Below are 71,679 nucleotides of genomic sequence, written 5' to 3'. Positions count from 1 at the left end.
TCAAGGAATTTCATTTTTTAAATAAAGGAAAAACATTTTTTTCTTTCTTATATTCGAAACTACCTCCAAGATATAAGTCACAATTAAGTTTTTAAAATTTCCAAACATCATCAAAGATATAAGTGAGAACTTAAATTTATACTCCCTCCGTCTCTAAATTATAGTAGTCGTTTAAGGTTTGTGCACGGTTATTAAGAAAATGATTAGTTGGGTTGATTTTGATAGTAAAATTAGTGTTATTTACTAAAACACCCTTATTAATTGTAGTTAGTGGAGTAGTTAAGTTGAATGAAATTCAATAAATAAGGGTATATTAATGGAAAAAAATAAATAAATACTGCATTGCACGGTTATTAAGGAAATGATTAGTTGGGTTGATTTTGATAGTAAAATTAGTGTTATTTACTAAAACACCCTTATTAATTGTAGTTAGTGGAGTAGTTAAGTTGAATGAAATTCAATAAATAAGGGTATATTAATGGAAAAAAAATAATAAATACTGCATTGGTATTCTAAAGTGACAATTATTTTGAGAAAAAGAAAAAATGGTAAAGTGACAATTATTGTGAGACGGAGGGAGTATGAGACCTTAATATGCCTAAAAAAAAAAAAAAATTAACTTCATGTGCAACGTCATAATTTCAATTTCAACATCACCATCAATTTATGGTCCTTAGCTTGATTGATGACATTGTGAGAAGAAAACCAAATTCAAGTTTGACAAGAAACCAAGATTTATAATTACAAACGACAGAAATTGGAGATGTGATTTATGACATTTGCCCAATTTCAACTCCAATTTGCAAGAGGATAAATAAAGTATAGATCAGTTAATAGTTTCCATGTTAAGAAACCTATTGAATTAATATCTTCCACATCTTCATAAATTGCGGCAATAGCATACCTTAATTAAACATTTTCCGTACATAAACTAAAAAGTCATCACATCATCACTATTAATTAGTGGCTTAAATACTGTAGCTGAAGTGAAGCTTATAAATCCATTACGTGTGCAAAATCTTTCTCAAAATACTATAGTTGAGATAGACTTTATGGTTCATATTGTTCCCTACTAATTGGTAAATTTATGTTAGTAGATTCTTCATTATGCTAAAGATGGATAACTAGCTAGTGTGTACTATATAGATTAGATTATATATTATAGTACATTCACAAAGTAAACTATATACATTTTTTGTGTTATGACTTATGAGCCCTTTGCCTTACGGCACACGGTTTGTGCCTAAAGAGGGAAAAAGTGAAGGAAGCAAATTTGCTTGTACTTTTGAAATTGTGTAAATAGGGAAACATGGTTCTTCCACAAACGGTGAGAAAATTTGTTATCTTTTTCACAAAATAGGTCACCATACTTGGAATTTGGATTGGCTACTTTGAGTTTAGAAATTAATCTTTTGATTTGAATGTGCATGTGTTTACCTTGATGAAGAAACTTCTTCCATTTGCTTCATACGGTAATTTTTTAGGTCTTGTTCCATAAGGGGAAAACATGAATCAAACTAAATGTGTTGCAAATATTTCCTATTAGGTGATGCCGCCGGTGACAAAATCTATCATTAGTATAAAGTGGAGCAAACATATCATCATTTTTTTTTGGTGCATTGCATATAATCACTTAAGAGGCAAATTATAGTTGTTTACGAAATCTTTTTTACCTTTTTTTTTTTTACAAAATTACCATATGCTTTTGTTAAATACTACATCCGTCTTAAATTATATGTTATTCTAACAAAATTTGTTTGTCCCAAATTTGAAGTATCCGAAGTTCGAACCCTATCCCCTACATATAATATACACTACCAACTGAGTTAAACTCACAGGGATTCCATTTATACCATTTACTATTTATTACTTTATTCTTTTTCAATTATTTTAATTTATGTTTTCGATATTATTAATGAAGGGTATTTTTCTAAAATAACTCATAATTACTCTTTGATATACAACATTAACTACATTTCTTAATATATGTGAAATGGTTAAATGACATATAATTTGGGACGGAAAGAGTATTATAATTATAAATATTATAATATAGTATAATGCTAGTAGAATTAATGTATGAAACAAATTACTTGTCAACATGTGATTGAAATGTTCATTTTAAAGATCACATATAGTTGAAATGACTTGTCCATATGTGGTCGAATTTGTCATTTCAAATACGACATACAATCGAAATGAGCGAACACCAACAACAATTCTTTTATGAGGATGGATTTAATTTAAGATCATAGATCTTTTATTATTCTTGATCATTGGTCATATCTGAAAGAATTAAGTCTGGTTGTTCCTTTTAGAAAAAATATTTGGTTGTTGGAATTAAAAGTTTGGTTTGTTAATGTACTTTTTGCCTTCAAAAATTTCTATGTGTATTGATGATGACATATATTTGGTTTTTAAAATGTGGATTATGAGGAATGTCTCATGATATAACCGATTTAATTGTGCTCTCGCTATTTGAACATTTGAAAGAAACATATTTTATTGTAAAAAAAGTGTGATATTAATGAAAGTCACAACAGTTTTTTTTTTTTTTTTGTTACAAAGTCACAACAGTGTTGGTAATGGAGTTTAACCAAATATTTTGTGGAAATAAAGATTCGAAATTATACATAACTATAATATTAATTTATATGGATCTAATTCATATGTATCGACTATAGGATGATTTTTTACACTGATCATCATTGATAATCGTTCGAATTCGATCACTAAAAAAGTTTGAACTTTATCATATTTAAATTAGAAGTCATTTAAATAAAGGTTTGTGATTGGTTGAAAGAATAAAACTAACAAAATCTAAAAGAAAAATATCTTAGCTTATCAAAAACATATGGTTATATTTTCAATGAGGTTGTGTCTATATAACTTGAAACCTTATTCAAAACTATATGTTACATTACCTTGAGATTGCTTAACATTCTCCTTAATAGTATAGTAATAGAAATTTGGGCACGCAAACAACAGTGTTGTTAGTTGTTGTAATTTTGTGCATTGTAGTGTTATCGATTTGCATGCAAAGTATTTCTTTCTTTCTCAATAAAACAATTATGAATATTGGATCATATAAAAAGCAATTGCCTAAAAAGTGTAACGATAGGTGTAAGAACAACCGATAGGTGCCTAAAAAGCAATTGTGTCATTCGAAGAGCTGCTGCCAGTTGATATTTACGTGTTTTTGTTCGTTCAACTAATATTATGTTGGGCCACTATATCATTAGCAAATTGTGAAATTCCTCCCCCGGCCCCTCAATTTCGTATTATAGAATCTGATACGTGTTTTCATGCCAGTTTGCGGGGGAAATTAACCGCGGTTAATTTAGCCACAACGGCTTTTTCATGATTTTTACACATTTGGATTTTAGAATCAAAATAGCAAAGAGAATATTTTTACATATCTAAATTTTAGAATCGAAACACCTATGCTTTGAACCCCTTTTGTGACAATGCAATTTCATAATTTTTTCTCATCCTTTACGTGATTCAAATTCTAAAAGAGTATTTTCGAGTTAGCGAGAGGCATGGAGGAAAAGAATTTTGCCAACAAATTATTTTTTTGAAAGATAAATTAAGTGGAGCCTAAGACAAGTGCGTTAGTGCACGGTAATGGTTTTTTTTTTTTTTTTTTTGATATTGCATAATACTAATTTTAAAATTATATTATTTTCATGTGTAAGGTTCTTTTATCTGATTCTCTGAAATTTACAACTCATACACAGTGTGTCCTAACCACTTGTTCTAAATTTCAATAACACTTTGTAAATTATTTTATTTAATTTATTTATTTTTTCTAACAATTCCTTCAGAGATTCACAGGAAAAGTACTTCTGCCTCACCTTATTGACATCTCTAATAATTTATTTACTTGTTTATCCCGTTCAGTCTCCCTAGTAAATAATCTCATCAATTTCTCATTAATGTATTTTCTGAGTACAAATTAGAAGTGTTCAAATTAAAATTGATCCAGCATAAGGATATTACGGAATCAAACCCATAATACCGATCATGAACAGTCTTAATTTGTACTCAGAAAATATGTGAACCCACGTTCAAGCATACATCAAATAAGCCTGAACCTGCGTCATCTAACATCTCAGTTGCACTTACGGGACATCATTTATTTCGTAAGTTAGTCTAATACAAATCTGCTGAAAAGTTCTACACCATGTTTATACAAAAAATGTCTTGTTGCATAATACATACATAATGTACATGACATAGAGAAAATTCCTAAATTACGTTCCTTTGTTATAAGCAATTATATGACCAGATATCATGTAGTTGGAAATAATTAATTGAAGAATCTTGAGGAAGCTAAAATCACAATCATGAACTTGGGAATACACACGAGAAGATATTTCAATGGTCCAATTCAACAAGTGAAATGAAGGTCAATTTGTATCTTTTTCTTTACATCAATATTGGAGTTATACAGAATAACACCAATCTTCCTCCTTCATGTACGGCTGGAAGTTGAGCGAGATGAACTGCCCCGACTGCTTAGATTTGAACGATCTCTCTTCAACAAAGCTTCAAGATTTTGAAAGCACCTCAATGGTCTAACCTGCAGGTGTTACAAGGAGCGAAGAGGCAACTGGTATCAATGTTACAATTCCTCCACAAGTTTTGTAATTAGCAAAATCTGTTTCATTATATTAATGCTTCATGCTTGAGAAGAAATTCACAAGTGCCAACTGATATATTTTAACACAACCAGTATCAATTTCAGCATTTAACCAAGTTTCACACGATTTTGAACAAGCATGTGTTGATATGTAAACAAGAATATCTTGATCAACGGGGTGAGGGGGTATGTAAGAGAGATAATAACCTTCCAACGCCTTTTTTGACCAATTGTATTGTAGATAGACTCCAGTCTTGTTATTATTTGCCTGAATGTTGGCCTCTTTGCTGGATTCTCATTCCAGCACTCTTCAATCAACCTGTAAGCAGATATTATTAGAGAGATCGACAAAATGTAAATTATGTACTGTAACAAGTTACTGTCGCATGAGAAAAAAAGTAAAATTTGGCAGAAAAGTTATGTTAAATGATAAGCTTAGTGTTGCAATCACACTCAGACAAGGTGGACAAGACAAATTATGCAACAAACAAAATAGTAATATGGGAGTCAAGAATGCTATGGCCTCTAACCACATTCATTGTGCGTTGAGTTCGTAGTAAGTTTTGCAAAATCACGGTACACTCTGACCACATTCATTGTGCGTTGAGTTCGTAGTAAGTTTTGCAAAATCACGGTACCACTATGATTTTGTTGCAGCTCCAAGGTGTAGGTTATGCCAAAATCGTTTTGGCACACCGTGATTCTGACAATCTCACCATCAACCCAAACATGCACTCAGTTATGGACAAAAGGTTACAGTCATGAACATAATTATTTTTTCAAATCAGCTGGGAAAAAAAATGCTCATACTTATTAAATTAGAAAGGGATTGTAAATTACAAGAGTTTAAGATGAAGAAATAGTTTAACATCCTATTAGCTACTACCTTGGTGTCGGTACCTAATTATAAGCCCACTTTCAAAAGATTGTGCACCTTCCGTTAAGCATCTTACCAAATTACTAGATGCATTTATTAACGTTCTACAAATAATACTAATTTGTTTTGAAAGACGAAAAATAAAAATTGAATGCATCTATATACAAAGAGCAATTTAGTACTATTTACGAACAAAATGTAAACATTGATTACACTGCCAATTTTTCTTAATAGATGTGGAAAATGCCAAAGCTGCTTATAAAAAGGTACGAAGATAGTATTAATATCACTTGAAAAGCAGAAAAGACTTACTCTCGAATTCCATGAGAATAACGCTTGATTGGAGCTCGGAAGGGTGGCCGCTCTTTTGAAGCATATACCTTCGGAACCTCATCATCACGCTTTGCAGAAAAAGGAGGGCAGCCTTCAATCATCTAAAGTGTAGCAAATAGTAAACATCAGTAATGACTACATGAAGTTATGTTTGATATCTGTGAATAGAATATGAAACAAAAAGCATTAAGCCGCTATTTAAGATATGACTTGACTTCTAATCCCAGTTTAGTTGAACAAGGGTATCTAAGATTCTTTTATTCTCGTATATAATATTTAGAAAAGATCATCTACGATTCATTTATTCTAGCATACAAAATTTATTGAGATATTTTAACAGCTCATTGATAGGTACTGGATCATAATATAAAAGGATGTAAACAGAAAGTTGAAACAAAGTAGTCTCTATAGAGTTACCTTCTCTTCCTCCTGGACCAGTAGGACCCAAGAAAGAAGAGTCTGAACTGTACACAAGAGCCTTATTTCTCCAACCCAAAATTCACTAATCAACTAACCCCACCCAACTGCATTCTCTTCCTCTGTTTATAAACCACTTATCATCTCTCACTCTCAAACTAACTCTCTAAATAAGGGAGTTACCTAACACAACCAATTAATCTACCATACTAAGAAATTGTTCACATGACTATTAATTTATTTTTTCTCTCTATAAAATTGATAAAATTTGATTTTAGTTCCTGCAAAAATTTTATTTGTTTTAAATCTGTATATTTAACACAGATATGACTTTACTCTCTTATCAGTAACAAAAAGGAAAGAAAAAAAATTGCCAATTTTATATGGACTAAAAAAATAATTTACCTATCATAATGATAATAAACTAAAATATTCTCATATAGGAAAATATATTATTTGTATAATGTGTAGTTCCATATAAAGATGAAACGCTAAAATTAGTTACCTCTTGTAGAATTAGTGCAAATGAGAACACATCCACTTTAGTGTCATATTCTTCTTGTTTAAAAACCTCAGGAGCCACATAGCGGCCTATTAATCAAAATAACAAATTTCCTAGTTTCAGAAAATTATTTCATGAAGCAGCATGCCTAAGACCACTGCATAAAAAATCTCAATTTCTTATATCAATAAGAAAATATAGTATTCAGATATTTAAAGTATGAATTGATGACAATTCTTAAGAAAAGCAGCACCCACAAGAAGTTTCTTGGCAAGTTAGAGGCTTGTCTTCTTTATTTGCTAGCAACTTGCTGACCCCAAAGTCTGCAACTTTTAGGTGCCCGGAATCATCCCGCAATATATTACTGTTAGCTTACTCATAAGCAACATTATAAAACGCGTAGAATGTATCAGACTAATAATCTAGACATATGAACTATACATAAAAGAATAGTAAAAAAAACAATAATTCAACAAAGACTTACGAAGGCTCAAGATCACGATGAATAATAGGTGATGGTTTATTTTCATGCAAATAACCCACACCCCTGCATAATTTAAAATAAAAAATAGTGTTATGTGACACATTAATAGACAAAAAAGACAAACGTGTAGTATAGAAGTCATTATTTATAACCCAATAGATGTCTCATCTAAACATGATTCACATAAGTGAATTTTGAGAAATTATCTCAATAAAAGATAAACAGATTTTTATCCAGAAAGTATGAAACCCTTGAGAAATGTTAAAAGTAAGAACCATGACGCTTCTTACGACATGGAATCAGCAAAATTTCAGATAAGAAACATGTTCAAGAGCTATATTGGAATAAGGCATCTTTCAAGCTGACAAATTTAACTGCCTAGATCCAACTCTATATTGGTCCATCCATATCCACCTACTTATGTTACTGGGAAAACGGATTGGATCATTACTTAGTCCAACGAAACACCGGGTTTCAATCGCTCAACCTATGCTATGAACAACTATTTATCTCATTAACTATATTTTTTTTTTTCCTTCGGTTTCAATCACTTGTTATTTTCTTCTAAACGCTCTCTATTTGTCCTATATTGGCAACAGTAGGCACAAGGGAAAGGAATGAAGATTTTTCTGCATTCCTGAACACTTTCTCCTTTATCAGTTACCTCTTCCACTCAATCTTTCATCAAACTCATTTGAGTAGGTTCTCAATGCTGAGAGATACAAAGGGATAAATGGAACAAGCATGAAGATTATCTCATAACCAATTCAGAATGACCAAAATAAAATCAAGGTATGAGAGTTCAAATTTCAAATACCTAGCAATATCAAGTGCAAATCTCACAGCAGTACTTGGTTTCAAAGCTCCTTTTCTTTTCATGAAATCACGAAGATCTCCCTGCACAACAGGGGCAAATGAGATCTATCAGGTTACTGTTAAATTTCATCAAACTAACATCCCAAAAAACACCCCGAAAATCATGTCCCTTGAGATTATAGGACAAAACCTTGGGAAGATATTCTGTCACAATCATCATTGGAGTACTCTGTGTCACAGCACCAAGAAACTGCACTACATTTGGATGCCGAATCTTCTGAAACAGAGCCAGCTCGTCTCTGAAAGCCTTCCTGTTAGAAGTTGAATATATTAGTTATCATGAAAGTATATAACAGAATTAAAAACAATATCTGCACAAGGATATATACAACTCACACTTTCTCCTCATCACTGCTCACATCCTCCCCGAGCTTTTTTACTGCAACCTCAGTCCCACGCCACAACGCAAGACAGAAAGTCCCCTGCCAGTTAAGAAAAGATCATAGGATGGAAGAATCGTATACATGCAATGGAATTGAAGATTGATTCCTTCATTAAGTACTGTAGAGGATAAGCTTTTTTAAAATGAATTAGCAAGCTTGACCCAGGTACTTTCAACAGCAGACAAATTCTTAGAAAGTGAAATTAGCCAGTTTCCCAACAATTATGTTCCCATGAGATGGTAAATGGTCATAAACAAATTTATCATAAAAAAATCATTATGTGCAGATGAGCTTACAGCTACAAAGTACAAACATAACAATAAACTAATATGATAATTGAAAGGGAAAAAATTTAAACCACACACATTCAAAAGTTTGTATTATAAATTGAAATGTTGGACAATAAAAGAGATGCGGTTATAGAAAACCTTATCAGTTCTCCGAGGATTTTGAAATAAAATAATCTAAAGACAGATTAAATTGACGGTTAAAAAGAAAAATAATAAATTATAATGATGTGTTTTACCTTTGTTATCTCCACACTGTTGGTGAAATCAAGTTCTTTAGGATTGATTTCATATTCGGGGACTTCACGGGCATGATTAACATGCATAGAAGCAATCTGAAACAGTATATTCATATATTGCCACTCATTAGCAGAATTCAGAAGGATAAAACTGATATGCAAAGAAAAATAAGTGCAACAATCCTCAATTTGCACACACCAGAGGCTTTGCTCCATGATTCTCCAATAGTTTGATCACATCGTTGTTTTTATAAAATATAGCATCTGCAAGGGGCTGTTTGAGAGACAAGAGATTAATAACCAGTCCAGTAATTATATATATACAAATAAAGCAATTTACTTTCAGATTCAGTCCATATAGAAGACTCCATCATCATTGTTGTTAAAAAATATAAAAATATCTTATAGTTTATGTTATCTCAGAATCAGCTTATCTGTAAGGAACTCGAGGGTTTCCCCGTCAAAATAGAGAATACTATACTCACAATTGCAATATTCAAAGATCCCCTCTCTATCATTGTATTCATGATTTATACAAATACTTCTCTAACTAAACAAGTAACTAACTAACTAACTAACTAACTTCTCTAACAACTCATAACTAGTCCAATTCCCTTTATTCTATATCCTAACACTATCTCTTATGATTAGTTTCTATGTTCCAGGTTAGTACTCATGATATATTTCCCTGTATAATAAGGATTTTAAATCTTGCATTAGTATAAATAAGAGTTGGTGTTTAGTCTTTATGTATCAAACCATAATCATCTATCATATTAAACCATACTCATAATTCAGAGTCTTCAAATGAAAACTATTCTAACATTATTTGGAAATAATAACAACACTAACAGCATGTTTGGATTGAATTATTTCAGTTTATCTACTAACATAAGTACTCGTGAGACTGTATGAAAGAGCTTACGAAGACAGCTTCTGCCACCTCTATCAGTTGTTCTAGCTTATTACGGATAGCTTATAAAAACATCTTATAATTTGTATGAAAAACAGTTTGACATCATTTTATCTTTCGTAATAGAAATAACTTATACAAAAGCAATTACGCACTTATATGATAAGTACTTGATTAAGTTGTTAATCTAAACATAGCCTAATAAAAACCCTAACCAATCTATCTTACACTAATGACATTCCACACCTCTACTCCTCCCATTTTTTCTCCACAAATCTTAACCAATTAGTCAAATAAACTAAATCATATCCCAAAAATAGTAATTAAGAGGATAGCAACAAATTACCGTGCTCCCCCATTGATCTTTAGGATCAACATCAGCTCCTTTCTCAAGCAACAACTGAACAACATGAGTCAACCCTTGACAAGCAGCAATATGAAGAGCAGTCCTTCCATCAACATCTCTAAAATTAACACTAACACCTGATTCAAGGACCTCACGAATTCCATCAACATCACCTTCATTCGCTGAATACATCAACCTAACACCAGGATCAATAGTAGCAGCACCATCATGATGAACTTCATCTTCTTCACGGTGTCTTTCTGGTGCTAATGATGATTGTTTTCCTAGCTTGAACCTTGTTGGATTCTTTGATTCCATTGTGAAAAAGAAAAATCAGATTTTGAATATTGGGTATTGGATGAATCTAGATGAAGAATAATGGGTTGGTCTTTGTTTATGATTTGCGTTGAATTGATTTTTTTTTTTTTTGTTTGTGAAACTTGTGAACAAGTTTTAGCGAACGTATGTTTTAAGGTTTGTTTAAGAGTGTTTTTTTTTTTTTTTTTTTTTTAAGTTTTTGGAGAAGGAAGAGGAAGTGGTGGGATATACGCGTTGATTTAAGCGCGTGACGTGTGTTGCCAGGTCAGAGTGATTGAAACAACAACGCGGCGTAGTGTATGGATAAGTTGACTAACATACGCTGTGGCGGCTTGCTTGCCGACGAATGGATTAAGATAGATACTATAATCTCAACAGTATTTTTCTGAAATATATCATTTTTCGGTTTGATTTTTTATTTGGTCGTCTTTTTAAATAAATTTTGGAATGGGTCGTTGGATTATTTAATTTAGTTTTTAAATATATTTGTTTACTCTCTTTCAAAAAAAAAAAAATATTTGTTTACTCTATGAAATTAAAAATCCGCACTCGATGGATGACAGTTTTTTTAACTGGTCTAAACAAAACTTTTTGTTTTGTAATTTCAATATGTATTTTCTTTCTGTATTTAGAAATTATGGTGACACTGCAGCATTGAAATTTTGTTGTTTTTTGTCTGGTGTTTATGTTTAGCCCAAAAATACGCTTTACTATGGTGGGGACGTTGAAATATCATTTGTCTGTTATCGTAGTTTCTTTTTGGTTTAAATATCTCTTTAGTCCCTGCATTTTTATAAGATTTTTGACATTGGTCCCTACACTTTTTTTTTGTTTGGAATTGGTCCCTGCACTTTGTAAAAATATTGGTATTGGTCATTCTGTTAACTTTCTATTAAAAAAAACACAAAACTATTGATATTGGTCCCTGCACTTTGTAAAAATATTGGTATTGGTCCCTGCACTTTGTAAAAATATTGGTATTGTTGTCATGTGGTGTGAAATGATTGGGCCACGTGGCACTCTGTTAGTTTTGTGTTTTTTTAACAGAAAGTTAACGGAGGGACCAATACCAATATTTTTACAAAGTGCAGGGACCAATGCCAAACAAAAATAAGTGCAGGACCAATTCCAAAATTTGATAAAAGTGCATGGACCAATGACAAACATTTAAACCTTTCTTTTTTTACCAAGAGAAAATGAGAGTAGATTGAATCGGATCGTCTCTAAACGGAGTTATTTTTTTGACGTAGGCCCTATAATAAGAGGAAGCATTATGCTTAAAAGAAAAAATTGGAAGCTGTTTCAAAATAATTTGAAAAAAATGGAAGCATTAGCTCGGGGTGGGGAAGGAGGAGGAGTAAATTTAGAACCACTAATTTATACGCTTTCACAAAAAATTACTACTACTTTATTATTATTTATAAATTTAATGCATTTAAATCTTCTTTTAGCTAGTTTGATCTTCTCGTCGCAATTGTGCACAATATGTATTACAAATCATACGTATATCTTGCCAATTATGATCCACTTCTCGTCGCAATTGTGCACAATATGTATTACAAATCATACGTATATCTTGCCAATTATTAAGTATAGTTTTTGCTCTCTAAACAACATAAACTTAAAAATGAATTACCTCATTCAGATACCCCCGATAACACACAACAAAATAAAGTCGCATCTTCCTTAGATAAATTCTCATTTTGCCACAATTGTGGCAAAATGAATGAGTGTATGACATGAGTATGTTGCATGGTATTTTGGAGGAATAATGTGTCGAGATTAAAAATTGGGTGGTAGTCCATTCAATGCAAATTATTTGTAATCGTATATATTTCATACATATGATCAGTTGTTGTTGGCACACACGATAACACAGGAGATACATACTAGCCTAGTAAGTGTTAATCAAGTTATCGAGCGCCTTCACTTTGAAGTTATCGAGCTCAAGATAGTGTGGGTACCACTTTCTTCATTGAGCTAATGTATGTATATTTTTTTGGGTTACAAGGCTAAAGCTTTTCTAAGTAAAAAATATTTCAATCCACATAACTTAGTTTTCACAAAATCTACTGCTAGGAGGTCTGATAAACATGGACGAGAAGAGGTGTGAATCATTAGATAAGAGGGGGAAGAAGTTCAAACTTTTTCTAAGAAGTCAACACATATATTACGTTAATGAAGTGTGTGAGCAATGGATATGATCTAGTTAGGATTGAGAAGATCCTTGATGTCTTGAATCGAAGTTTTATATTTGTTGTATATAGGAGTTGAGTCCTTGAGAACGTTAACACAATGATAAGAGTTCGAATAACAAGTAACATCTTGGAAGTTCATCTCTATAGCCAACGAAAGCCACCAAATGAATAACATGAGACTCAACTAGAAGGATATCAATGGCGTCTGCAATGCAGCCTGAGAAACTGGTAATCCAAGTTTCGCAAGGAAGGTGAAGTAAGCTTCTACAACCCGCTCTTATGGGATTACCAAAATATCTGCCATCAATATTGATAATCGTGAAGATGTGATTATATGATTTCCATTAGATCCATCTTTCCTGGACGTTAGTTGTCGGTGTGTGATGGAAGCAAGAATTCAAAGTGGAAAACAAGTTTCTAGACTCAATGGTTAGACGTTAGATTGGGATCAAAGAATTTGAGAAGCAAGTCGAGATTTCTATTTCTCCAAGACCACCATGCTCTAACATAAAATATTTTGGAGTCGAGCGAGGTAAGGCCAGGCTTGGGCCAATCACAAGGGTCATTATTGTTGAAGAACTCAACAAACATAAATCCTAGAGAGTGGCCTAGGATTCTTCGAGGTTGTATTGTCTCTAATGCAGTAGAAGAATTAAACTGATCAAAGGATGAACAACGAGGACAGAGGCCTTTCGGGGCTAAGTTTCAATTATTCAAAAGAAACAGAGTAGTAATAAAGTCATAACAAGTTAACCACGCTATTATATATTTAAGAGTTTAATAAAGATGTAATATGGATGTAAAATAATTTTTCTTCAAACATGTAATGAGAGCATTAGGGATGATAATGTGTACCATTTGGACAAGGTATTATAGTGTCCATCCTGATACGCATTTATAAAAAAATTCCATATCTGAGCCTTTTGTTGTCCGTCCCCATACCCTATGTACATCTAAGAGTCCGTACCCTGCGCTCATTACCCGCACTTTAACAACAAAAAGATAATAAATAACAAAAAAATATCACAACTTAATTAAAATATGACTAAAATCTCTTAGATCAAGTTATAATTTAGGCTAAAGTGCACTTTTCCCCCCTAACTTTCAAAAACTTGCAATTTTGGCCCCCTAAGTACAAAAACTACAATTTTGGCCCCGTAAGATTTAGCCCATTTGCATCTTTGGTCCTTTTGGCCAATTTTGACCGGTCAACGTCTACGTGGCATGCCACGTGTGTAATTATTTTATTAAAAAAATTAAAAAACTCATATAATCATTTTTTAAATTAAATAAATGAAAAATTAAATTAAAAAATAAATAAAAGAATCAGAAAAAAAATAAAAAATAAAACCCAAATATAAACAAAGTAATGGAATGACATCTTCTTCCTTCCTTTCTCTAAACAATCTGAAATTACATCTTCTTTCTTCCTTCCTCATCATCTAAACAACATGGAAATCTTATGCTTCTAACAACATCATCCTCAACAACAATAACAACTTGCAACAAACACACTCTCTCTCACTTCCAAACCATCATCGTCGATAATTGCGACAGAAGTTTGTTGTGTGAGAGACTTTGAGATGGCTTCAACAACAGAAGACGCTTGGGAAGAGTAATCAATGAAGAGCACATCCGAGCTGATAATATTCAGACGATCGATGGATTGTGCAGGGAGTGCAGTGAAGCGGCCAATGGAACCCAGCACAGCACCGTATTTCTAATTTCACCAGCACCGTCGGCGTCTGTTCTAGCTCCAAATCTGATTACACCGCAAATCTGTAACACCGTCGCTGCAAATCTGATTACCATCACCATATTTCTGTACCACCGTCGCAAATCTGACTACGCCGCCGTCGAAGACCGCCGTGAAAGACTTGTAACCTGAATTCTAACTCCAGGTCGTTGAAGAAGCGTTTGAGCAAGTTTTGGAAATTCTCGAATCTGTATAGGACTAGATCGGAGAAATTGGAATTGTGAAATACTCCCTCCGGTAAGAGACAATTAATTTTTTAGATACATTAAATAATTTATGTATTTGGTTTAGATTCTTGACTAGATACATAAATTATTCAATGTATCTAAAAAGTCAACTTTCTCTTGTAAATAGGACCAGAGGGAGTATTATGATTGTTCCAATTTATGATGAATATGTGTTCTTACCCTTCTATGCATCACATGTTGTTCATTTATTTATTTTTTTGGTAGGATTGGGATTGAGAGGAAGAAATGAAGATGAAGAAGAAATAAAAGATTGAGATTTAAATTTTATTTTTTAATTTTTTTATGTTTTTTTTAATTTTGGGTTAATTATGTTTTTGGTCCCTACAAAATTGCGACCTTGTAAGTTTAGTCCTTACTTAATTTTAATAGCATTTTTAATCCATACAAAAAAAAATTACTTATAATTTTAGTCACTGCTAAAATAAATTTTGTTTAATTATCCTTAAACTCTTAAATTTTTTAACGATTCTTTTTATACAAGTTTAGAACACTATGAAAGGTTCATTTACTAAAATCTATAATTTTTAACCTGAAATAAATTAAATATGAATTTTTTAAAACGACAAAAGTTTAAGATATAAGTAACAAAAATATAGAAATCAAATTTTTGCGATATTTTTTCGGAGAACCTTTTAATAACGTTCTTAACACGCCTGTAAAAAATTGTTGAAAAACTTAAGAGTTTAAGCATAAATTAAACAAATTTGGATTGAGTAAGGACTAATATTGAGTGCAGAATTTTTTTGTAGGGATTAAAAATACTATTAAAATTAAGTAAGGACTAAACTTACAAGGTCGCAATTTTGTAGGGACCAAAAACATAATTAACCCTTTTATTTTTTAATTTAATTTTTCATTTATTTAATTTAAAAAATAATTTTATGTTTTTTTAATTAAATAATTACACACGTGGCGTGCCACGTAGGCATTGACTGGTCAAAGGCCAAAAGGACCAAAGATGCAAAGAGGCTAAATCTTAAGGGGCCAAAATTGTAGTTTCTGCACTTAGGGGGCCAAAATTGCAAGTTTTTGAAAGTTAGAGGTGAAAAAATTGCACTTTAGCCTATAATTTATTTCATATCGTTGTAGCTAGTCAACTAAAAATGATCTAAAATATGAAAATATGAAAACAAGTGCATATATTCATTAATTATATCAAAGAATAAGGATTAATTAACTAATTTTCCCGCCATTAATCAAACCAAATGAATCGACATTGTCTTCCTTTAATTAGGGATTGCGAAGAAAAGGAACTACAACTGGGAATCAACTTCCGGTGGAGATATAGCGAATCGGTCAGTTTGTTAACGAAATTATTTTACACTTCCCATGTAAATGTAATTGTGATTTTATTCAGTTATTGTTGTGAATTGAAAGTAGAAGATTAACCTTCTCAATTTCAAAATTAGTACTCCCTCCTTTTCAAAATGAGTGTCGTTTTAGGTGTTTACACGCATATTAAGAAATGCAATGATTAAAAGAAAGAGAATGATTATTTTACCAAATTATCCTTATTAACTATTGGTTAGTTTTAAAAGTAATACTTTGGAAGTAGTGTGCAGAGTATTAATTGGAGGATACAATTGAAAAGAAAATGTTATTATTGCATTGGAAACTGAAAGTGACATTCATTTTGAAACACATTTTTTTGGCTAAAGCGACACTCATTTTAAAACGGAAGGAGTATTATGGAACATAACTTACCTATGCAAATTCTGGAAATTATATCCTTAATTTCTGTACATTTTCATATTTAAACTGGTAAATTTGTCTTGGACTTGGGAGTTACATATAGATTTTTTTAATATTTGATAAATATTTTACAATGATATTTCCGCTATTTTTTACAAATATTGTTAAGGCTAAAATAGCGGATATTTGATAAGTTAGTTTGTAGCGGAAGAACTTATAAAGGATATTTGCTAAGCTAGTTGGTAGTTGGTGCGGATAAGCCAATTGATTGAATTTGTACTGTTTAGTAAATTTGGCGGTTGAATTAGCTTAAAATATGAAATGACAAAAAAATTATGTTTAAATAATATTAATTTTTTTTCAATTAAGATGACAAGAGTAAAATTGAAAAGAGAAAAAAAATGATAAGTTGTAAGCTGCTTTTTTTTTTTTGGTTCAATAGCCTAGTGGCTAGATCACATACTTTTAAAGTGTGGAGAAGTGGGGAATCCGGGGTTCGAACCCCGGCCCTTGCAAACATTGTCCCTGGTAGCTATCAACTGAGCTACACTTACGGGAGAGTTGTAAGCTACTTATCAAAAAACACTATACAATCGATGGATACCGAACAAGTCTATTTTAGTCATAGGAACTTATATAGTTATAAGCTATAGTTTAACAGCTATCAATTAACTTATTGTACTTGTGAAACAGACCCTAAAATTGTCACTTCCAAAATCCACTTATTTATGTGTACACACGTTTATCTTCAAGTATCAAGTGGAAACTCATGGAGGTGTTTCTTTTTCTTGACATAAGCTTTATAACATCAATTTGATTATTATTTTGCTCTTTCTGTACTTTGAAGTACCAAATAACATAAGCTAATACTTATAGCATGTGTGTTTTGGTGATATTTACAACTGTTAAGTCTTAATCTTCAGGGTTTCAATATCTGGAATATGATTGGAATGAACTCTCAATTGCTTCGCCGACGAATCATGGAGGTACCAGCCTATGACTTTCCCTGCCCTGTTTTCCCTCTTGACAATGTATGTACTGTTTCTTTGTTCTAGAATTGTGTATGTATCTGACCAATATTTAATGTATATGCTGATTTTTTTATCAAGTCCAACTATAGTTATCAAAAACTGTCCCTTCTAGTCAACATTGTATTCTTTGAAATACTTGGTGTTAATTGATATAGTGAAAACTTGAATAGCCTACTATATAACTTGTAAACATGCACTGTGTACTTCACTAAGAGTCACCAGTCCACATACATCAACATCACACACTAATTTAAGCAATCCGCACATGAAAAGTATAATAGCGATGATCGAGTGCAAAGCTCAACCAACAGAGACAATAAATAGATGTACTACGGTATCAGTTCCTTTCCAATCCAAACACACGCTTTAGACGTGCTAAGTTAACTGCCATCAAAACCAGAAGTTTATTTCTCATGTCATATACAAAATTGAAATATGCATGTCTCCAAGACCTCTTTAACACCAAGCTTCCACACACAATCCAGAAGCCAGTAATATACCCGATAGCTATGCTTGCATATAATCCCAAGCTTTCATTGTCATGATCTCCATCAACATCATCTTCATGTTTCCTTTCTTGATCACCATTTCCAGGTGACAATGATGAGCAATTAGTTGGTAAAGGATGCCCACAAAGCCCTGGGTTTCCCACATAAATTGATGGCTCATTGAAGGTGCCAAACTGATTAGCCACCGGAATTTGTTCAGAAAGATTGTTGTATGACAAATTCAAATGGCTCAAGAATGTCATCGAAGCCATGCTTGGGGGGATTGGACCTGAAAGATGGTATTGTGAAAGGTCAAGGCTTTCTAAATCTTTTAATAATCCAATATTGCCGGGTATGTCACCAGTTAGCTGATTCCAGGACAAATTCAGGGCACCTAAGTGAATCAGCTGTGTTATGTTCTCTGGTATCTCTTCAGAAAGATTATTCTTAGAGTGATTGGTTTATGTACTTAGTTGTTCTTCCTTTTAAGACCAGCTCTATGTGCCTTGTGTAAGGTATATATCCCGAAAAAGTGATTGAATACATCAAATAAACAAAGTAAGTTTGCGGCAATTTGAAGCCATGCACATCACCCAAACATGCTGGTATGGATCCTGAGATATTATTTTCTGCAAGAACCAACAAATGGAGGAAAGGTAGAAAACATAGCTCTTCAGGAATGCTTCCAGTGAGTGTGTTTCCTCTCAACATTAACTCTGCAAGCAAAGGAATGTTTTTGGTTATCTCATTTGGTAAAGACCCAAAAAACCTGTTGTTTTCTAGCGAGAGTGTTTTCAGCCCGGTACAATTTTGAAAGACCGAAGACAAATCTGCAGAGAGATTGTTGTTGCTCAATTCTAGGATAGATAGTGAAGGCATTGAGCATATGGAAGTTGGAATTCCACCTGACAGAATGTTGTGGGATAAATCAATGATTTGTAATCTCTGCTATACAAGAGTTGCTTCCTTAGAATTTCAAATTCCCTTGAATTTTCAAATCCTCTATCCAAACACACTCAGGTTCATTAGTCCTGGTAAATTTCTATGGTTTGATTCTTCAATTTTGATTGTACAATGTCACCAATTTTGATTAAATTATCATACACAAACAGTCAAATATGAACCAGTAATTAAGGCTGCATAGCCAAACACTTAACATATTTATTAAGCTTATCCCCCTTATTAATCTATAAGCATATATAATAATATGCTTTATTCACTCAAGATTACATATATATAGCTATATCTACTTATGCTCAAGGAAAAGGAGCCCTCTTTTTCATCACAGTTTCTTCAAAGTCAATGACAAAACCTTTGCCATGCTGCTTCCAATAGTCAGCCATTGGGTGGATCATCTCTGGTTCTGGAATCTCAATCCACGAGCTTTTAAGGCTCTCTGAGGAAATTTTGTATTTGGAGTCCCTCTTATGCAAGATATCTGGCCTCACTAATCCTGGACTCACCGCTTGTGGTGACATCATAAGGGCTGGTGCACCCAATGGAAGCCTGTCCCCTGCATTTACAATTTTCATATAAATTTTCCAACGTTAAAACATTACATAACAACCCACATTATTAGTACATTTAACAAACATTATAACAGATAAAGCAGAAAATATGATGGTTCTCAAATATGTTGAGTTTAATTACATGCATTAGCACTATCTTTTGCTCTCGTTATAGCATTACAAACAAATTTTAGTAAAATGACAAGTGATCAGTTCTAGACACAAGTTTGTAACCAATTTTTATTCAGAAAATGTTGTTGGTTTTTCTATAAAAAGAAATATGAAAATAGAAACAAAAACCTGTTCCATTATACCTCGGTCAACCTGCCACGTACACCAAAATTTTCCATAAGTTTTGGCAAGACTTTCTAGCTCAGGCCTCCCAATCATCTCTGGAACTCTAGGATTCACCCACAGACCTGATTTTATCTGCACCATCCAAATTAATATCCCTCAACAATTTTCTACAATCAAAATTATTCACAAAATTGCAATTCTATGAAGTGTGACACAGACACCACGGCACTAGACACGACAGTGAAATAATTGATGCAACCATATGTATGAGTGTATTAGTGTTGTAGACGTTGGAATGTCCATAAATTGTAGTATTAACTAGTTGAAGCTTGAAAAAACCTCATAAGCATGAGAATGCCAAAGCTTCTGTTCCTCAGGAGGCAAAGTTTCAAAGATATCATCAGAAATGATATACTCAACACCTATAAGACGTCCTTTATTAGGGTCATCAGAATCATAAACAGCACACTGTAGAAACTGTTCAGTGAGTCTTGAACAGTAGTGATGAGTTTCAATCTGGCGAGACATGTCATGACTGTACATAGCAAAGGTACACACATGCTGACTCATTTGGTTTATGGGCTTGAAACTTTGAACCATCATTGCACTCTTGTCCACAAAGTGTTGTTCCATTGTCATTGCTTCTCCGGGTGTTGGATCTGAACCCTTTGCTGGTGTTGGGTTTGGTGACTTGTCTGTGGATGCCATTGATGTTTTCTTTGAGTTTTTTTGTGTCTACTTTCATATGCTTTGCGTATGTTGGTTTTATTATAAGAAGAGGAACAAAACAAGTTGCATGGAGAAAAGAGTGAGTGAAGCGTGGTTTTGGTTCCACGTGGACATGCAACGTTGTTTAGGTGGCTCTGTGTAGTGGAATGTGTTGCCATCTGTTAGGAGTTTCACTTGGAACTCGTCACTAGCTAAGAGCCTAAGGACTGTTGAAGTTGGCCACTTTATATAAGTCTTTTATCATTTATTTATTCATTTCTTATGTATACAGTTAAAACTCTATAAATTAATAATGTGGAGAAATTTATTAATTTAGAGAGTTATTAATTTATCGATAAATTAATAATTATTAATTTAAAGAGTTTTTAAGTAATTATACTGTACATACCAAACAAAAAGGCAAATTAGTCTATGCCTCTTAGAATTACGTTGCAGCGAATCTTGGGACTCAACGTAAATTAGTAACTACTGTGTTCATATGCATTGGAAATCAATAATGACTTTTGAAGTACAGTAAATGTAAATAAGAGGAACAAATGTGTTCAATGTATTTTTTTTCAGTTTCTATGAATTATTAATTTATGATTTTCTTGGGACCGAAAATTATAAAGGGATCTCCCGAAAAATTATTATCTTATTATTATATCGAGTTTTTCAATTTTTTACCTTGGCCGAAGTCGGGACCGGACAAATTTATTATTTTAGAGAGTTTATTAATTTACCGAGTATTAATTTAAAGAGTTTCTACTGTATTTAGAAAAGTGTAGTGAAACTAATGTTTAGATTTCTTTAAAAAAAAATAAATTAGAATTTGATTATTTCACATAGTACAAATTAAAAAAATACAAATAAACATTATCATAAATAAATTTAAAGTGGAGAATATAGTAATTTGAGATTGGTGCATATATAGTACTCCCTTTTGTCCTTTTCATAAAAAATATTTCAATCAACAAAAATTAATTTATTTGATATATAATATTTCACCTGAAATGTAAAATAATCACATCAATTTAATTTGTTTATTTAAAGGCTTTTAATTTAAGAGATACAAATGTAATTTTAATATAAGCAAGATAATTTTTTTGCAATATTTTTCTCTCGCTTTGATAAAAAAAATCCAAACTAATTTAAAATGAAACCACATATAGATTCAAAAACCATACAAAACTAAAATATTATTGAATACGTGTTTAGACTTCATTTTCATTTTGTGATTACCACTGTTTTTTTTTTTGAAGAAATGATTACCACTGTTCAGATATGAATTTGAGTTGATTTTTCAAAAGGTCATGTTAACCGGTGCCTCCGGGGCACTGGTTAAGGAAGCCAAAAGAGAAAATTTTAAATAAAAAAACATACCTTTTCAGCTTTTAATGCACTGATTACACATCTCTCAATGCAAATCCTACTATATTTGACCCTTAACCAGTGCCCCGGGCACCGGTTAACATTTCCCTTTTCAAAATCAAATCAAACCGAAGAATATAAGTATATTTAATATTATTATTTTTTTTTTTTTAGAATAAAATGATATCTATGAAGTTTGGTTAGGCATGTATCTCTTATCTAATTTAAAGCCATATTTTTATTTTTGTCTCTAAACCAATTCAAATTGCTCCGCCAACAACCTAATATCAGTGAATTCGGGTTTTCCAATTTCCACATCAAGCTCGGGTACGGATCATGTTGCCATGACGACCATCCTTGGCTCATCGACCCTCTTATTGATTGAATTATTGGCGCTTTCTGGCTAAATCCCCTTCTTTCTCAATTCAAGGTAATGTTCTGTTTTTTCATTCACTTTTCAATCTTTGCTTGTGTTTGTGTACTTCACAAATGTATGTATGATATGTGTGCTCATGCTTCATTGTTTGATGTTAAGACTGGTGATCTGTAACAAGATGATTAAACAGAAATCAATTTGGACTAAAGGCATGCATACAATTATCTACTGTAGGATTTAATCCTAACATCTTAATAGCAGATAATAACATGTGAATGGTGAAAGTTGGAACTTAAATAGCCTACTATATAATAACTTGTAAACAAACATTGTGTACGTACTTCACCCAAGAGTTACCACATGTACCACACACAAATTTGAAAAATCGACAGAAGCAAAATATAACTAAGAACGATTACAAAGTTCAAACAAAAGACACCACGTACTGAAACATCAGTTCCTTTCCAATCCAAATCTACGCTTTAGACGCGCTAAATTAAGCGCCATCAAAACCAGAAGTTTATCTCTGGTGTCATATACAAAATTGAAATAAGCATGTCTCCAAGACCTCTTTAACATCAAGCTTCCACACACAATCCAGAAGCCAGTGATATACCCGACAGCTATGCTTGCATATAATCCCAATCTTTCATTGTTGTCATCTTCATCTGCACCATCTTCATGTTTTTTGTCTTGCTCTCCATTTCCAGGTGACAATGATGAGCAGTTAGTTGGCAAAGGTTCCCCACAAAGTCCCGGGTTGCCTTCATAAATTGAGGGTTCATTGAAGGTGGCAAACTGATTAGCCATCGGAATTTGTCCAGAGAGGTTGTTGTATGACAAGTTCAAATAGCTCAAGAATGTCATGGAAGCCATGCTTGCAGGGATTGGACCTGAAAGATTGTTATGTGAAAGGTCAAGATTTTCTAAATCTCTTAATGATCCAATGTTGTTGGGTATATTTCCAGTAAGCTGATTCCAGGACAAATTCAGAGCACCTAAGTGAATCAGTTGTGTTATCTTCTCTGGTATCTCTCCAGAAAGATTATTCTTCGAGAGATCTATTATGGAATGCACCTGCATTTGCTTCAAGTATTTGACCACTCTTCCATTTATGACCAAATTTGTGTGCTTTGTGTATGATAGAATACTCAAATCTTCAAATGAATAAAGCAAACCTAAAGAGTAATTTTGTTGTGGCAATTTGAAACCGAGTATATCACCCAAACATGCTGGTATTGATCCAGAGAAATTGTTTTCTGCAAGATCCAATAAATGGAGGGAAGGTAAGTGACACAACTCTTCAGGAATGCTTCCTGTTAATGAATTTCCTCGTAACAATAACTCTGAAAGTAAAGGAAGGTTTATCTCTTTTGGTATAGACCCAAAAAACCTATTGTTTTCAAGCGAGAGACTTTTCAAGGGAGTACAGTTTTGCAAGGCTGAAGACAAATCTGCAGAGAGATGGTTGTTGCTCAATTCTAGGATAAAGAGTAAAGGGGATGAGCATATTGATGTTGGAATTCCACCTGACAAACTGTTATTAGATAGATCAATAATTTGTAAACTCTGCATACCCTTCCAAATCTCCGGGATTTCCCCTATCAGATGATTGTTAGATATATCAAGATAATTCAAATCTTGAATCTTATTTAAGGATATTGGAATTCTCCCATTTAGGTAGTTATCTGATAGATCCAAGTATTCCAAATGTGACATTTCTTCGCCAATATTGGCTGGTACTGTCCCGGATAACAAGTTATTCCTTAGGTATAGAGCACTCACACCAGACCAAAGTGGCACTGAACCCTTCAACTGGTTGTAAGAAAAGTCAACCAAAGATAAATTTGAGGAAGTGATGTTCATTTTTTTGGGTAAGTAACCACTTATTTTGTTGTGAGAAAGATCTAGCTTCGAAATTTGGGAGGACATATTGTAAAGCCAGTGAGGTATCTCCTCAGAAATTCCAGCACTTTCTAGGAATATATCAGTCAAGGAATTTAGGTCTCTAAACCAGTTAGGAAATGTTGGGCCAACTCGACAACCAGAAATTTCAACATGATACAAATCCTTAAAAGTTGGAATCCAATCATTTGTCACTTTCAAAGCAAATGAGTTTTGTTTAGATGACACGGATAAACTGAGTAGGTTTGTGAGATTATGGAAATGAATATTTGTCATAGTACCTTCCCAATGATTCTCAAGTAGGTCTAGAAACTGCAAATTGGTTAGTTTACCAATGCTTTCAGGAATTGTCCCATTCATCATGTTGTTTCTCAAATACAAAAATTCTAGATTTGATAAATTTCCTATAGATGCTGGTATAGGACCCGAGATACCTATGTGTGAGGTCAAGAGGTTGTTAGAAATGTCAAGCTGACGCAAACTAGTAAGTTTTCCTAATGAATGAGGCAATTTCCCAGTTAGTTGATTATAATTCAAATCTAGAACCTCCAGGCTTTGGTTGCTACAAGACAAGGCCTCCATCACTTGAGTTATATCAATGGTTAAATCATTAAATGATAGGTCTAGATTCTGAAGATTGTAGAGATTCCATCTCCCAAGCATAGAAGGAAAGAAACCTCTTAGAGATGAATAAGAAAGAGTAAGTTGTGTGAGGGTACTGATGTTGAACAACCAGGGAGGTATTGAGGAATCATAAATATTCCTAGAGAGGTCAAGCACATAAAGTGATGAAATATTTAAAAAGGGTGAAGATGGAGGCAGTGCAACAAGATTGCAAAAGGACAAATGCAACTCTATTAGAGATGGCATCTTATTAACAGCTCCAAACAACTCACGTGGTGAGTCGGTGATGTTAACGAAGTCCATGTTAAGATATTGAAGCAAAGACAAGGTAGAGAGCCAGGTTATGTCTCTGACCCAAAGTCCCGTAGTGAGCGAACCTATGTCTGAAAGTGTCCAGCTTATACTTGGGCCAGAGACATCAAGATGATGCAAATTTGACAAATTTCCGAGATGATGAGGGACCATTCCAGAAAAATTTGCATGGGATAAATCAAGGTAATTGAGCGTATTGAGAGAACCAATAAATTCAGGAATGGGAACTCCTTTGAAATCATTATAGCTTAAGTCCAAGTGACTCAAATGTTTCAAGTCAAGTAATGAAGGATTTATCTTACCTCCCAAGGGAGACTGTAAAAATACATCTGTGGAGCAGATATGAAGGTACTGGAGATCAAGCTTAAGAATGTTACCTGTGTGATTGTCACATTCTATACCAATCCAGTTACAGCAATCTTTACCAACCCATGAAGAAAGGCAATTGGAAGGATCGTTGAGATCTTTTTTTATGTTAAGGAGTGCCACCCTCTCTTCTTTAATGCAAAGAGTGCTAACATCAAGGCTCATAACTACACACTGAGTTGATGCAAAAAGAAAGAGGAGAGGAATAACATAATATCCAAAGACGATTCTTGTGCTTGCCATCATCACACTAGAGGATATAGAACAAAATGGCAAGTAATTTTTTGGTTTGTGTAAGTTATATATCTTTGTTTCTGTTTCTTCGTTTTATGCTGCTGCTATTTGCTAATCATATATATCTCCTTTATAATACAATATACATAAATGATACTGTATAAATAATAATGATCAAGATTCATGACAATTTAGAAAAAGGTCGCTATGATATAATTTTCAAAACACGGTTCATTGTCTAAATTAAATGTTTGAAATTGACAGCCTTAGAGTCAAGACAGTGTTGTAAAATAAATAAGTCATAAATTGCGCTATCCGATCTTGAACATATATGCACACAAAAAAAAAAAAGGTTGACAAAAAGCTTCTATTTTTTTTTTTTTTTTTTGTGTTAACCTTTAGTTTATAAGAAAAGAAGCCCCTAGTAATTCGAAGTTTGATCGAGAAATAAGTAAAGTCCATCCAAAAATTGTTTTTTTCTTTATAATTATAATTGGTCCTTTAGTGTAGCTCGTTAACTGGTTGAGTCCAATTACTTGGTTAAATAAACTATATTATCATCTCAAATATAAACAAACCCAAATAACTCAATTATATATAATGGATCATTCATGAAATACCGCTCAATTAATATTGGTGAAGGGTATTTTAGAGAATATATATTTAGAGAATATATATATTCTTATTCTTTTTTTTTTGTCAAGTAGTCTAGTGACTAGATTCACAGACATTATGTGTGGAGAAGTGGGGAATCCGTGGTTCGAACCCCAGCCCCTGCACAAATTATCCCTGATAGCTACCAACTGAGCTACACTTACGGAACTATATATATATATATATATATATATATATATATATATATATATATATATATATTCTTAATGTGTGAATTGTAAAATGATAAAATAGATCAATTATTGTGCGGTGTATTTTAAAAATTCTCTGACATACTTTTTTTGGTCAAGTAGCCTAGTGGCTAGATTCACACACATTATGTTATAAATATGATATGATGCTATAAATATGTTATAAAATATGTAAACACTTTCAATTTATTATATTAAAATTTAAATCGACACATGTACAATGTGAAGTTAGAGGTATTATTTCTTCAAGTTTTTAATTCTTAGAATGCAACTTTTGTCATATATGACATGTCATGAAATATTTTTTCAAAAACCTTGTGCTGAGATGGTTCGTTCCAACGGAATGGTAATGACTTGAAGTAACATATAATCAACTATTGTAATTTTTTATCCAACTCTATGAGGTTGACTTCTATTATAGGTTGAATATATAATATTTGATTTTTTTATGCAGATGTTGATAGGATTGACCACGTATCTGTTGAGTTTTACAATACGATACATAAGACTCTTCTTTGCAAATTGGATGAGTTGTCTGATGGTACACTTTATCCAAGATTGACTGATGTTGTTTCTTTGTATATGATGCATGGGTCATGTGGTTATGCTAGACATAAATCTCCTCGCATGAAAGATGGCCGATTTTCAAAATATTATCCTAAGAGATTTCAAGAAACTGCCACGATAGATGAAGATGGTTAACCTAAATATAAGTATCACGATTTTGGGATAATATTAAGAAACTGATTGTCAAGTTAGATAGTCGTAACAAGTCTAACTCCATTAAGTACCTTTTTAATTATGATTATGTAAGAATGCTATCTTAACATGGAATATCGTAACAAGTCTAACTCCATTAAGTACCTTTTTAATTATGTGAACTAAGGTCCTGATAAGGCAACAATAAAGATGCAAGTTGATGGTGAAAATCATGACAAATTTAAGCCAGTGGATGAAATAAATCAGTTCTATGATAGTTGATATATTTCACTCTACGAGGCTATTTGAAGAATATTTTCTTTTGATATGCACCAAAAATGGAATATTGTCCTTAAGTCGAAAAATTTGCATAATGAACGGTGTTTTTAATTTGGAGATAATCGCGACATTAAGTTAATTATGGGGTATAATGAACAAGCATCCATTAGGTTTCCTATTTGGTTTCGTGGAAATTGTCAATATGAATAGGGTCGAGACCTAATATATGTTGAATTTCCAACGAGATTTATAGATATTAAGGACAATAAACAATGACATCCATGTAAAAATATTGTATTGCAAGACTTGGTTATACGCTCACATGTGTAAGTGAACTATACTACATGAGGATACTATTAATCATTCAAAAAGGTTGCATGAAATACAAATGCATAAAAATAGTTGATGGTCTTACACATGACACCTTCCCAGAAACATATTATCCTTTGAGATTACTTGAAGATGGTAAAGTGTTTATATATTGAATTACAGAATCAAGTGTTTTGGGTTTGGATCAACAATTGTGTACGTTATTTTTGACTCTGTTAACTTTAAGCATAATGACACACATTAGTGTTGCATGGGATGCAACGTGGCAACTATTGTTAGATGATATTCCATATGAATAGAGGAAGCAACACTAATGTTGTATGGGATGCCACATGACAACTATTGTTATACGAGATTATGTATGAAAGGAGGAAGCAGTTGCAAATTAATGGTTATTTCTATTCATATGTATTTTTACACTTTTTTATCATTCATTTTTGTATATACATTTTTAAAATTAATTTTTCAAATTTTATATATAATTTGTAGATCTTCGATCCGTCACAATTATTTGAAAAATTTATGTTTAATCGATATTGAAAAGCTCCATCTACTAAACAAAATGTTGCTTAAAAAATTTAAATATATGTCATGACGAAACACTGATGATATGCCAACCTTCATGAATAAGCTTATTGTTGATGAGCTAAGTATGACAAAGTTGAATCGGCAAAGACACATGAGGATCTACAATTTATGTTGAATTACGAACTTAGATGTGTATATGATAAGATCACGAAGTCTGTTCTTTCTGGAAGCAGTGATTTATTTTTTATATATAGTTATGGTGGTATATTAGGAAAACATTTATATGGAAATGCATGCAGCTGTTAGATCTAAAGGGATAATTTTTTGAACGTTGCTTCCGACGATATTGTAGCTCTATCATTACTGGGTGAAAGAGCTCGACACTCATTATTTACAATCATGATTGAGATTAAGAAGTCATCAATGTTAACCATGAAAAAGGATAGTCCTAGGGAAAAACTACTTTGTCAATTAAACTTATTAATTGGGATGATGCATCAATGATGCACCACTGTTATTTTTGAGTAGTTGGCCATGGAGTACATAACATCATGTAAAAAATAGATCATCACAATAAGTATCACCAGTTTGGTGGAATCATAATAGTTTTAGGTGGCGATTTCGGACAGACATTGCCTGTAATCAGGAAAAGATCGTGACATGATATTGTTGTTTCTTCAATTAATTCACCCATTCTATATGAAAACTGCATTATGTCGAGACTTACTGTGAATATGAGTTTGGGGGCATATATTGTATTAGCAGAGCACGAAGAAATTGTAAAGTTTGGAAAATGGATACTTTCAATTAAAGGCGGTGACAACAATGCAAATGAAAATGGTGAAAGAAAGATAGACATTTTTTAACCTCATAGATTTTGCATATTTTTTTTTTGTTACATATTAGTTTTTGTGAGTTGAGCTCTTGAGGCTCTTATGGGTCAAGATACACCTCAAGGATTAGCGCTTACAAAGTTACTTACAATCACTCATAAAAGAGGTTCTCGCATTGACAACATGAGTTGAACCCACGACCTTGCAAGTGATTCAACTACTTACTAAATGAGGCAACTTTCAATGACATACGTTAATACAATTATATAATACTTCCTTTTACAAAAAATAGACAATATTACAATTAACTTTATAATTTATACAAACTTCACTTTAAATTTATGCTGACTTATATGACAAATAACTTAAATGTACACTAATTTTGCTCGAGAGATATTTTTTTGTGTCATTTACTTTTCAAATTTATTTAAAATAATATTTCTGTTATTAAAATTTTATCGTTACGCTAATTTCCCATGCTTAGCACGGGTATCATACTAGGGGGGAAAAACTTAGCACAGGGAAAACACTATGCTAATTTCCCATGTTAACGAATATATTATGTCACTAATTCTAGGTGAAGAGAAAGAGTATTTAAGCTCTGATTCTGTTTGTCGATCAGGCGAAAATTCTGATGTCTAGAGCGAGTGGTTCACAACGGAATTTCTTAACGTATTAAGAGCTTTGGAATTCCAAATCACCGGTTGAAACTAAGGGTAGGATGTCCAGTTATGCTGATGAGAAACATCGATCAGGCCAATGGACTGTGTTATGGTACGAGGCTGACAGTTACAAATCTAGGGAAGAGCACGATAGTTGCTATCATAATTACAGGAAAAAGGGCAGGTACCAGGGTATTCATTCCTATGATGAATCTTATTCTGAGTGATCCAGGACTACCCTTCAAATTCAGGCGCAAGCAATTTCCATTGACGCTTTGTTTTGCAATGACAATAAATAAAAGTCAGGGTCAATTTTTATCTCTATTGGGAGTTTATCTTCCTAAAGCCGTGTTCACGCATGGACAACTCTATGTCGCTGTGTCTCGAGTTACTTCTAGAAAAGGTTTTAAGCTGCTTATCTTGGATGAAAATAATAATGTTTGCAAGGAGACCACAAATGTTGTGTATCGTGAAGTTTTTCAAAAAGTATGATCATTGGTTATGTTTTAGAATTGTTGTTGCTATAGTTTAGAAAACTAAAGTTGCGTATTGTTTGGAAGTCATTTTTTTTTAATTTCTTTGTAAAGCGTAGGGATGACAATTGGACCCAGGCCCGGTGGGTACCCGCAAAAAATACCGACAACGGGTAGGATAAAACCCCGCTTTCATGGGTCTGGGCACGGGTCCGGGTAATATCCACAGATTTAAATGGGTACGGATACGGGTAAGGGTGTTATACTACACAGCCCCGCAACCCACATATACGAATTTATATAATATGATAAATAATTTATTTACTTTTAGTGTACAATTAATTAATTTATTTAGGTATTTAAGCCTAAACCTGAGACTAAAAACTGCTTAACTTATTTGAAATTTTTTGGATCGTAGTTTTATTTCAATTGTGATGTTTTTTTATTGTCTTTTCATAGTTAAAGTGCGGGTAATGGCCACTTAGATGCCCAAAGGGTATGGGGAAGGGTATTAAAGTTGTTGCCCACATGGGTACGAGTTCGGGTACGGACATTTTTTACAAACGCGGGTATGGAGATGGGTACTATAGTACCCTACCCATGGGGTACCCATTGCCATCCCTAGGCGTACTGGTCATTACATGACATGCAATTTCTATATAAGTAGATCCTCCTGTCATTGACTTTTAATTGATGCACTTTTCAGGTATAACAATGCGCAGAACTTTTTTTTTTCATCGTTGTTACCCTAAAATACAATATTTACATTAGACCATTGGTTTTGTAAAAAATAAAAACAAATAACAATCGGCGTTTCTGTATCCCAAACTATATTTATACACACCCGTAAAAAATTTAACGTTTGCATTCACAGACTAGGTGTATACATCTGACACTGACTATTATATAAAAAAATACAAATTTTTTAGTTTTTATGATTAATAAAATACGTTATGTCAACAAATAATAACATACAGTACGTCAGCGTATTTTTGCAAAAATATTACATATGCTAAGTTTAAAAATGAGTACATCTTATACTACAAATAATTAGTATAAATATAAATCTAAATACTTTAATCGTTATGTGCAATGTTTAAATATTTCAAAATATATACAAAATTAAGATGATATATTTTTCCATGTCAAATTTAAATTATAACCACACTTATAACTTTAAGATAACATAATATAAAAACTATAAATTTGATTAAAAAAGTTTTTTATTTCCCCGTGCTTGGCACGGGTCACTATACTAGTTATATATAATGGATCATTCATGAAATACGCTCAATTAATATTGGTGAAGGGTATTTTAGAGAATATATATTTAGAGAATATATATATTCTTATTCTTTTTTTTTTGTCAAGTAGTCTAGTGACTAGATTCACAGACATTATGTGTGGAGAAGTGGGAAATCCGGGGTTCGAACCCCAGCCCCTGCACAAATTATCCCTGATAGCTACCAACTGAGCTACACTTACGGAACTATATATATATATATATATATATATATATATATATATATATATATATATATATATATATATATATACACACACACACACACTACAAGAATTCCCAATATTACTAACCAATTCAAAATTGCATTACTGAGGGATTTAGGCCCCCAGTAATTACTGGCGGAATAAACCTTCAGTAACATTAAAAAAACCCTCAATAACGTTACTGACGGATAAATCCGCCAGTAATATCAATAAAGAACCTACGATGTATTATTGGCGGAAATATTCCGCCAATAATGTAAACGCACATGCCTTTGCGTTACTGAGGGATATAAGTCCGAGAGTAATAGTATAACGGATTAAATATTCCGCCAGTAATGCAATAGATCCGCCAATAATGTGCCTTTGCGTTACTGAGGGATATAAACCCGACAGTAATAGTATAACGGATTAAATATTCCGCCAGTAATGCAACATATCCGCCAGTAATATTGTTGCATTCGAATCCGTCGATAATGCACAAATTCCGCCGGTAATATTCACTACAAGAAACCCTAAATCCACAATTTCATTCGCAACTTTTTTTCATTCCTCAATCTTCAGTCTCGGTTGTCTCTCTACAATCGCAAAACCCTCAATCTCGGTTCCACTTCTCTAATTCATCCCTCAACTTCCAATTTCATTCCTCAGAAAAATCTTAGTTCTCAATTTCATCCCTCAATCTTATTACCCATTCTCTAATTCGAAAGAAGATATGGTGTGTATAAATCTGTAGAAATCTAACTCAATTTCATTCCCAAATTTGTAGAAATCTAACTTTAAGGTGATGATTTCACGCCTCTGTTCTCATGCCTCATTCAACTTTCATTAACTTTCAAGTGATGATCCCATGCCTCCTGGTGGTACGCGCAAAAATCTCAGTTGAGAAGGGTTAAGAGTTAACCCCCGCTGAAGCACCATCCTCTTTGTCTCTCAGTTAATTTTTTTTTTAAAATTTAATTTTTTAAAATTATGTGCCTTTTTGGTTGATTTGAGTGATTTTGTGTTAATTTCTTGATTTATGTTTTGTGTTCTCAGTTCTGTGCAATGTCGGGTTTCGCCGTCGTTCACACTTCAGCTCGCATACTTCACTTTTTTAAGGTAAAATTTAGTCACTTTAATCTTTGTTATTGGTAAAGAAATAATCAGAAAATTAGTTGAATGTTGTTTGGATTGTTTGCTCATGATGTTTTTGTATTGTTTGAATGATGAAGCTACAACCTTTCTGAACAAGATCCACAAAGATCGAAACGCAACTCAGTTTCTATGCACTAGTGGTAATGCTTTAGTTCCAACTGCTTCTGGTATGTTTTTGTTATTTATGTCTTTATGTTCAAGTTGGATCCTCAACAACCAAGTTCTAGCAGCCAAGTTCTCTAATGATGCCCCCGATGAACCATTATTGGCCGTTGGATTAAATAAGTGGCTGAGATATAAGAGAAAAGTCACATAAAGAACTTTTAGAGAAAAACATTGGAACCGATTTCGTTAAACACTCACAATCAATTTCCTACTGATTTTAGATACAACTTTCTTCTGGATGTCAATTAAGGTCACAGACTTGGTGCAGCAGGGGCAGCAATAGAGAACTAGCTGTCGGGGATCCAAATCCCTTTCTGTTAATGGTTGTTTAGTTTTGGAACATGATGTTTGTTTTGTTGTTAATTGTGCTAAATGCTGCTATAGATTTTGCTTTGGTTCTCATCTTCTCCAAATCTCTTTCTATTGATTGATATTTATAAAAAAGTGTTAACGAAGTATAGTTACAGTTTCATGTTTCTTCCTCTCTTGGCTGTCATGTCATGAAATGATGGAAACTCTACTAGAGTTTAAGATAGTTAAGTCTGAATTACACTAAAATAAAATAGAAGAGCGAACATTTGACAAACATTTTGTTAATAATTGAGTTAGGCAAGTTCAATTGATCTCAAACTTTGCTGCTATGTTTCGTGTATTCTAAATTTGTAACTAAAGGTTTGGGATCAAAAGCCTCTATGGTTTGAAATTTGAACAAGCAAGTCAATTGTGATTCTTATTAGGTGTCTATTTGCAACCAGGAGACTTAAATTGGGTTCAGTGATTCAAAGGGCCACATATTTGGTAAATTTGCAACTAGGAGACTTAAATTGAGTTCAGTTATTCAAAGGGCCACATTTTGTAAACATGTTTGTTTCCATGTATTTTTTGTTTTGGATGACAAAATATATGTATTGGAAACAGAAAAAGGCGTCTAAGCGCCAAGAAACAGTACACCATTTGTTTCCATGTATTTAATCTGTGCAATATGTTTGGTTCAATCACAAGACAAATTAAGGTTAGTGGAATGAAGAAATCTAGTATATATTATATATAATAGAATAGTTTTCTCTTCAATAAGAGCACATTCAGATAGGATTCCAATCCCAGGTTTGAACATTAAGTTCTAAAATAGCCTATACTAGAGCACAACATGATGGCTTATTAGTTAGGGTCAAATCTTAAGTTTATTGGTTCTGTTATGGACATGAAAACACTAAACTACTCAAAATTTTAGCCCTATGTCTATGACTCAGTTTTAGCTTAATGTGACTTATTTCATTTTTTAGTTTGATGTTCAATCAAAATTTGATCCCTATGTATATACTAAACACCTCCGTTTAGTTCAATCCCAGCCACGTGATTTGGTTACCAATTGCTAATTAAGGTGAAAATCTGCTCCTTTTCTTCACATATAGAATCCTCACATGTAGTAGAAAACCCAATTTGGACTTGATAATATGTCAAAGTAACAATGAGTTTCACAAATCCCAACCACTAATCTCTCAACAATAAAGAACTTGTTGCATAGGATCCAAATCCCTTTTTGTCGATGATTGTTTAGTTTTGGAACTCGATGTTTGTTTTGTTGATAACTGTGCTAACTACTGCTATATCTTTTGCTTTGCTTCTTATCTTCTTGTGGATTAGTCTTTAGAGAAGATGATGTTTTTATTGTGGAACTAAATGTTTGTTTTGTTGATAACTGTGCTAACTACTGCTATATCTTTTGCTTTGCTTCTTATCTTCTTGTACATTTGGCTAGATTTTTCAATTCTGTTATGCTACATGTGTTTAAAATGTTGTTAGCCCTGCGGACTCAAATTTCTCGTGGAGTCTGCTTACGCTGCATGGGAACAATATTTTTGCTGGTAACTTTAAACGCTCATTTATCTTTGTTCTATATTTTTGGAGTATGATGTGTTACTTCAGTCTAACTTGTTTCAACTATATGCGGTTTCTAGCAGTCCAGTAGATGTTCCTCAAGTCAAGTATGGAACCTTTGTTGAGAAGGAAGGTGGTAATAGTGAATGGAGGTGGTCAGATGTATCAAATCCCATATATAAATGCTCTGACCAGGTTATTATGGATTATTTGTATGGGTTATTTTTGCATATAAAAATAATCTCCTGTATGCTGAAAGTGCATCATTGGAATTTCCTGCAGGTAAGATCTTTGTTGGCCTCTCTTACATTTAGTATCATGAAGATCTCAGTCAAGGATGCTTCTGAAAATCCAACTAAAGGTATATGATTCACTTTGGGTCTTTAGGCTAGACTAAATGCACAAATTTATCATAATGCAACTCTTATTTCCTGATCATCACAAATTGTGGGAGTAAACAATCAATGGCATTATGTGGGGCTTGGTATCTGTTATTGTTCTGCTACAGAACCAATTAACCACTTGAGAAGAAACCCCAAAAAAGAGTGATGACAAGAAAATTAGCCATATGTAATGGATATCTTGTTTGTTTTCAGGCTGCTGCAGAGTTGGAGCGGCGTAAAGAAAATTTCAAAAAAGAGTGTTGAATATTATGATCATTAGCTTATTATGTTAGTTTTATAGATTGTATGAATATTATTTAAATATTTATGATTTTTTACGAAAACTATTTAAGGATTGTACAAATATTATGATATATTGATTAACTAATTTGTGTCTTGTTAAATTAAAATTTTATTTCTTTTATTTATTTCTGTTGAATTACTTTTATTTCTTTAATTAGAATTAAAAAGTAGGAAGGGATCACAACAAAAAAAGGTCCATTACATTACTGGCGGAATTTTTCGTCACTAATGCAAATCTGTATAAACATTACTGGCGGAATTTTCCCTCAGTAATGGAGAGGTAGTTTTGACAAAGCATTACTGAGGGATTATTCCGCCAGTAATTACTGACGGATTGCAATCCGTCACCAGTAATTACTGACGGATTGCAATCCGTCAGTAATTACTGGCGGAATAATCCCTCAGTAATGTTTTGTCAAAACTACCTCCCCATTACTGAGGGAAAATTCCGCCAGTAACATTACTGACGCTCATATTACTGAGGGACTCATCCGCCAGTAATACATATTACTGAGGGATTTTTGGCGTTACTGAGGGATTATTTCCGCCAGTAAAAACAAGAATTCTTGTATATATATATATATATATATATATATATATATATATTCTTAATGTGTGAATTGTAAAATGATAAAATAGATCAATTATTGTGCGGTGTATTTTAAAAATTCTCTGACATACTTTTTTTTGTCAAGTAGTCTAGTGGCTAGATTCACACACATTATGTATGGAGAAGTGGGGAATCCGGGGTTCGAACCCGGACCCCTGCACAAATTATCCCTGGTAGCTACCAACTGAGCTACACTTACGGGACTCTTTGACATACTCCCTCTGTTACTAATTATAAGCAAATTTGACTTTTTAGTTTCATTCAATTAATGATGTATGTGGTCCATATTATCAACCACATACATCATTAATTGAATGAATCTAAAAAGTAAAATTTGCTTATAATTAAAAACGGATGGAGTACTTTTTATTTGCTTACAAAACAAGTTGTAGCATCAACGGTTGGTTCTAGCGGAAAAAAGTTTTCAATTTTTTTTTTTAAGAACTAGATTCTCAGAACATGATGGCCTAAGATTTGAATCCTTAGTAAAAGATATCCGTCGACACCTGAGATATAATAATTATAAAGAAAAAGAAAAAAAGTAGCTGCAGTATTTAATTCGATATAATATTATATGCAAATTTTCATATTTCCCTATTATTGGATTTGATATTGATGCATTCCTTGTGCCAATTTTCTTGCAAAGACTTGGAACGAGTCTACGGTTTCTATGGTACTGAAACTCTGAACTGGAACGAGTCTACGGTTTCTATGGTACTGAAACTCTGAACTATCTAAAAGTAAAACCACATATGTTGAATTGTTTATGGCACATTAATTGGCCATAACAGCAAACCTAAACAATGCTTTGCTATAACCTCTATTGTTTATAAACTCTAAAATGTTACTGTGAAGATTTTTATGATGTTATAACATGCCTGTAGAATTAGGGAACAAAATTTGACTTACAAGTATATGTTTACTTGAAACAAATTGTAATTTTATACGTTTTGATTGAAAAATTAAAATAAATCGAGACGTCTTTGAAATGCTATGAAACTTTGCAGATTCTTTCTATGTATTTTTATAGGCATCTCCACAAACAATCAACACTAAATTCAATTTCTAAGTTGAGATTTTCATAGTTTTTTCCTTTTTGAGTTTTTGATGCTTTAAAAATTCATAATAAATCTCTCGTTTGTCAGAAAATTCTAATTTTATGTGGAAAGCTATATATTTTAACATCCGAAAAATGCCCATAAAAAATATGAAAAAATTCAACTTATAAATCATTTTTATGGACTTTATGTCTACATGAAAAACAATATAATAAATCTCGAAATACATGGATAGAATTTACGTTTTTTTTTTTACATGATCATTCTTTTGACTTCAAGTATATTACATGATCAATTTCAAGAATCAACCCTTAGCTAAATTGCCTTTCAAAAAAAAACCTTAACTAAATTATTCTAATTATAATGTTTTTGTGAAAAGAATCTATAATCCTAAAATTTATCCCTAATATCTTAGCAGACCTCAAATAGGATTAAACATTATGTACATAAATTGTTCAAATAATAATGGTCAATCAAGATTTGCGGAAAGTCTTAAAAATTATAAAATCTAGTATCAGAGATTAGACTTTTTATAATTGTTCGGATTAGCTCCCGTCCAGATTCTGTAGTCTGGAAGAGATAAATTTGTTAAAAAAAACAATCATTGTGAGGCTCTTAAAAATATTGAAGAGTGGGAGGAGAATTTTTTTTCTATACAGTATCAATTTTCTTGCCTTTTAGATATGACACTGAACATTCAGAGCAGTGGGTCAAATATTTTGTAGAATGCTGCTCTTTACCCAAACAGTTCTGCTCATTCCCAAAGTAAAAGTCCAAAATGCCCATACGCAACTTAAGTTGCGTAGCGCAACTTAACTTGAGCTCAGAATACACTAGCGCAACTTAAGTTGCGCAGCGCAACTTAACTTGAGCTAGTGTATTTTTGTTCAGAATAGCGCAACTTAAGTTGCGCAGCGCAACTTAACGTAAGCTAGTGTATTTCTGTTCAGAATACACTAGCGCAACTTAACTTGAGCTCAGAATACACTAGCGCAACTTAACTTGAGCTCAGAATACACTAGCGCAACTTAACATGCGCTAGTGTATTTCTCATATTACACTAGCGCAACTTAAGTTGCGTAGGGGCATTTTGGACTTTTACTTTGGGAATGAGCTGAACTGTTTGGGTAAAGAGCAGCATTCTATTTTGTAGTAGACCTTTAATTTGGCAAAGGACGTAACATCTCAATACAACACAATATCCACAGTCCAAATAAGTTGTTATCCTCCTACACATGTTATTTAGACCACCCCACACTTGCCCAACTCGTAAATCTCCGGACGATCATGTGCCACACGGTTGCACATAATCGGGGTCGGGGTTGAGGATTAGCCTGAAGGGTTATTTGACGGAGAACTCTTTGACGATTTATTTGTTGTTAAAGTTGGTATTCGTAGTTGTCACTACGGATGTATGGCTACTTTTGTGACATGATCTCGTGGAAGTTTATCATTATCCTATATATTAGTCTACTAGTCTTATTTGGCATAAGATATGATCTTGTGGAAGTTTATCTTTATCCTTTAGTATGGTAAAATTTTCATAATTAATGTTTTTTCCATGGACAAAGCTCTGACTAAACATTTTATAAGTTCAAACGATTTGCAATAACAGACAGAGGTGCCAAATTTTTGCAAATTAGATAAAAGAATTCAACAAATTACATATTGCTATATGAAAAAACTATTAACATGATCAGTATTAAGGAGATTTTTGCCCTGGGTCTCATAGTCGTGGAAGAAGCCATCAAAGACTTCTTAAATGCTTTATAAGTTTCCTTCAAAAAAAAAATGCTCTATAAGTTTTTCAATACTTAGAAAATATCATATGGATGAAGATTTTTTTTTTTTAATCATACCAAAGAATAATAAATGAAATGGTTCACACATAGATACTCCTACCTAATATTAAGACACGCCACGTGTGAATAAACCAACTTCCTCCGTAACCATCAACTTTGTCAACGGTCACATAAAAGTGTCCCTAAAATTAAAGATAAGATAAATAAAAAATAAATTTGAGAGTAGTTTACAAAGAGGTTTTTCAGCTTAATTGACACCTTAATTGAATGTTGCTCGTGGACTATGAAGCACTGGCGTGGATACCGGACATGATATATCGACACTAACACGTTGGTTGATATTGGTAATAATTTGAGATAATAAATTAATTGAATGTAATCACATTGTCAATGTCATGTCCATGTCTGACAGTGGACATACCTTCAATTAAACGTGTCGATGCTACAAAGCTCGTGAACATCAGTGATTACAAGTTCTTTTTGAATGCACAGTTTGAAAAATATAAAAGAGAGAAGATGATATAGAAGTGATTTGGATTTTGGAACACTTCAAGAATGCTCTTGCCAATCACGTGCAAGTGGTTTTCATCATTGCCAAAATATAAGCGTCTTTCTCATACCATATTTGATATGGTCTCAGGAATGCGAAATTGATATAGAAATATATAAAGTAAAGACAGGTAAGTTGTGACAAGAAGATTGAACAGGTATCGATTATGCCTAAAGGCATACAGATTATTTACTCAAGGATTATGAATATCTTTGAGACTATAACCTCCAAATTAAGATGAAATAAAGCTACCAAATCTCTATTTTGTCACTTAACACAGCATAATAAGAGCTATATAAAGCCTTCTTTTTTCTTCCTTATGTTCACTCCTTTGAACTGCCATCAGCTGAGACCTTAGTACCTTGAGGTCTGTATTTGTACCTCTTTGAAACAAACAAATAGACAAAGAAGTTGATCAAGCTCACAATGGAAAGGAACAAGTAGAACAGGTTTAGATGATTTCTATTGATATTATTCCCTATTAACCAACCCCCACTTTTGGTATGCTTGGTGGCACCATTGATACACTTAACCACTATGGTACTTAGAAAATATCCAAGCGCCATTGAAGTCCAAAGGAAGCAAGTTGATGTAGATTTAAGTCCTTTTGGTGCCTCTGAATAGAAAAACTGAAGGAGACCAATATAGGTGAATATGTCAGCTATGCCAAATATGAAATACTGAAAAGAAAGCCAAAATGTGCTTATAGGCAATGGCTGATATACTGGTAAAGCATCAAGCATGTTATTGTCATTGGCCACTCTTTTTCTTTTTACTTCTACAATTGAAGCGACAGCCATTGATACGGAAGCAAGTATAAGACCAACACCTATACGTTGCAAGTGTGTAACACCGGTTGGAATACCGGTGAATTTACGTATAACAGGAACGAAAATGCGGTCGTAGATAGGTACGAGAATGATTAAGAACATGATTGGGATGAATGGGAGGGATGCAGGTGGGATGTGAAAATGTTTGGTGACTTTTGTGTCCATGGTGTAGCCTTGTTCGATTGAAAAGGTTTGGAGTTGAGCTAGGCAAAGGGTCATTATAATTGTACAACAGAATATTGGAACCATACTAAGAATGATTTTGGCATTTTCTACTTGTGTAACCCTGCAAAGTTTCCATGGACTTGTACTTGGTGCCTCTGATTTCCCCGATTGCATATCAGGTTTTGAATCTATAGCTGCTTTGTCCAAGAACCTGTCAAAAGGGATCTTCATTTTAGATTTACGTAGAGGCATATATATACTATTATATATGAATTTTAATAAATGATTGATCCAAGACTCTTCTTTCTAATCTTGCATGTATCACTTTTGCTAGTGTGTTATGACCAAAAGAGATACAAGTATGTTTCAGGCTAGTGTAGAATTGAGAATTCGAACCTGAAAATGTCTCTATGAGGTAGAAACTCAATTTCCTCAGCAGCTTCCTTGTCCTGTTCAATCTCATATAGTTCTTTTGAATCTTCAGGCAAAGGAAGATTTCTGTTGCGGATTGCAGCAACGTAGACCTGGCAAAAACATGACCAAAAGTTATAACAAACAGCTCAATCAATGCAATATAATATGGTCTTCAAAACCTCAAATATTCAAAATAAGTGTTAATTAAGTTGTTTATCCAAACAAGGCTATGCAGTATTGACAAAGGCTTAGATAGCTAGATACCTGTATGATCTCAAGGAGAACACTATTTCCTGTAGCAAGTTGAATTCTGTATAGTGGCAAACCAGCAGCGAAAATTACGGTACCCAAAAATATAGCTATGGTGCCAATACCAAATCCCCAATCCCATCCTTTGTTGATTTGTATCCAGACAATGAAAGTTAAGCTGACTGCACCACCCATGCAAACTGCAAGCAATAGAATGTTAAAGAAGGTGGACATTTTCTTTTCTTCTTTGGGGTCTGATTCATCAAACTGATCTGCACCATGTGATGGCAATGCAGCTTTGGTTCCTGCGCTGCCGAAGGCCAACAAGTATAGACCAATGAAGAGAATAGCTTCCTGGCCTCGACTTGGTGTTTTACAATGAGCTGTTATGTCATTGACATTGCAATCTTTTGGCTTAAGACTAGGATAGTGTGCTTGTATTGTAAGCAATGCAAGGCCCTGCAACAACAATCAACAAAAACGTGAGTGAGGTAAAACACAGCGATCCATTGCTTGTACTGTAAGCAATGCAAGGCCCTGCAACGACAATCAATAAACTCATCCTAGAATTTGGCTTCAATACAGTTTTAGTCTCCGTATTTCGTCTCATTTATGATTTTGACCACCTCAATTTAAAATTTACTAATTTGGTCCCTCAATTTTCTAAGGATTTCACATATAGGGGGACCAAAATCGTGAGTGGAGTAAAACGGAGGGATCCATTTAAAACATTGAATTTGAACGGAACTTTCATTTTCATCGCACTTCGCAATTTTGGATTTAGATTAGTGCATGCTAATAACTTACACAAAATGTTGAAGAGGTATTGAGAGAGGATTATTGTATCTTACCAAAAACTCGAAGACTCCAGAAAATAAAACAGATTTGTATCTACCAATCCATGTATCAGCAACAATAGCCACCAAAATAGAGAGAATGTAACTGACACCCATATAGTTGGTGAGCATGTTAGCAGCATCTTCTAGTTCATAATGCATGATTCCCATGAAATATGGCACCGAGTTCACAGCTAGTGAGAAAGTTGCCAAATTTTCCAAACCAAGTGTGACTGCACCCAAACACAAACATAAGTAACCGCTACCAAAGTATATTTTTCTTTGTTTTAAATAAATTTGTGGTAACAAAGCATTTCTATTCACACACACGATCCGAGTTTAAAAATCAAAACAATTGTGAGTTTTGGGATAACAATGTTTCGTAACATTTAACGTTTTTATTTAAATTATGGTCGTGCACCTTGACCGTGAATATGTGATGTCAAAGTTTTTAATCTTTTTCTTTTTCTGTCTATGAAGTGGCAAACGCCGCTGAAATTACGCACAAGTACAATTGTCATAATATCAACCATATTTTACTTCACTATATTAAAGATGACAACAAAAACAAATCTGATAGCAATTTAAAACCTTGAGTATAGGATGACATAATCCATTTTAATTCTTAACTAAGGTTCATCTTTCTATTCAGTTGTCACTTACAGGGAAATAGACCTTATCTTTACCTACCTAGCATGAGCAAAGCAGCTTTCATTCCACCATATTTGAATTTCAGTGCACTTCTTCCTTTCCAATCCACTTTATTTCCATCAACCAGTTGAAGCTCAGCTTCCAACTTCATGTCAACAAACTCAGCTTTTTCCTGCATGGACAAAAATGAAAAAAAGACATAATAAGTACCTAGTAAGAATTTTGTACCAAAAAAAAAAAAAAAAAGTACCTAGTAAGAATTAAGAAAATAGAAAAAGGTGAGGCACATGGTGCAAGTGAAAAATAAGGTAAAATTTCATACCATGGCTGTGCAGAGCACTCTGAGTAGACAATTCAAAAGAAAGAGCTGAATTGGTGAAAATACAATGACAGCAGAGAAGACCGATGTATGTCTATATATACATTAAATTCAGTTAAACTAAGCATTATTTATCAATATACAAAATATAGTAAAAAATAAAAGCTTACTTGACCAAAAAAAAATAAAAGCCTAAATACATGTGAACAGTTGGTTTCAGATACTCCCAATTTGCATAATATTTAATCACTTGAAATATGTGTTCAGATACTCCCAATTTGCCACTGCAAATATTAATCACTTGAAATTTGGTCCAAATTAAGTTAATCCGCCTACGTGGCAGGTGATTAGATATGTGGCGCCTACGTGGCATCTGATGACTGAGTAAAGATCTCGCTGACTCAGCTTTTTACACCTAAACTTCCTAAGAGTAAGTATTCGCATAATATTTAAGTTGTATTCGAGTTCTACATCGTTAAGTTTTGGACCGTTGGATGCATATGTGTTCAGATACTCTCGTCTTCTGAGCTAACTTTTAGAAGTGAGATTCAAACTCATTTCACATAATACCGTATGGAAGTGAGATTTAAGCTTTTTAGCACAATTATTTCATTTAATAATTTCAATAAACAAAGTATCAAACTAAGTCACTAACGATCATCCACGGAAAATTTTGACGTTTAGAAATGTGATTTTATCGTCGATATATATTTATTTATACTTTAGTTTTGTCTTGGCCCTTCAAATTTTAGAAAAATGGAGCCGAGTAATCAAGAAGTCAACAGGTAAATTACATATAACCATCGTTTCAGCATAGTTGTAAACTCGAGTGTTTCAAACGATGTTTATACAATTTTTTTTAAAAGAACATTGTACACTCAATTGAAGTTATTTGATATAGTTTTGGTATTTTATTAAAATTTATAAAACTGATTCCAATAAGAACATGCTTAAAAGAGAATTACTGGCCAAATTAACTATGCCAAAAGTATATACTATATATATTAACCAAAGTAACTGTTGCCTAGTTAGACTATCACAGCTGGATATGTGGTAAACAGTTTCATTAGACACAATGCAACTGATTTTTTTGTTGATAGTGAAATGCATTACATGAGATTTACCGACTTTGGAAGAGATAGATTCCAAAGTTTGCAGTCTATTTTTCAACAAGAATCACAAAGCCAGAGGGTACTTTATAACATGGCTCCAAAAGTTGTTAAATTGAAACTGCCACAACCTTATATAGGTTTAATCTCATTTAGAATTTAGATAATCTCTAGAAATTCCATGTGAAAACAAATTTCTGCCAGTGGATTTGGAATATATGTATAGTCCATTAATATAAGTTCCTAAACATACATAAAAAATGACCCTTGATTGTTACACCACAATGTTCATTTTTTTTTTCTTTTCCACAAGGTAAATACTGAGATGTAGAAGGTGCATGCAATTTAAAACTGGAATGAACTGTTATGGAGTAAATGAAAACATTTTTTAAAAGGAAAAAAAAAAAAGTTACAAACATGCTGATATGTCATTTTCTTCCCATCTGTTTGTTCTTCCCTTTTCTCCGTCGTTTGACTAATTTCTTATTTTTTATTCTTGTCTTCTTTTCTTGTGTCCTGAGATTATCAAATATTGGTTGGCAATTCAACCCATGAAAATATCCAAGCTTCATTGCTGTAACTTTCGTTCTATTTTTTTTTTTTTTTTTTACTAAAGGTGCAGTTTTAGTTAGTTAAACCAATAATATAACACAAAAAGACCCCGATACAATAATAAGAGAAAAGATGACATGCAATCTTCGATGTTAAGGAAAATATTTGGATCGCTTGATGGCTGTAATGTATATATTATGAATTGTTTCTATCAACTGAGTTAAGTTCATGAAAGGCGTTGACAATGAATTTATATTAAAATCTAATAATAATTAAATTGATTATGTGAAATTCTATATATAGTACTAACTAAGGAGTTTGTAACCAAAAGCTAAAGTTTGAAAAAACTAAGCATTGAAAGTGTCAAAATGTTTAACGAATCCAAAGTATTAACGTTTAACCCATATGGTAAGAAAATGACAAATAAAATAAATAAAATAACTAAAACTTAAACGGATTTTCTTATACCAATTTCAACTGATTTTGAATTGGATAAATTTTTTTGTTACTACTTTTCATCATTCGATTTTGAGTTTTCTGAAAACCAAGATTCGTTTAGTTCACTAGCCTTCAAATTACACCATCCAATCTGGTTTTTTCAACCATGCACCATCCATTCAGGTAAAAATGTAGAAGATAGTCCTTCAAACTTCAGTGAATCTATGTAATCTAAGACAAACATAAACTCGCCTCATAATGTCACTATGCTCATATTCCATTAAATCAACAAAATTTAATACAAAGTTATAGAAATATAATAAACCATTGCATCACCAACTAAATAACTAAAAAAGAAAATCTACAAATCACAAAAGAACTCAAAAGATTGATTCCCTGTGCAAAGAATGCTTGGCTATTGTTTCTAGTGTGAAGGGGAAAAAAAACAAATTCAAAGGGAGGAAAAGAATATGAATCAATAGTTTAGCAAGGAGTATTTTATCCTGAGTACAATTTTTCCTTTTTCTACTCCAAGCTTAGCCCCTGTAACTAACCAATGACCAGGAATATCTTGCGGCCCTTTCGACATTTCTGTCATGTCCACAATTTTCGCGAGTTTTCCAATGTGGACGGAACTATCTTCCTTTTTCTCGTCAGTGGTTTTCTTCGCCGATGATGACGAAGCACCGTCTGATTTGTGTGCAGCTGCCGGAGTGGAAGGGTTATGATCCCACACTGACCGTCTTATCGTGCACCCTGGTACCTTAGAGAAAAGTAGTTTGAGGTGTAATACATTTTTGGCACCGAAGTCCCAAACGCCGAGTTGGGCCCCAGTGACAATATGAACACCAGAGAGGTCCCCAATGTTGGTTTCAGTTATCTCAATCGGTGCAGTGCTTACATGGGAGAAGTTCTTCCATTTGATCGGTTCAAACCAACGGCTGTCTTGCTCCTCCGGACCTTGCCATTTGGGAGCACCTATGGCCATGTGTGCATCCCAATGTGGTTGGAGGTTTTTCGGGAGTGATACTAAATGCTGCAAATGAATTGCGAGTCGGTTCTGTTTGTTGCCTTCTAGGCTCAGCCTTAGTCCGGTCACAGGCTTGCGTCCAACTGTTACCTGCGATGACAAGTCATGGTGTTGCCTCACTCACTTGTAGTCTAGAGTTAAAAACATACAAATCAAAATTCTGAAGTACATGATCTTTCGTTGCTGTAGCAAATGTGATAAATGTGGATCCTGAACTCAACTACACAAACTAAGTTATAACCAAGTTATAATCTATAGTCTATCATAAAGATTTGACAAAATTTACTTTCACTGTTTTAAGAACTAAAACAACCCTCCTATTTTATCTGTGCATCGGACTCTATGTAGCATTGATACTTGAGATTGAAGGTGTGTTTGGTGTCCGATACTGACTCATGTGTTTATATTCAATCACTTCCATTTTCTTAAATTACTACCAGTGTCTATGTGTTAGAGTTGTGTTTGGTGTTCGTGTGTGTGTCAGTGCTTCATAGGTCGAACTGAATTTTTGATGATTTTCAACAATAAGACATAGGCAGAGTTTTAATTCAATTCAAATAAAACTTGTAATTTCTCAATTTCGTACCCTACCATAATTCATTTAACTTTGAGTGTTACAATGAACCGTCTGAGGTTTCTGAAAAATCTTCATAGCTAGTTTGAATTCAATTAAATAGAATCGTAGAATCACAATTTAAGCACTGATTCTATGTTTTGTGTTATGAATAGTCCTTTTTTGACATAATCTGATATCCATGTTAAATATAGTAGAATTTAGGAAACAATACCTGATCTGGACTGACAAAAAGCTTAGGTCCCATTAAGCTGAACTGAAGAGATTGACAAACAGGCTCCTTTCTTTGTAGATTATTCTGCTCCGGCGCCCAAACTCGAGTTATTTGGAAATCCAAGAAATACTGTAGGTCTTCAATAGGAGGTTTGTCTGTTTAATATAAGAGGGGTCAATTATCTACTTTAAAAAATTATGCTAACATTTTGATATACTTGTCCAGAAATTGTCATGTCTAGTATTACTATCCCAGTTTTCAAGCTCAATTTCTTCTGAACTCTGCCTATTTCATGAGTTGTTTTCAGGCACAGAACCATAACTTTTTCCTACAAATTCATATAATAACTGGGATCCCTAAACATGCAGCTGACATTTATTGTTAAGAAAGCCTCATCGTAAATTCATAAAGTTTTTTTTTTTTTTTTAAATATCCTGATTGATATTGCAGTTTATATTATGAAGTTGATGATATTATAACTGATCCTAGGGCTGAATGAGCTCATTACCCTAGCATAACTATTGCCAGAGGTAATAAGATCAACTTTGCAGCAATAGTGATTGGATTAGAACTTACACTGAAGATATAGATCAATAGCACGTTCCAAAAGCTTTACGCCATGTACTCCTTCAAGAAGAGAAACGATGGGTGTAAACTTCATGCTAATAATGTCTGGCGCCAATTTTACAGTTTCCACCCATTTAATATGACTTTGCTCAAGATCATCCCCTCCTCTTCTTCTAAAAATGACTGTAACATCCTGCAGTGACATAATGAAAAGATCACTTCACTGAGATTAGTAGCGTGACAGTCTGAGGACTGAATTAGTGACTGCAACATTTTCTATTGTCAGTTTGGATTGACTTATTTGAACTTAACTACTGACATATGCACTTGGAGAATGGAGACTGTTTGGAAGAGATTATAGAAAAAACTTATGACATGTACATAAGCTGTATTCAGCTTATTTTGATCAGCTCTCTATGATAGCTTATGAAAAAACTTATAGTTTATATTAAAACAGTTCAAATTTATTTTATCTTTTAAGCATTATACATAAGAACTTAATTAAGTTGTTTATCCAAACAGGGCATAAATAGAGTGTAATTGCCAGAAATAAATGCACAAGGCTACAACATAATGCATTAGCATAAAATAAACCAAGTTTCATTAATAATCAGAAGCAGAAAAGGTTGTATATTTTCACAGTAATGGGGAAGAGGCCACTCTTAATACTAACCTTCTCTTTGTACTTCAAAGCAGCGGGTCCTGATGTGTTTTTTGCATCAAGAAACCTATCATTTTCAATGTCCTTAACATAGTTCTCAATGTCTGGTGCAGACAAAGAAGATGATTGGTGCTGCCTAATATACACGACGTCTCTGCCACCAACTGTTGCAGATGTAACAATATGGGTACCATAATTCTCAATAAAACTGAGAAGCAAGGGCAAAAATTTCCGATTAGAACTTGACTCTGTCCATATAAACTAGCAAATAGGATATATAACTTTTTTTTTTTTTTTTGTTCCCCTCTCCTCTCCCCTCAAAAAAAAAAAAACTCTTTTCTTTTGAGATTTTAAGGGGAAATGGGAAAAAAAATTGGATCAATCAACTTAAGTCGGATTATATATATGTTTTGTGAAATCTTCATTTTCACAGTACAACAATAATGAAAAATTCCATTGTCTTTTAGATGCGTAAGTAGAATTATGTACTTTAATTTGAAAGAAGAAAAAAAAAATAAGATTAAGAATCTGGAAAAGACAAAGCACAATTTCTTTAACAAGATAACTAAATAACACTGATGACAAGTGAAGTATACAGAATTTCATTCATTATAACAATGTGTTTGTCTCAGCCAACCAGGAGCTTTTGTGTTATCATCAAAATACAAATCTTAACCTGAACAATTCAGACAAAGTTGTGGTCATTTGGATTTTGAAAAGCTCTTTATTTTAGGTCTGTTTCCTAAGAAGAATAAAAAGGATGATTGGCTTATGTAAGTGCATCCTGAGACTCTATAACTCTTAGTAGACTTCACAAAGAAATATTCAAGGGGCTGAATGACTTGAGTTCAAGTAAACAAATTATATTTAATTAGTTAAACAACACAAGGATGTTGTAAAATTTAGTGTTTTGTTTTGCAAAAATATATTAGCAATAAATAATTATCAATGCATTAGAACCAACCACTTCTAATCCAGAACATAAACTGCTATATATAAAATTATAAATATTAATAAACGCTGAAATTACTTTTTTTATAGGAATTTTAGTGGTTAATTTGTTAGGAGGAGGGGAAATTTGTTAACAACAGGGTATTATATCTTCAGAAGACCATGATATTATATCTTAAGTGTGTGCCAATTTAGAAGTAGACTCTGTGTATTGCATAAAATCTAAGAACATCAGGTCAAAATCATTTTCTGCAGAAAGTATAACTCTATACATTAAACAGAAAAAAAATTAGCTTACCTAGCCAAGGATGCTGGATCCCAAGAGTAAGGAACAGCGCGCCTGACTTCATCATTCAAGGCCAAATTTTGTTTTGTTAATTTAACTTCGAATAGTGGAATGAAATATCCAACCATGGCAAGTGATTTAGTGGCTGCTGCATCAACCATTGAAGAGCCAGTGAAGTTGAACATAGAATTGAAGCTTCCAAGTGGAATTTTTCCTTCTATGCCTGACCTTTCATTGAAATATTCTGCCATCTGAAAAATTTAGTCGTCATTTATAAATGAAAGCTACAGTAAAAATCATGCAGAGTCTACAAATATATATCTTCAATCAAATGAGGCTTTTGATAATTAAGAGTCCCACGTTGGAAGTGATCTAGCCTGAACAAGTGTGTATAGCAGGGGCAACCAGGGAACAGATCCCCTGCAGTGACTGGAGTCCAGTGGGATCTCAGCCACTCGTTTGACTCTACAGTGCAGAACAAAATTTTTAAAAAAGCAATTGGGCGGTGGAGATTTCCACTGCACCCTGTCCAGTGAAAAGGCTACGGGAGAGAATCCCAATCCGGGCAACCATCACCTCACAAGCCGGTTTAGCGGGGTTGTGTTAGGCCCAACCATAAATTCTAAGAGACTGATTTCAAAACAAATAGATAGGAAACATATAGAAGATAGCACTATTCGCATCCAAAATCATTTTTACAAGTTCAAATTTTATGTCAACATTGGCACTATATAGCTGAATTACACAATAATTATCAATTTCATTGCAAGATAGTATCAGAGAAAGACATAGGAGCTCACATGAACTGTAAAACCATAAAACTAACCATAGTTCCCATGAGGCTATTTCCAAGACATGAACCCGTGACCTTTCAGTCACATGACAACAAATTTACCGTTGCGCCAAGGCTCCTCCTCGGAAGTAACTTTGACAATATATAATGAAAATCCAATCACACACATCTAAACTATTTTATCATCCCTACATTTTCCAATGATTCGCCACACCACTCTTCGACTTATTATCATGCATTTAAAAACAACTCCATGTTTTGTAATTTTAAGAAGAATTTAGCCAACCATGGAAGATTCTCTAATGCCTTTCAACATCCTTTAGAGCTAAGATACTATGATAATGTTTTTTCACACAAAAGAAAGGTAGAACCAATAACATAACCACTGTAAGTAGACACTTTGTTGGAAATCGCAGAGGTTGCAAGATAAAATAAAGCCTTGTTGGAGCTAGATAAATCATAAAGCTAATGCAATGATTGCATTCAGAGCTTGACAAATAAGGTGTGATTTTACCAAACTCCCTGATAATGTTCTGCTTGACCAAAACCAATTTGCACCTTTACCATGACAGAGTTTGTTGCATGCACTTTAAATTGCAATAGGCCAATCCTATGCCAAAAAGAAAATGCAGCTTGAGAGAGTGCATATGATATGAGAGATAACTGGAATCATCCAACTCCAATTTCAGGAAACTAGGGACCCAAAGGAATTAATATTCTAAAACCATTCATATTATCTCATCTAATTGTGTGTTGTCCATTCCTTACAACATCAACAATGTGATTAATTAAGTTTTTTTATATTGGTTCTAACTCATCCTAACAAAACCGATTTGTAAGGTAAGGATTTGCCTCACTTATAAACCCATGTGCAAGCCATAACTCATCCAATGTAGGACTCTTAACACACACACATACCTCACGCCTAGGACTAGACATCTAAAGCGTAACCCGATAGCCGTCACCTGATAGATGGTGGCTCAACGGATCTTTGATAGGCTCTTATACCATATTAACTTTTTATATTGGACATAGCATAACTCATTCTATCAAAACCTTCATCCAAGTATTGAGGATTGCCCTCACTGATAAACCCATGTTCAGACCATCATCCAATTGTGGGACTCTTAACATGATGCATCCCTTTAGAAGATGCAATGAACGGAAATGGCCAGGTATTGAATTAGGCAATGCATTTAGATAATACAATGTAACAAATTGAAATCATAAGCCAATCCATACACAAATAAAATAAAATAAAACAACATAAATAACTCTAAAATCTAACATAACATACTAACAACTAACATTTTCAAATAAAAACAAGAACAGATAAATAAAAATATGATTTTTATTTTATTTTGACTCTTCCTTCCTGTGAGATATTCACTTCTCAAGCAATCAACAAAACAAATAAAAATTCGAAAAACAAAAACAATTACCTTTTCAAAACTACAAACAGGGGTCTTCTCAATACCACTTTTCCCACGAGAGAAATCAATATCCAAAGAAACATTAGGAACAACAAGTTCTTGAGAAAGAGCAAGATCCCTATTATGTTCCTCATCGAGATGAACAAGCCTAGACCCAGGTGCCCCTTTACAGTAAAGAAGCCTAATATCTGATGTAACATCAAAACCACGACCCAAAGCTTGGATTGAGTTGCAAATTGTTGCAGAAAGAGAATCAGAGCTTGTTGTTGAAGTTGTGTTTTCCATAATCATTTGTTATAGAAAAACAAAAAAGTTCAGTTTTTTATGGAAGAGATTGAGAAGAAAAAAAATGGGTTTGAGTTGAATTGTTGAATGAATCGGTTGGACCTTGTTGAAGTAGCTGTTTGGTGAAGTTGTTGTTATTCTTGTTCTTGTTTTTCTTTCTCTTGTAGTATGTTCTAAAAGGGTATAATAATTTATTAAGGTTGTGTTTGACTATAACAACAATAATAATAGTGTTTGTCTGAAAACGCGTTTTTTCTGTAAGCTGTAGGGACCATGGTCCACCACATGGTTGAGTAGAGAGGAGGCTTCTTTTGCATGTTTGAATAACTTTTTTTCATTGTGAGATTATGTGTGTGTGTGTGTTTTTTTTTTTTTTTGTACTTTTGACAAATTGTGATATTCTTTTGAGTTGACTGGTCCTTTTTGGGATGTGAGGTTTTGGTTTCTAAAATGGATTTTTAAACTTGGGTCTAACCAGTGTTTTCTTGACCTTTTTATGGATTTTAAATTAAGAAATTATTTTTTAATAATGATAAATACTATAATTTTTTTAATATACTAAATACACAAGTTTTCATACAAAATTATTGTTTAAATATATTTTTTTTCATTAGTTTGCTCCTCCTTATTTACACTATGACACATTTTCTGAAGTTTGAATATTGATTCTTCTATTATGAAAGTACTCTCTCTGACTAAATCTATTTTCTTTGTAAAGAAAAGGCCTTCATTAACTAAAACGAAAGTTGGGGAGTGGAACCACCAACATCATACATCAATAAAGTATTTAAGTATGGAGGAGAAATATCCTCACAACATGGATACCAATATGATTAAAGAATTAATGGACTTTGATTAATTCCTTGGTATTTAACTTGTGCTCTTGAGTGTTTTACTAAGACAGGAACAATGTTTACATCATACCAAGAATCAAGAAATCAAAGAACATTTGAATTCAAGATCTAACACTGAGATCAGAAAGTTAGATCAGAATGTTGCTCGAAGATCAGAATGTTCAAGCAGAGATCAGAAGGTTGTTCTTAACAAGCCAAGACTCTCAAGAACATTGATCCAGGTTATGCAAGGCACATGTGACATGGATATATGTCCAGAAAAGTACATTTGCATGGATCAAGCAATAAAGGCATTTATGGTGATTAAAGGATTAATGGACTTTGATAGTTATTGGTATTTGTGCGTTCTTGAATGATTAACCAAGACACAAACAAAGTTTAAATCATACCAAGATACAAGAAATCAAAGTACATTTGAATTCATGAACTAACTCTGAAGTTCAGAAAGTTAGTTCAGAATGTTGTTCAGAATGTTGATCAGAAAGTTGAACGTTCTGATGGAAAGCCAGAAGGGTGTTCATAAGCAAACCCAGATTCATCAAGAACGTGAAGAACATGCAAGTACACTTGACATGAATAAAAGGTCCAGAAAAGTACAATTGCATGGATGTATCAACAAATAAAGGCATGAACAAAGATTTATGTCAAAAGGATTTTTAATGTTCATCCAAGACTATGAACATTAAAATACTAGGATTATTCCAATGAGAATATTATCCTAGATGTTGCATTCACTGCACTTCAGTCGTGTCTCTACTATTAGGATTGATTACATTAAAAGCTAGTCTTACAAATCATCCTAAAGTAAGCACAAATGGAACATTCTGATGGTCAGAATGTTGATGTCTGCGCACGCTTTAGCCAATGAACAGTGTAGTTGGTGAAAAGTTAGCAAGCAAAGCAAAAGAGATCCTGCATCAGAGATAACCTGACCTCTGAGCTGTAAATAAGCAGATTTCTTTGAAGCATGGGCCTGAAGTTGCAGATCCACTGCTCTCTCTTTCCTGCACAAAGTCCAAGACAGATTTGATTTCCTTTATCCCACCTTTTCCAGCAAAACTGGATGCATATGGAAAGGCTACTTTTTGGAGGATAAAACTCATACAAATCTCATACCACGTGCTGGGCAAGCCCAGAAATTCATCCAACATTCATCTTTGATGAACCCAGATGAAGAACATCATGAATATCAACATTCTGATGAAGAACACAGCAACATTCTGATGTTCATCCTGGGAACTCAACAACATTCTGATGGTCAGAATGTTCACCCAGATTTTCAAGTAAAATCTTGTGGGGCCCAGGACACGTGGCATAACACCATTGGACACCCTACAACGGCTATTTGAGCCCAAAGACTCTATAAATACATATCAAAGACTCATCATTACTTGCACCATTGCAAAGCATACAAGAAAACATCTTAAATATGTTTGAAGCTTTAACATTCGAATTGGTCATCACTGAAGGCTCTTTCTACTTTCTTTGTAGTGTAAACCAATTCTTTCTTATCTTGTTAAAGATAAGTTCTCCTTCCATTCTTCTCTGAATTGATCATCACTGAATGCTCTTTCTACCTTCTTTGTAGTGTAAATCAATTCTCTTTGTTATCTCTTTTAAAGATAACTTCTTCTTCCCCCTCTTCTGTTTGTTTCTCAAACATTCAAACTCCAAACATCTTGTAAAGTCTCATCTAGCTTTAGGGGTACTAAAGTGTTAGTTTGAGTTGAAGGTGCAAAAGTCTAAGTGGGTAACTTAGCAAGAAGAAAAGAAAGTCTCATCTAGCTTTAGGGGTACTAAAGTGTTAGTTTGAGCAAAGGTTGTGAAAGTCTAAATGGTTAACTTAGCAACAAGGTGCAAGCCTGGTGAGGCTTAGAGAATACAGAGTTGTAAGTGTTCAGGTGAACACAGATTGTAAGGTGCAGGATTTGAGAGGTTATCTCAAGCATCATAGTGGAAAATCTCACAAAACTGTGAGGAGTAGACTAGCCCACATTGGGTGAACTACTATAAATCTCTGTGTGTTCTTTCTCTTCCCTTTACTCTTTTAAATTCAGTATACACTATACACACACAACACAGTTACTTGATTAAATCAGTTTCTGCATAATCTGCACAAGAACGTCAGAACGTTCTGAAGTCAGAAAGCTAACTTAACTATTCCAAGTAAACTACTTGAGAATCACTTTTAAGTTGCAGGTTAATTTTTAAAGGGTCACAATTCAACCCCCCCCCCCCCCCCCCCCCCCCCCCCCCCCCCCCCTCTTGTGACTGTTTTATCCACTTCAAAATGAAGTAGACAATTCCATTTTAGTTAGTTTCTCTCAAAAAAGAAATTCCATTTTAGTTAGCATATGAGCACATCTATTAATTTTTTTTGGGATGAATAACAAAGAGAGTTAGTTCAATTTCGTTGATTTAAGAGAGACATTATTTCCTTGAGAAACAGATGAAGAGGAAAAAAATTTGTAGTCTTTCTTGACCATACTGAAAAGCACATGCATAACTTGTGATTATACATGGGGTGATTAATATATTTTAATTATTTTTGACAATAAAGAAATAATTTTATGATTCGTTCTTGTGATTCTCAAAATTATTTTAACTATATTATTTTACTCTTAAAAATAATTATTTGATTATTTAATATAAGAATTTAACTATTAATATTAAAATTAATTAAAAATTAAAATGAAAAGAAACTCTAAAACTATGTTCAAATTTTTTTTTTTTGACAGAAACAAAATCAACTCATTTCATTCATAATAACAGTCTCGATACAAGATGGCATATGATCATGAACTTGGGAACTAGCATAAGATAATGACGCTCTGGCAAACAAATGAGCAACTTTATTTGCTTGTCTCCTAGTAAAACTTATCTTAAAGTTTTGGTAAATGTTAAGTGAAGCTTTGCATATCTCTAAAATAGCGCCGAACATGGAGTTGGTGTTGAGTTTCTTAGTCATTCCGTCAACCACCTGCTTGCAGTCAAGTTCAATAGACACCTTAGAAAAACTCAAACTACCTGTTGTGGTAATCCTTGAAACCAATCTGTCCTAGCTTTGATGTATTCGCCATGTCTTCCTCGTAGAGATATACCAATGCCATAACAACCTTTTTCCTTGAAGATTCCTGCGTCTATATTGCACTTTACCTCCCCCTCATCCGGTTTTCTCCATCTGCTCTAGTCATGGTGAATTGATTCGTTGTTGTTTCGTTCTTTCTCCTCGCTCCGATCCTTTTTTGTTCGAGCTTGCTGCCATTCCAATAAAGTTTCACGCGCCATATGAACAGACACGCGAGGGCTGGTTTCAGTGTCGTTCCAAAGTTTGTCGTTTCTTCGTTTCCAGATGCACCATAAAGTCATGACAAAAGTGAGAAGTTGTTGTTGAGGTAATTGTTCGAGTAGTTGGAAAAACAGAGAGACAAAACCGTCTGCGGTTTCTAGATTCTCCTTGATGATGTGCCAAAGATTTGCTGCTTCCCATATTGCTTGCAACACATCACAACCAAAGAAAACATGTCAATCATTCTCGTATGACTTCTCACACATCACGCACCGGTCACTACATTGAACACCTCTTGTTTGCAAGCGATACCGCGTCGGTAAACATCCACGGGCCACCCTCCATAAAAAAACCTTCACTCTTTGTGGTACTTTAAGTTGCCAAAGCTTCGTCCAATTTCCTTCTACACGCAAGTTACTATTATCTACTAATGTTTCCATGATGTATCGATAGGCAGACCGAATGCTATAGTTCAAAAAATATTTCTATGAAGTGTAAATGATTTTTAAAATTTAATCAATGTCAGTATTATTTTGGAGTGCTAAAAAAAGTATTATTTTAGAGTTAGGATCAAACTATTGACCACCTTATTATTTCACTCCTTAATTTTAGAATAATGAAAAAATATTGCCTATTTTGTTACTTGAAAGAGCGAATAAAGAAAAGAATAAATCTATTCTGATCTAAATATAATGGCAACCGTTATGATTCTTAACAAAATGAAAGATATTAATCTTTCAATTGCCTAATAGTAAATATCTTTGGCCAAAGTCATCTGATACTTCATACACCCTCCGGTCACTGTTATAAGTAAAAATTAACATTTTAGATTATTCATTAAGTGATGTATGTAGTATAAGATATTAATCTTTCAATTGCCTAATAGTAGATATCTTTGGCCGAAGTCATCTGATACTTCATACACCCTCCGGTCACGGTTATAAGTAAAAATTAACATTTTAGATTATTCATTAAATGATGTATGTAGTATATAATAAACCATATACATCATACATTATTCATTAAATGATGTATGTAATATATAATAAACCATATACATCATACTATAATAAACCATATACATCATTAATTTTGGTAGTGACTGGGGTTTGAACCCCAGACCTTGCATATTTTATGCATTATCCCAACAAACTGAGTTAAGCTCACAAGGACATATACATCATTAATTGAATGAATTTAAAATTTTAGTTTTTGCTTTATAATAATGACCGGAGGGTGTTGCGTGCTTTCATCTATCATCGTTTCCTTTGGTGTTTGACTACAAGCATATTTAGCCAATCCAATAGGTGATGAAATATCCCTTTCGCTTTGGCTCAGAACTTTGGGAATTAGTGGTAAGATTTGTTTCATCTTATACAAAATGAACTATATTTCTTAAATTGTATTAAATTGTCAAAATGCCTTTTTTACAAATAAAAATGCATATAATTTGGGTCAACCGGAGTGGTAGTTCTATCTGTTCAACAAGTATATTTGGGTCCATCTTAATGAATTTATGGTCATCTAGGCTACTCAATTTTTCTAACTACTCATCAAAGTAACAGAAAACTTCCTAATATTGTACATTTTTTTATTGTAATTAATCGATTGCATTTCACACACATCATCAGAACGTATTTTTAAACTCAACATTTCTTGCATAACCATAAGTCATAAGTGTAGGATAGTAATTAACCATAAATTAGAAAAGAGAATTTCATAGACACTAATTGATTAACAAAGCTCAAACAATTTTACATTGCTTCACACTCAAGAAACTTGTTCTTAAATCTTTTACCTAGCATCACAATTAGTGAAACTTCATACTATTTTCCAACTCCTCCTTCTTGAATTCAAACTCATCAATTTCTGCCAATTGGTTTCTGTCAAACCACTCTATACTTTCCTCCACTAACTTTTCAAGTTTCTTCACTCTCTCCCTCATTTCATAAACATAATTCTCAAACAAGTTCTTTGCTTTCACCTTCTTCCTAACCTCCTCATCCTCTGCCTTATACCGCTCGGCATCCCTCATCATTCTCCTCATCTCTTCAGGACTAAGCCTTCCCTCCTTGTTGGTGATAGTGATCTTTTTTTTCAACCCTTGTGTCTTATCTTCAGCAGTAACTTCCAAAATTCCATTAACATCAACATCAAAACAAACATTGATATTTGGACAATTTCTTGGTACTAAAGAGCACTCTGCTGAGAGCTCAAATTTACCGAGCAAAAAGTTGTCCTCGGTCTTAGCATGTTCTCCTTCATACACTTTGATCAATACACTATCTTGATTATCAGAGGCTATAGCGAATACATTCTCCTTTTTCGTAGGGATCGTAGTATTCTTCGGAATCAAAACAGACATGACACCACCTTTAGTTTCAACACCAAGACTAAAAGGCATAACATCCAACAGCAACAAGTCTTCAATTTTCTTGTCTCCTTCAGTATTCAATATTGCAGCTTGAACTGCGGCGCCATATGCTACAGCTTCATCGGGATTAATGCTTTTGCAAGGCTCTTTGACTTCGCCGTTGACTCTAAACATTTCCTTCAATAGCTGTTGAATCTTTGGAATTCTGGTAGACCCTCCTACAAGGACAAACTCATGAACTTGGCTTTTACTAATTTTTACCTCAACCAAACACTTCTCGACAGTCTCCATGCATTTTTTGAACAAATCCTTGTTTATTTCCTCAAAAAAAGCTCTAGTAACAGTGAAATGTAGATCAATCCCTCCACATAATGAATCAAGCTCAATAACTGTTTGTGATGATGAAGAAAGTAACCTCTTTGCTTTCTCACATGCTGACCTTAACCTCCCCAAAGCTTTGGAATTCTCACTGATCTTCAAATCCTTCTTGTACTTTCTATGAAATAATTCAACAAGACGGTTCACCAAATTGTTATCGAAATCAATACCACCCAAATGAGTGTCTCCCAATGTGGCCTTAACCTGGAACATTCCTTCATCAACAGTCACTAAGGAAACATCAAAAGTTCCACCACCAAGATCAAACACAAGCACATTCTTCTCGCCTTCTCTCCACATTTTATTGTCCAAACCATAAGCAATAGCAGCTGCAGTAGGCTCGTTGATGATCCTCATCACATTAAAACCGGCAATTTTTCCTGCATCTTTTGTAGCTTGTCTCTGTGAGTTGTTGAAGTAAGCAGGAACAGTGATAACAGCATTGTTCACTTCATGACCCAAATAAGTTTCAGCAACTTCCTTTAACTTAGACAACACCATGGAAGATATCTCTTGAGGTGAAAAATGTTTCTCTTGACCTTTGTAATTGACAACAATCATGGGTTTGTCTTTGTGGTTTGGAACAACTTTAAAAGGCCAAAGCTTTATGTCTTGTTGGACTGATTGGTCGGAGAAGCGACAACCAATCAAACGTTTGGCATCAAATACGGTGTTGTGGGGATTTTTTGCTAATTGGTTTTTGGCAGCATCACCTATTAATCTTTCAGTGTCGGTGAAGGCAACGTAAGAAGGGGTGACACGGTTTCCTTGGTCGTTTGGAATGATCTCAACACGATTGTTTCGCCACACTGCAATGCAGCTGTAGCTTGTACCAAGGTCAATGCCTATGGCTTTGCTTTTTCTTGTTGCCATGGCACTTACGAATTTGAGAGGAGAGAACAAAAGAAGAATGGTGTCTTGGTTAGTGAACTGAGAATATGGATCGGATTGATCAAACAGTAGTATTTATAATTATAGGCATAGAAATTGTATAATTACTATGAGAGAACATTTTTCAGAAAAGTTGGGGAATGAGATAAGTGTATGGAAAATATACACCGAGAATAGTTGGGCAAGTGTTGAGGTATTGGCAATTTCCAAAGAATTGAATTGAGTTCCTTGATTTGGCAATTTCCAATATTCATTGATCCTTGATTGTTGTGAATTGGTTAAAAATCACACCAATAAAAGTAGAAGATAGCGAGGGAAAGAGAGAGAACACACAAAATTTGAAATTTGTTTACTTCGGTCCAAAACAGACCTAGTTTGGGGATGTTCCACTATAATGATGAGTAACTTTACAAGAATTAGTGTTTGTTGCCGAGAGCAAACTCTACAAACCCTAGTTTTAGTGTTGGCTTTTAAACCCTTGTTTTCTGACTCTCTACACTCAAGGTTTTATCTAATACAAGGTTTATATTTACAGAGAAATATAACTCATAAATTTGGAATGGATATCACGATGAAGATAATGTTTCTTATTTTTCTCATTCAGTTAAAGAATAGGAAAATGATACTCCCTCCGGTCACTATTATAAGCAAAAGTTAACTTTTTAGGTTCATTCATTAAATGATGTATTTGGTCAATAATATAGACCAAATACATCATTTAATGAATGAACCTAAATAGTTGATTTTTGCTTATAATAATGACCGGAGGGAGTAAATAGTAGGGGCTGAAGTGTGTACGAAATTTTACGGACAAGCAGATTTTAAAAAATTTCATTCCTTAAACAACTTTATATAAACAAATTCCATCATGGTTTGATTTATGAGCACCTTTATATTAATCTTGTTGGCTTCATCCAAGCTAACACATGTTTCTAATTGAATTTTCAGAGCCAGCTTTATAATACATGATAAAATTGATTTCTAGAGTCTCCTCTAAATTTTGCCGACTTCACCGTTCGTAGGATTAATTATGAGGAGTATCTCCAATTTTTAGAATACTTTACAACATGTTGAAGATGTTTAATTTTATTTTTTATTAAAAAAAAACCCAAGCGTTGTGAGTTTTGTGACTAAAGAAGTAACGGCTTCTAACCCATGTGTTAGCACATATAGCGCTTTCGTCAAATTTCGTGAGCAAGTCTTCCGTACTATATAGCATTGCTCTAGAGAATATTTGCATCAAATATTCCCTTTTAAAATATATTTGCATCAAATCTTCCTTCATACGGTACAAAAATATATTTATTGTCCGTAAATATTTTTCAGTGCAAAATATATTTGAAACAAATCTTTTATATTTTTAGCAACAATATTCTTCATCCATCAAATTTTGAGTCATACTACAACATTGATCAACTCATTACTTATCCACATAGGAATTCATGTCAGCTTGAATTTGTAGGAGTATCTTTTGAATTGAATCATCCAAACTAATATCATTTGTTGTATATTTAGAGACATGTTTCTGGTTTTTCAAATTTTCTATATGCATTACTTCCATTTTTTCCTTGTGGTATTTGAAGGATCAGGAAAGATATCACTATTCCCATTAGCCAATTTCAATTCAAGACTTGAACCTTTATTTATAATTGAATTGAACTACAAGTTGATTCATTTTGGAATAGGAGCTATTGCAACTATGTGACGACCATTTGATACAACATAATATTATGACTCTCATTTGATACATGAATAAGTTATTTACATAAGCAGCTCTTTTATACACAAATATCTTCACTTACTTAGGAATTGGTTTTGTTACAACTTTGTGAACCATTTGATACATAAATAACTCTGCACCAGCTCTTTTACTACTTCAAAAGCTAATAAATATGTAAATTTTTTATAACAAGCTAAGAAAATACTCGTGCATCCGCATGGATTCTGCGACATTGATCACCATATATATTAGGGCCGTCTAAACCAATATTAAGGCCTAAAGTGAACCTTAAGAATGAGGTCTTTTTAATGAAATTAATAATTATGTATATTTTATTTTTCAAGATTTTTAAGATTCAAAATTGTTTATTAAATTATCATAATCTATTTCATTTAACATTTTTTTAATAGATAATAAAGTCAAACCAAGAGATAATTATGAGACCGAGAGTAAGAGACGGAGAGAATTACAGTGCACAAACATTAAAAAAGGAGTGTGAATCATAAAGTTAATAAAAGAAACTACAACGTTAATCATAGAAAATTGTAATGTATCGCAACAAACACATATATTTTAATTCAATATTAAAGATAATTAAGGATTTTGAATCACAAAATTCAAACTGTCATGGAAATTGTGAATGTAAAAAATAGTTGTATTTTTAGTAAGTAAATGTAAAAAATAGTTGTTAAAACTTCTCAAAATTTGATTTAAATTCAAAATTCAAATTCAATATTCAAAATTCAAAAATAGATACATTTAATTATAGAAAAAAACTAAATGTTCATCCTTCGTTTGTTATGTGTCACGACCCAAACACTAATCGTGACCGGCGCACGAACTAGAACATTCTAGCCCGGCAAGCCTATTGATTCATCTTGACAAACTATAAAATAAAAACAATTCCAATTCGGTTTTCACATCAATAAAAATATTTACTGAAATTTTGACATAGTTTCCCTTGTAAATTCAACATTTCCAAGATATGAATCCTGTTTTAAAAACCTGTTCTATCAACCAGTATCTCAATTAACATTTTTCTCATACTTGTACAACTCAGAATAACACATACTAGACTTCCAAATAGCTGCAGATACATCAATGGACACTGAAATATAAATATAGAAAGAGAAACCAACCAAGAGGGCCTACCAAAAGTGACACTGATAGATCTTTAACCCTGCTAGAAGCTTTCTACACAATTGACTTTGAATCTGTAAAAATATAAGAAAAAGGGGTAAGTCATAAAGACTTAGTGAGGAGACAACAATCATCACCAACTAGAAGGGAAACACACATGAGCCCGAGTAATTAAGTTTCTCAAAATCTAATGTTCATTTACAAACTAGTAACCGTATAACATTCTATTAATCCAAAATCAAATAAGAATATTTCTGAGCCCAATGTCGTAAAGGGGTGAAAATTATGATTACAAACCTTTAGAAAATATATCGCCGAAAATCATAGCAAAAGCCTTTAAAAAATATATTGTCGAAAATCTTGATAAAAGTCTTTAAAGAAAATATAGAAAACTCCATTTAGTAAAAATAATCAAAATGGGTGAATCGAGAACTAGCTCCATCTCGTTGATAGCCCTCTCCTCCTAATGGTGGCCTTTCCATAGGGGCGGCTTCATCTAACGGATAGCTCTTTTCTCTCGACTCAAAACAAAAATGTTTTAAAAGTATAGTAAACTCAATTTAGTGAAAATAATCAAATAGGGGAATCGAGAACTAGCTCCATCTCGTTGATAGCCCTCTCCTCCTAATGGTGGCCTTTCCATAGGGGCGGCTCCATCTAACGGATAGCTCTTTTCTCTCGACTCAAAACAAAGTATAAAACATCTTCAATTAGGTAGTTTACCTCTCATTGATAGCCCTCTCCTCCTAATGGTGGCCATTCCATAGGGGCGGCTCCATCTAACGGGGTAACTTTACCTAATTGAAATCACATACTAGGTGCACCTAGGTCGTCGCAATGATAATCATTTTTCTCAAAACATATAGCTTTAAAAACCATCATTCGTAAAATATCAAATTTGTCCAAGCACACAATCAAATCCCAATTTGAAATCTTTTGCTTATAAATCATAGATAAAATCTAAATAGAGACCACAATAATATCATCGACTTTAAATATGTATCAAGACGAGAAAAATATTCGAAGGATGTGTTCCCCATTTTATAAAACACTTTAACATAGAAAATTTATCAAATATCAATAATATTAATCATGAAAAGATATGATAATGATCGTTATCAACTCACAGTTATGACGAATCAACCACATTTTCTCTCCAACTGCTTCCGTAGTAGCAAGCAAAGTATCAACTATCCAATCTTGGCATTTTTCCGAGTTATCCACGCTGCTCGAGTCCCAATTAAGCTCATGATGTACTCCGTAAGCACTTTTCTCCAAACAGCTTAACTGTAACTTATGGCTTCTGCGTGTTCCGAATTCATCCAAAACTTCGATCAAAACTCTTATTAATCATAGGCGTTCAATTCTGCACCTTTCTAACTAGTCTAAATCCACAATTTAGCTCATTTTGCAAAAATCATGACAAAACCCGTAAGCCTTTTTCCAGCAGAATTATCCAACTTCAAACGCACTTTCCGAGTTCATTACTAATCGGAATCACATGAAATCTACATCCGATTTGAAGGGAATTAAATGAGGAATCCAATTCTTTAACAATCACTTAACTCTTATATACACAGTAAGAGATACGACCAAAATACAACAAATCTGTCCTTGCATGTAGAATTCCACTCAAGCTCAAAAGCTTAACTTCCAAAGCTAAAGGATGATGGCTGCGGCTGAAGAGGGAGAAGGGAAAGGAATTTATTCTTGCATGCTAACCAAATTGCCCTAAGAATCACTTAACATAATTGCATGTTGATTAATTTGTAGTTAGATGAAATTTTGGTAAAGGTTATGAGAAAGAGGGAGGGAACCGTGAGGATAAGAGAGATTAAGAGAAGGGAAAGAGAGTTCTAGATTTTGAGAGAAGTTGGAAGAAAATGAATGGGTCCAACTTCTTAAAAAAAATCTCAAGTCCCAAATGACCAAAATGCCCTTCAAGGAAAAGACATGATTGTCCTCCGTTAATTCGTAACCTTTTAATTCCTCAAGTTCGTACGAAGAATATGCAAGATATTTACCGAATATCTTTGATTTTCTCAATAAATAATTAACCCTTTAGAAATAATTCCGTTTTGACATGCCCAACTGATACGACAATTTATTTAAAATTCAGAGGAGTATTACATTATGAAATAGACCTCTTTATTTATATAGTTCTAAAACTGTCCTCTAGAGTCTCGGTTGATATACATAATATACGCAAGGTAAAAAAAAAAAAAAAAAAAATAGTTCTAAAACTCTTGTATGCTTACTGTGAGCGATGTGGGACTTAAATTTATGTGTTATTGTAATTTTATCATACAATATTCACTCATCTTTCACTTAACTTACTCTCTCCTCCTTTCCCACATCAATATTGTATGCAGTCACACCCTTCCTCCATTTTTTTTTTAAATAAGAGAACTCTTCACTTCATCTCTTTCCTCTGTCACAGCAATATGTATTAATCACTCATCTCAAAGCTTAGGCGTTTTTCATTTTCTGTAAAATTATTTATGGATGAAAATATACACGTTTTTGTCATTTTTTTGAAGTTAACTGCCACACAGTTTTATTTTGCCAAATCTTCCACATCCTAATCCCTCAATACTTGCTAATCATTTCGTGTATTTTCAATATACTTCCCCATTCCCCAACTTTTCTTAAAAAAAAAAAAAATTAAAATATTCCCCTTATTGTTTGGATAAGAAAATGTAGAGAGGTGGTGAGAAAAATGCACCCGTGTTCGACCTTGGTGGTGGAACTTTTGATGTTTCCTTGACGAAGGAATATTCAAAGTTAAAGAAACATTGAGACATACGTTAACGTTTGGGTGATGTTGAGTTTGATAACAATTCGGTGAACGTTCTTGTTGAATTGTTTTATAGAAAGTACAAGAAGGATTTGAAGATCAGTGAGAATTCCAAAGCTTTGGGGAGGCTAAGGTCAGCATGTGAGAAAGCAAAGAGGTTACCTTCTTCAACTTAACAAACAATTATTCAGTAACATTGTACTAATTGATAAAGTTCTTAGGGGTAATAGTCACTTTGGTCCCTGAATGTGTAGCAAGTAGTCACAATAGTCCTTCAATGTATCAAAATTTCAAAATAGTCTCTGATTGTCCACTTTGTTAGTCAATATAATCCCTAAAGCTTAAATAACCTCTTAATACTCACAATAACTCTTTTGATATAAGGACTAAAATGACAATAAGTAAGTACCGATAAGGACTAATATGACAATAAGTAAGTCTATTGAAAGACTAATATGACAATATTAACGAAATATTTTAATAACAAGGACTATTTTGACTAACAAAGTGCACAATCAGGGACTATTTTGCTATTTCGATACATTGAGGGATTATTATGACTACTCGTCACTCATTCAAGGACCAAAGTGACTATTTCCCCAAAGTTCTTACTTTGTATTGTTTTCTTCTGATCAAAGTTCTTTAAACTCCCTCCGACAATCCTATAACATTGAATCTAGATATTCTTGTGGGTAAATAAACAGCACTGAGCAAGTTTCATTATATATATATATCACTTAAAGAAACATCAATATGCATGTCTAAAGTTGTCATCACTTTAGAACTGAAATCAAATAGGCCAACAAACGTTCTCGTGAGCTTAACTCAGTTGGTATGGACAATGCATAATATATGCAAGGTCCGGGGTTCAAACCACGGCCACCACCAAAAAAAAATAGAACAACAAACAACCCCCGGAATAGATTGCATCAAAAAGATGAGATGGCAGCTCTAGAAAGTTCGGAGTTGTTTCAATAAATTAATAGTGGAAAACGGACACTTTTGTGTTCGTATATCCACTCTCTATATTGCGCTAACACATGTAAATTACGAATAATGTTTTTTTTTATGAAATTTTGATTAAAATTATAACAATCGATGCTTGAGACTTTCAAATGGTAACAAATAATACTTATTGTTTTCAATGACATCAACAATATAGTAAGTATAATATAAAGTTTAATCTAAGTCAATAAAATGAACAATATATCATTCTTTTTTTAGAGGATGATATGACATTCTTATAAACAAATTTGTTTAAGGGTACAATTAGAATAATGAATAAGTTTTTGGCGCTATAAATATATTATATATGTTTACCAATATTATATTTTACTTTAGTTCTTCTAAAAATTCTATTCAAACAATGGTCCCAGAAATATTTTCTGTTTGCAAATTTAGTCCTCGTTGTTGGTCTCATAAATGAGTTAAACGTGACATTGCATAAAGTGATTAAAATTTCAAGATACATATTTACAAAGATAAAATTTTTTTTTATCTCAATTCAGGCAGACTGGGCCGAGGTTTTGAGCTCACCCCCTATAGTTGGTCCGCCATACTAAGCCTGCTGAAAAAGCGGGATGTGCTAGGTTGGCTTGCGGGTTCATTAAAAAATATTTATTTAATTTTTATTGTACTAATCAATAGTAAGTAACTAGATTTTTAAGTTTTTTTTCCTAAAAATAATTGGACAATTCTGGATTAGAAAATTGTTTTTCTCTTTACAATGTTACCATATTTTTTAATACCATTTGTCAAAAAAAGGATTTTGAAAAAATATATATTGTTAGGCGAGCCATCCCGTCAATCCGTCTCTTGGCGGGGCGTGGTGTGTGTTTAAACCCACCACCTCAAGTTGGCCCGCCCCACCCACCTCATTTTTTGCAGACTAATTAATAGTAGACCGAGCCTAAACGGGGCTGGATGGCTCGTATTTCCATCTCTAAGTATATCCTCCATCAATAAAAAGCCTCAAATGGTTTGAAGAGCTCGACCAACTTGAGTTAATTAATAAAGAGGAGTGATATTTGAACAACCAAAATCAAACAACTTTAGTGTCAACATTTTTTCATCTCTTCTTATTGGACAATAACAATAGAGAGAGAAAAAGAAAGATAAAGAATAAAAGAACAATGAGAGTATGAGAGAGAAAATTGTTACAAAAGTTGTTTAAAAAGCCAAATGGTTGAAAAGCTAGACTAACTTGAGTTAAGGAATAAATAGTTGGAGTCTTTTTTTTTAGAGTGGTGATAGACATACCACCTTATGTGGCAAACACCATTTGACCTCCACACAAAAAATTGACACATGGCAAACCTTCACTGTTCAACACAATCCATAAAAAACAAAACAGAACTGCTAAACAGTATGGCTCGCTACAGTTTCTTTATTTTATTTTTATTATTTTAAAAGATTAAATTAAATATAAAATAACACCAAACCCTTTCAAGACCTGTTATCCCGCTGCTTTCAGTTTTCATTTTCCCTTTCTCGCGAATCAGATTTGAGTTCGATCTGCTCATTACACCACAAATCTTGTACCTGTGTGATCTCACAGTCACAGGTCCTGGTTTTTTTATTGTGTCAATATGGTAAAATTTTAATCTAAAATCTTTAATACTATATCCATGCGTTTTTTGTTGTAGGGACAACATCAAATGAATGAACACAAAGCAGAAAAACAAATAAACAATACAATTTATATGACAAAGTAACAAAACTCTAGCACTATCTTCAGTAAAACATAAATTACATTTATCAATCAATAACTACCAAACTACTTTACAAGAGATTCTTCATATAGCTTGAATTGTAGTTTTCTGAATCCTTTCTGCATCTTCTCATCATAACATTGGAACTTAGCATTACACATGATTCTCTGCAACCACTCTTGCTTGAAGCACACTTCCAATCCACACAAAACACACAAAGCAATAGCTAAATACACCTCCAATGCTTGACAGGGTGGCCAACAAAAACATTTTCAAAGATGCATAGAGATGGGAACGGCGGCAACATAGACAATCAAAAAGAAAGTATTGAGGGAGAAGAGAGAAAAAGATACAAGAGGTTGAAGAGAGAGAAATGATGAACGATGAGAGAGAGAGCATGATTGTGGAATGAATAAAATTATAAAATGTGTGAAATTACTAAAGTGCCCATACCACATCAGCAGTGGTACAAAAGGGGTGTATGGAAAGAGTGGTCTATGTATCTTTTTCCTTTTTTTTTAAGGGAGTTGAGTCCTTTTTTTACCCTCCTTTTTAAACAAAAGAAATATTTGTCTTGTTTTATTTTTTTGTTCACAGCCAAAAAATTGTTTGATTCTGAACAAAAAGTAACAATTCGCTTGGTTTCTCTCGCGTTTCATTTACTAGGGTTTCATCGCTCTTATTTAACCTCCAACAACGGAGGCAATGTTCAACGGAAGCTCTAGAAGCAGTGCCCTCACTATCATGAAACTTGCATCTCCATCCAAGTCGCAGTGTCATCCCAACGCAGGGACGATGCATGTAATCCTCTTCTTGGAACTTGAAGTGCTATCCTTCCTTCCTGTTAGATATCTTATGCGAATGAAGTGTGTTTGCAAGTCATGGAACACCCTCATCTCCGAACCATTTTTCGTCAAAATGCACCTCAAGCATTCTGCAAGAAACCCACACCTCGCATTACCAATCCAAAAAATGCATAGATATACAACTCGTTGGATTTGGGGTGTTGTACCCATGCCAGTATCTCCTTTACTCGAGATCCAACAATCCCCCTTCCCGGAGACCTTCCCCGTTTGTGGGTTTTAATTGGTTCCTGCAATGGATTGCTGCTTTTTACAAAACCCCAAAGTACAAGTACTATTTGTTACCCCGATGGGGTTAAGATTCGAAAGACTTATTTCCGCATATCTAACCCTGCCACTAGGAAAGTTTCAGAAATACCAGAATCTTTTCGCCAACATTTTAAAAATGAATCTTCAGCGTTCAGGTTCACTTTTGGTTATGATGATTCAACAGACACTCATAAAGTTGTGGCCTTTCGCCCAGGGGGTTTGGAAGTGAAAGTTTTCAATTTGGGTGATAATATTTGGAGAGATGTTCAAAGTTTACCGGTAATTCCTTATTTTGAGATAAATGATGCTGTGTATTTCAGTGGTAGTATTCATTGGTTGGCACTTTACAATTACTCTCATTCTTGTTATGAATGGGCGGGTTATAACTATTGACCAATTTGTGATTATTTCACTTGATCTGAGTACCGAGACATACAATAAGTTGCAGCCACCTAAGGGTTTTAATGAAGTGACACGTACGTGAAGTGCCAATTCTTCGTGTTTTTCTCATGATTTTAAGGGAACCCATCTTATTATATGGCAGATGACAGAATATGGAGTTGAGGAGTCTTGGAATCAATTATTAAAAATTAGTTATCAGAATCTTCCAAATATACATCATTCTTATCCTTATTGGTTGCCACTATACATTTCTGAGACATGTGATACACTGATATTTGCTAACAGATTAGAAGACCAAGCAATTCTCTATAATTTGAGGAATAATGCAGTAGAGAGAACTAAAATCAAACTTAAAGGATCAATATGGTTAAATGCCAAGGATTATGTTGAAAGTTTGGTTTGGTATCGTTGAAAGTAAGTTCCTCTTCAACAATTTACTTGTTTGAATTTGTGTTAATTCTTGTATGTTATATAATATTTCCCTCAAAAAAATGTATGTTATATAATATGTTTTGTGATTGTTTTCTTTTGATGAATTTGATTTAATTGTACTGTTGAATATTTATCTATATTGGTCATCTTTAATGGTTTGACAATCCTAGAATCAAATCACTACCAAAAAAAAAAAAAATCCTAGAATCAAATGACTTTGTTTTGCTTTTATATTTTATTGTAAGTTATAAGATGAAATTATTTGAGGTATAAGGTATTAATTCTCTCATAAAGAAAATCATTCTCTATTGAATCAAAAGATTTAAAACAAAACTTAAGTATGAAATAGCGTTTCATTTCGGAGGATAACACATTTTATGTAGTTCAAAACTTTGTTGTATATAATTTGTTGAATAAACTAAGGGATCCTATTGCAATGTTTAGAACTTGGTTGTCTTTGTATTATTTGTGTTATGGTATTTCACTCTACACTCTAAGTCTCTAACATGAATCCTTTTTGAATTGTAGTACTCCAACTCCAAAGATATAGTGTCATTGATGATGCATGAAGCAGTGATTGGAAGAAAGAGGCTGATTGTAGCTATAGTTTTCATTTAGTAGTTTGTAGAAGACATTAATGATCCTATTGATATATATCTTTTAGGTTTCTTCGAAATATTTGTAGCAACTTGTTGCTTAATATATGTTATGTTTTACAACTCTACTCTATTTTGAACTTCAGCTCTGTCTTTATATATGCTGTTTTGTAGGACCGTTTCGATGTAATAAGAATATTATTGTGGTTCAGAATATTCACTTAGGAATTAATTTTTTCTTCTTCTAATTACGGTTGGATTGGATGTTCTTAATTTTTCCTTTTCTTTTCCTCGTTTCTTTGTCAAATTTTTACCCATTTATGATGCACATGTCTATGATGCGTGTGTCAATCTTCCAAGTTAACATGGAATATGGTTACAAAAGATTGTAATTTTTCTTGAACCTGTGGAAACAACCAAGAGGCTAGATTCTTCAAAAGAATAAGAGGTTTAAAAAAAAAATTATTTCATGGTTTCTTTTGTTTGATTCTTATTTTGGATATGGTTCTTAAGAACATATCCTTGCTAGAGTGTGATCTGATTGCTTAAACTGTTATCGGCTTTGATTTTAGTTTTCTTCCTGGAAAATTTATTCTATGAGCTGACAATAGACAATGGTGCTGTGGTTTTTCTGCATCAAAAAGAATTATGTTTTAGGCTATTTGCTAGCATTTTCATATTATTTGTTAAGTTAGAATTTCATGTATATACCTATACGTAGTTTACAACTCATTTTGGCCAAAAATCTGCCATAAAAGTATGGCAGATGATGTTACCACCTTTGCAAAAAGTTAGATGTACTGCTGCAACACATACAGGCACGAAGGTAA

The 71,679-nt window shown here is 33.3% G+C and overlaps 5 protein-coding genes, 3 long non-coding RNA genes and 1 pseudogene across 20 annotated transcripts; 2 read left to right on the top strand and 7 right to left on the bottom strand.

The window, feature by feature from the left end:
• Window positions 1-4,137: 4,137 nt before the first annotated feature.
• LOC146944198 (Integrin-linked protein kinase family) lies at window positions 4,138-10,744 on the bottom strand. Its single transcript, XM_085742590.1, has 12 exons — window positions 10,303-10,744; window positions 9,243-9,317; window positions 9,044-9,139; window positions 8,471-8,556; window positions 8,265-8,385; window positions 8,076-8,155; window positions 7,259-7,321; window positions 7,032-7,138; window positions 6,778-6,863; window positions 5,835-5,956; window positions 4,853-4,964; window positions 4,138-4,585 (listed from the first exon to the last, which is right to left on the bottom strand). Exons 1-12 carry the CDS (start codon window positions 10,618-10,620, stop codon window positions 4,478-4,480), a joined length of 1,374 nt encoding a protein of 457 aa, XP_085598716.1. The 5' UTR covers window positions 10,621-10,744; the 3' UTR covers window positions 4,138-4,477.
• Window positions 10,745-17,724: 6,980 nt separating this feature from the next.
• Window positions 17,725-25,915, bottom strand: LOC146944196 (receptor-like protein EIX2; annotated as a pseudogene). Its single transcript, XR_015025869.1, has 2 exons — window positions 23,823-25,915; window positions 17,725-18,938 (listed from the first exon to the last, which is right to left on the bottom strand). The product of XR_015025869.1 is annotated as a receptor-like protein EIX2 (transcript).
• Window positions 19,164-20,582, bottom strand: LOC146944197 (oil body-associated protein 2A-like). The gene is made up of 3 exons (XM_085742589.1): window positions 20,178-20,582; window positions 19,856-19,970; window positions 19,164-19,546 (listed from the first exon to the last, which is right to left on the bottom strand). Exons 1-3 carry the CDS (start codon window positions 20,544-20,546, stop codon window positions 19,290-19,292), a joined length of 741 nt encoding a protein of 246 aa, XP_085598715.1. The 5' UTR covers window positions 20,547-20,582; the 3' UTR covers window positions 19,164-19,289.
• Window positions 22,124-25,934, top strand: LOC146944195 (uncharacterized). The gene is made up of 2 exons (XR_015025877.1): window positions 22,124-22,347; window positions 23,004-25,934. It is a non-coding gene; the product is annotated as an uncharacterized LOC146944195 (long non-coding RNA).
• A 6,452-nt stretch (window positions 25,935-32,386) lies between these two features.
• LOC146944194 (uncharacterized) lies at window positions 32,387-35,857 on the top strand. Of its 7 annotated transcripts, none has more exons than XR_015025876.1 (7): window positions 32,387-32,773; window positions 32,949-33,011; window positions 33,125-33,214; window positions 34,972-35,077; window positions 35,171-35,285; window positions 35,373-35,451; window positions 35,687-35,857. It is a non-coding gene; the product is annotated as an uncharacterized LOC146944194 (long non-coding RNA). The 7 variants fall into 7 exon arrangements; XR_015025871.1 differs by having other exon boundaries at window positions 32,387-32,846; XR_015025874.1 differs by having other exon boundaries at window positions 32,388-32,846; window positions 33,125-33,187; window positions 35,174-35,285.
• A 4,074-nt stretch (window positions 35,858-39,931) lies between these two features.
• On the bottom strand, window positions 39,932-43,358 carry LOC146944193 (protein NRT1/ PTR FAMILY 4.6-like). Of its 2 annotated transcripts, XM_085742588.1 has the most exons (6): window positions 43,264-43,358; window positions 42,981-43,113; window positions 42,306-42,523; window positions 41,470-41,913; window positions 41,188-41,315; window positions 39,932-41,002 (listed from the first exon to the last, which is right to left on the bottom strand). In XM_085742588.1, exons 1-6 carry the CDS (start codon window positions 43,264-43,266, stop codon window positions 40,120-40,122), a joined length of 1,809 nt encoding a protein of 602 aa, XP_085598714.1. In that variant the 5' UTR covers window positions 43,267-43,358; the 3' UTR covers window positions 39,932-40,119. The 2 variants fall into 2 exon arrangements, with proteins under 2 accessions (XP_085598714.1, XP_085598713.1); XM_085742587.1 differs by lacking the exon at window positions 43,264-43,358 and having other exon boundaries at window positions 42,981-43,119.
• Window positions 43,359-45,607: 2,249 nt separating this feature from the next.
• On the bottom strand, window positions 45,608-52,301 carry CAD1 (MAC/Perforin domain-containing protein). Of its 5 annotated transcripts, none has more exons than XM_085742584.1 (7): window positions 51,213-52,301; window positions 50,469-51,067; window positions 49,655-49,893; window positions 48,418-48,613; window positions 47,754-47,937; window positions 47,178-47,332; window positions 45,608-46,479 (listed from the first exon to the last, which is right to left on the bottom strand). In XM_085742584.1, the coding sequence occupies exons 2-7, from the start codon at window positions 50,478-50,480 to the stop codon at window positions 45,835-45,837; spliced, it is 1,431 nt and encodes a 476-aa protein (XP_085598710.1). In that variant the 5' UTR covers window positions 50,481-51,067; window positions 51,213-52,301; the 3' UTR covers window positions 45,608-45,834. The 5 variants fall into 5 exon arrangements, with proteins under 5 accessions (XP_085598710.1, XP_085598711.1, XP_085598709.1 ...); XM_085742585.1 differs by having other exon boundaries at window positions 50,443-51,045; window positions 51,878-52,301; XM_085742583.1 differs by having other exon boundaries at window positions 50,469-51,045; window positions 51,878-52,301.
• Window positions 52,302-57,857: 5,556 nt separating this feature from the next.
• Window positions 57,858-59,988, bottom strand: LOC146944191 (heat shock 70 kDa protein-like). The gene has a single exon (XM_085742578.1). The coding sequence runs from the start codon at window positions 59,919-59,921 to the stop codon at window positions 58,107-58,109; it is 1,815 nt and encodes a 604-aa protein (XP_085598704.1). The 5' UTR covers window positions 59,922-59,988; the 3' UTR covers window positions 57,858-58,106.
• Window positions 59,989-62,573: 2,585 nt separating this feature from the next.
• On the bottom strand, window positions 62,574-64,930 carry LOC146944190 (uncharacterized). The gene is made up of 2 exons (XR_015025868.1): window positions 63,927-64,930; window positions 62,574-62,873 (listed from the first exon to the last, which is right to left on the bottom strand). It is a non-coding gene; the product is annotated as an uncharacterized LOC146944190 (long non-coding RNA).
• Window positions 64,931-71,679: the final 6,749 nt, after the last annotated feature.

This window comes from Medicago sativa, chromosome 2 (genome assembly GCF_051527215.1).
Source record: "Medicago sativa cultivar Bolivia chromosome 2, Bolivia_mono, whole genome shotgun sequence".
Classification (NCBI taxonomy): Eukaryota; Viridiplantae; Streptophyta; class Magnoliopsida; order Fabales; family Fabaceae; genus Medicago; species Medicago sativa.
The sequence above is the reverse complement of the archived record's forward strand: the minus strand, read 5'-3'. Positions and strand labels throughout refer to the sequence as shown.

Coding starts and splice junctions, on each gene's coding strand:
- LOC146944198 (XM_085742590.1), bottom strand. CDS start 10,620: ATGGAATCAAAGAATCCAACAAGGTTCAAGCTAGGAAAACAATCATCA. Junction 6,864..7,031: donor AACTTGCCAAGAAACTTCTT/GTGGGTGCTGCT, acceptor TTTGATTAATAG/GCCGCTATGTGGCTCCTGAG. Junction 5,957..6,777: donor TTGCACTAATTCTACAAGAG/GTAACTAATTTT, acceptor GCTACACTTTAG/ATGATTGAAGGCTGCCCTCC.
- LOC146944197 (XM_085742589.1), bottom strand. CDS start 20,546: ATGGCATCCACAGACAAGTCACCAAACCCAACACCAGCAAAGGGTTCA. Junction 19,971..20,177: donor GGCATTCTCATGCTTATGAG/GTTTTTTCAAGC, acceptor TGGATGGTGCAG/ATAAAATCAGGTCTGTGGGT. Junction 19,547..19,855: donor TACGTGGCAGGTTGACCGAG/GTATAATGGAAC, acceptor TTGTAAATGCAG/GGGACAGGCTTCCATTGGGT.
- LOC146944193 (XM_085742587.1), bottom strand. CDS start 43,119: ATGCAGGAAAAAGCTGAGTTTGTTGACATGAAGTTGGAAGCTGAGCTT. Junction 41,914..42,305: donor CTGGAGTCTTCGAGTTTTTG/GTAAGATACAAT, acceptor TTGTTGTTGCAG/GGCCTTGCATTGCTTACAAT. Junction 41,003..41,187: donor CCTCATAGAGACATTTTCAG/GTTCGAATTCTC, acceptor CCCTTTTGACAG/GTTCTTGGACAAAGCAGCTA.
- CAD1 (XM_085742582.1), bottom strand. CDS start 52,159: ATGATTATGGAAAACACAACTTCAACAACAAGCTCTGATTCTCTTTCT. Junction 47,938..48,417: donor CTTTGAAGTACAAAGAGAAG/GTTAGTATTAAG, acceptor ATGTCACTGCAG/GATGTTACAGTCATTTTTAG. Junction 47,333..47,753: donor TATTGATCTATATCTTCAGT/GTAAGTTCTAAT, acceptor TATATTAAACAG/ACAAACCTCCTATTGAAGAC.
- LOC146944191 (XM_085742578.1), bottom strand. CDS start 59,921: ATGGCAACAAGAAAAAGCAAAGCCATAGGCATTGACCTTGGTACAAGC.